The 72,089-nt window shown below is 43.2% G+C and overlaps 1 protein-coding gene across 3 annotated transcripts; it reads left to right on the forward strand.

Annotated features, from left to right (window-relative positions):
* The first annotated feature begins 939 nt into the window (after positions 1-939).
* Positions 940-58,293, forward strand: SLC44A1 (solute carrier family 44 member 1). 3 transcript variants are annotated; one of them, XM_075067436.1, is made up of 13 exons: positions 941-1,071; positions 16,757-16,850; positions 27,772-27,941; positions 30,618-30,707; positions 32,699-32,838; positions 35,391-35,577; positions 39,113-39,278; positions 42,537-42,693; positions 42,933-43,016; positions 45,141-45,278; positions 48,518-48,754; positions 52,702-52,782; positions 55,681-58,293. In XM_075067436.1, exons 3-13 carry the CDS (start codon positions 27,896-27,898, stop codon positions 55,702-55,704), a joined length of 1,350 nt encoding a protein of 449 aa, XP_074923537.1. In that variant the 5' UTR covers positions 941-1,071; positions 16,757-16,850; positions 27,772-27,895; the 3' UTR covers positions 55,705-58,293. The 3 variants fall into 3 exon arrangements, with proteins under 3 accessions (XP_074923539.1, XP_074923537.1, XP_074923536.1); XM_075067438.1 differs by lacking the exon at positions 55,681-58,293 and having other exon boundaries at positions 940-1,071; positions 52,702-53,254; XM_075067435.1 differs by lacking the exon at positions 27,772-27,941 and having other exon boundaries at positions 945-1,071.
* The last annotated feature ends 13,796 nt before the right edge of the window (positions 58,294-72,089 follow it).

The raw sequence follows: 72,089 nt of genomic DNA on the forward strand, positions 1-72,089 counted from the left end.
TCATGTGCCTGTTGCAAAATCATTTGTAACTGTCTCCAAGTGTACTGTAAGATGAAACAGGCTTTCTGAGATCAGAAGGGATTTTTCATCAGTGTGTTTAATAGAAATAGTACATGTTCTTAACGTTTTGAGCTCCTGAGTTAGGTTCTGAGATAAGAGAGATATAGGAAGGAGATGTTTGCTAGGGAGTTGATGATAAACAATGCACATTTCACAACTTTGGGTGTTTTTTAAATCATGATGGAGTTCATGGAAAGGAGATATTTTAAAATACTGCACTTTCACAGTAGACAGTTACCTAAAATAGCTCAACAATTTTTATGCTTCTAAATAAATACCAAAATGATCTATTCAATATTATGGACTAGTGGTGTGAAAAATCAATTTAAAACAAAAAACTTGAGTTATTTGAGTTACATACGTTTATTAAAGCATCCTGAGCTTTCTTTTCTTTTTGTTTCTTTTTGTGGTATATGTACAACTTTTCAGTTTTGTTTTGTTTGTTTTTTTCCCCCCACTTTGTATTTCAAGGGAAAAGACTGGAGATCTTCAAGTTATGTCTCAAACTGGAGTTAATGTTCACAGCCTCTTTATAACTGTGGAAGCTCTTATATAATGGAAGTGCTGAGGCTGTACAAACAATGCCACTTGAATGTACTGAAGTCTGATCAAATGTTTTAGAATATGCCCATTGTACGACATCAATCTGTACATTCAAGGATCCAACAGTGCATACATTCAACTTCTATTAGTTTCTTTCTGTATGTGCTTATGCCACATCAGTATTGTCCTAAAATAAGGAATCCCGAAATTATTGTTATGGTTGATAATTATATGTTGATATCTTGATAGAATTTTTCTGCTAGAAACAAATTTAAGTTTGTCTTTACAATATAAATAATTCAACCACTTGTTTGTTTTTTTCCTATTGTAGGTATGTGTTCTTTTTGGATCCATGCAACGTAGATCTGGTACATCGGAAGATCAGATCCATTGCCCTGTGTGTAGCAGCTTGCCCAAGGAAAGAGCTAAAGACTTTGGCTGATGTTCATAAATTTGCGGAAACTAATGGTATGAGGAAAGCACATCCCTTTTTTCCTCTGGAGCCAAATATATTTGTTTAGTATTCATAGATATAAGAAAGATAAAGATGCCTTAGATGTAGCAGAACTAAAAATGAATTGACAAAACATAAAGGGAAATACCAAGGGGAATAGTCTCTAGTCTTTTTATAAAACTAAAACCTAACAGCAGCCATTTGTCCTGCCCTGTTATCTACATGAATCTCCTTTTTAAAGTTCATTTTCTTAAAGAAGAAAAAAAGGCAAGACCTAACAGGAACTTGACCAAAGGAGTTTTACATTTTATGGACCTGTGCCCCTACATTCTGGAAGCTGCCTCAAGCTACTGCTCCAGGTAGCCTTCCTACACTGCTGAGTCATTCTAGCAAGTATTGGATCGGTGGGATCAGTACTGCTGTTGAACTGCACTGGAGCATGGTGTCTGCCAGTGAGTGGGTGCTAATCCTGTTTTCATTCAGTACTGCAATGCAATTCCCTATTTTTCAACATTCTTATTGTATTTTGTGTGAGGCAAGCATAAGGGAAACTATGCGGTTGAATGAAACTGACTCAATGCCTCCTCCCCAAAAATGTGCTGCTTTGTTATCCATGGTGACATCAATATCACCACCTTAAGGCATGCTGGAATAATTATAACAGAGTTAAGCAGTAGTGTAGACAAGCCCTCAAATAGGTATCCAGCTTTGGGACTTTGAAAGGTGAGAAAGCCAAATGTAAATATTTGGCAAAAATCCCTTCAAATTGTTCTGTCATTCAGCTGTCATTACTATGGTTAGTGGGTTTTTTCCTTAGACCTTGGCACTTGATCTTTTTGCACCTCATGGCAAAACACTTCTGCTCATTAGCTGATAGTGACAGTGTTGTTGTTTTGAGCACAGAGCAGAAAATTGTTTGCCTGGAGCCCTATTTTGGTGAAGGCAAGGAGGTGCTGACTTCCATTGACTCTTCAGTTTCAAGTATCTGAAAGTGGCTTTATTTTATCGTATTAATTTTGGTTACCTCTTATTTTTGTCTTATCTGATGTACAGTGGCCTTCTAGCAGAACTAAACTGAAGGATTCAGTTGGAGAATTTCTTCATCAGAGCCTCTTGAAATATTTAAACGTGGCCACTTAAGCCTAGTATCTTTCTCTTGTCCATGCATGACTAGTGTTATTTTTCAGTGTAAGTTTAACTTGTGCTGGGAAATGAAAATTCCTTTATTATCCTGTGATAACTGCAGTATATTCAGCATGACTGACTTTGTCGAACTGAACCAAAGGCTACACGCTTTGCTAAAATTTACTGCATCTTGTGCTAAAGGTGATCCAGGCTAGCCAAAACTCCTTGGCACTTGCTGTTTAAAAGACAAGAGCTTGTCTTGTGAAATGTTTTCAAATTGGCGTTAAATGGAATTGCCTTGGTTCTTGTAAACTTAAACCAGGGTATCTGAAGTCTAGCACTTAATGGAGGAAGTGTCAGCCAAAAGTACTTGAGGGCTTTGATCCCTATTTTCTAATCCATATTCACTCAGTGTGACCTTGGGCCAGTCATTTTAGGTCTGAGGTAAACGGATTAGAATGTTAATAATGCAGAATTTCAAAATAAAGTAGATGCTGAATCTCAACTGAGCTTTCATGTTGTAAATAAATTAGCTCCCCGTTCCTCCCCTGAAAAAGTATGAAACCAGAGTACAAGATCACTAATGAACACCTATGTAAGATTGTGAGAATATGGCTTAGAAAGCATGTCATCCCCTGCTGGTACTTCTGTTTAAAACTATATCAACTGTATAGGATTGAAAGCTTGATTTGGTTAAACTGGTACTTGCTGGAAGTTTACTGCCTGCATTCTAAATGTTACGATAGTGCTGGTTACAGCTCCATAGTTAAGGTTGAGTTGAGTCTGGGTTAAAGTAGATTCAACCTTTTTCTTAAGTATGAAGAATAGTGTGTCCATGCCAAAATTATGGCATCCACTGCATACAGGATATTTCTGAGAATTTGAAAGTAAATCCATTAACTAACCTGAGTTGAAATTTAATTTGGAATGGAACCTTTAAGAAATTTAGTGTTTTGTTTGGTGTCAGACCTTGTAATGTCTCAGATGATCTTCATAGTGGAATAACACATTCTTCAAACTTTCTGCATTGTTTGGTCTCCATTGAAATCATGTGCACAGGCTACATCTTAAAACTGGATTGTAATTAAGCTAAATTAATGACTGTTGTATTTAGTTAGGATTGTATAATATTCCCAGAAAAGAACTAGATTAAGGTGGAGGAAGGTTGGAAATACATATCTGTACATTAAGATAAAAAACATTACAGGGATATCGTAACTATCCCAAAACTAGCTCTCAGTTTCTTGGGTTTCTAACTTTTCAGGTTAAATTTAAAATCCAAACACACTAATGTGTGAAAATGCAGTTAAAGGACCTAAACAACCTTTACTCTGCCCTGTAGTGACTCCATGCAGTAATCGTACAGTTACCGTGGATGCACATACTGCTTGTTGGCCAGATTGTTTTAAAAAGTTATTTTAATTCAATGAGATTTTTTTCATTTTCTTCCTCCTCATGTCCCACTGCGCACAAAAAACTGCCTTTATATATGCATGTGCTATGAAATCTGGGGTCAAAATTTCTGAAAGTAGGAACCTAAAATTAGCCATATCCATCTAAACAAGTGGCTTGATTTGTCAAAAGTGCTGAGTGTGTGGCATCTAGCATAACCCTTGCTGGGAACTGCTGGCTGTTCAGCACTTAAAATTAGGCCACTAATGACTAAATGTGGACTTAAGAGCCTAGAATTAGGCTTCTATTTTTAAACATCTTGGCCTGGATCTCATTTTCAGAGGTCTGTGGCCAGGCCAATCCAACAGAGGCCCAGGTGGATGCCATGCCTGGGGCAGTTACTGAAGTAAAAGACTAAAGGAAAAAAGTCTTCTGCAGAGGCTGACACGAATTAAAATAGTAAAGGAAATCAAGCTGATTAGGTCACGTTCAGGCATCTTTTTGAGTTGAGGGTAAGGGTATTGCAGATTTAAGCACAAGCCAAGGGTTACCCCACACTGTTTGTATTACACCAGTAGGTTGAAAACTGAACTGAAATGAGAAGACACACTGAATTAGTCTTCTTATCCGAGTTGGGTTCAAAAGGCCTAATCTGCTGACTTTGTAGAGATTTCTTTGGGATGGGTTTGAAAGTAAAATGCACATAGGTATTGTGAAGAAATGGGAAGGAGCTGTAAGTAGGGGAAACTATTGCATCAGTGGTTTCTGGTCTGAACAATAATGACCCTGCTTTGAAGCACATCACTGGTACCTGCCTTAAAAACAGATTTTGTACGTGTTGGAGATAATGTGGAGTGAACTGTATATTTTCTCCATATTTTTGTGGAAATGTGCAATGGTTAAAAAATGTTGGTTTTCACTCCTGAAAACTGTTAAGGAAATCACAGCCAAGGAATTATTATTGAAGCTCCTGGTTGTGCTGTTAGGTTTCCTAGTTAAAGGCATGTTGCCAAGGAGAAACAGATTTTACACCACTTGGTTTCTGCCAGACCCCATATAGCCTAAAGCCATTATTTGAATATAAGTACAATTTTGAATGACTGCAATAGATACAACTGATGTTTTGGTTTGATTGTTTATGGTTGAGTAATACTGCATGGAGGTCTTGGGGGCACTCCTCCACAGTAGTCTAAAACTGTCTGCATCTGTCAGCACTGTCTGGTACACTTACATTGAAAACAGAAACAAGTCTTTAAAAAAAAAAAAAATCACAAAACATGTTTGCGTCCCGTGCCTGGGAGCAGGAGTATAACCAGTGAACCTTTCTCCCAGGATTGTGCTTGCATCAATGATTCTGTATTGCAAATAAAGTAAGCTAAAAAGCCGCATTCATTTTTACGCTCCATTAGAAATCTGTGGGAGTGAGGGAGGTGGGAGGAGAGAGAATTGCTGTGTATCAAAGGGAAAGGAAATCAGTAATATTTGCTTTCAAGCTTCTATCTGCTGATAAAGAATGGTGAACAGAAAAGACAAAAGGGCTCGGGCAGCGTTCTTCCTTTTTTTAAATAAAGGATTGCAGCTGACCATAAAAATACATCTTTAAGGCTTCTCTGACTCACTGTAGGATAGATAAATATTTCTTAATCTCATTCTTGAATCCAGTTAGTTGCTGTGGCAACCATGATTGGATATCTCTGCTATTCCTCCTTTGCAGTCTTGTAGATATTTATATATCTGGAGACCTTTATAAAGATGTAAATAATGTCTCATTCCTTGGAACTCTCTTGTAGGCTCTATAGAATACTCCCTTCTTTAGTCTGAATTCCAGAACTATTTAATAGAGAGCTTTAATTTCTCCCTTCCTCTGATGCTTCCTCTTTACTGGTGCCTACTATATGTTCCTGTGAGGAGTTCAAGAAACTCTAAATATCCGACTGCCTATTCTTCCTCCCTTTAAAAGTGTATTGAATGTTCCTGAAAGATGCCAAGTGGCAGTGCTGGTGAGTGAAGTCCACTGTATCTGTAAAAAGTGACAGAGTCCTGTGGCACCTTGTAGACTAACAGCATAAGCTTTCGTGGGTGAATATCCACTTCATCAGATGCAACTGACATATCTGTAGCGCACAGTAAGCAGTACAGTCTGTTGTCTTCTGTCTTGTCTGTTGCTTCAATCACTACCAGCTGGAACCACCTGTAGTGAGAAGACAATTCAGTGGCTGTGGCTATTTGATAGTTAACCTCTTCGCTTTTGCCAGTAAGGAGTATCATTTGTGATGGTGAGATCTCTGGTGTTCTCATGTGCGCACCATTCCTCAGTTCACATAGGCCCCTGAATTAATGTTAGGTGAGAACTCCTTTTGATCACCACTAACCTGGACCAGATTCAAACCAGTGACCTGGAAGTGAAAGTCTCTGTATCTTATTACTGGAGTCCTCCCTCATCTGGCCCAGCACCTCTTGATCCTATGACAGAGCATTAAAACCTGTAGTTTCTCTTTCTAGAAGTGAGTGGAAAGTCAAACTGCTTTCCTGCCTCCTCTTAAAAACACACACACAAAACCAGAAATCTCTGGCATAGGAGGTCTAAATTATGTATGTTCTTAGCGCATACATTCTTGGTAGATTTGTTCCCTGTAGCAATTTAGCATTTGACTGAATATTATTGCAAACTGTCAGGTCCAGCAGACGCAGAATGAAGAAGAGCTGGTCAGTCTCAATATGTTTCTTTTTCTAATGTCCTTAACCTTTGTGCGCTTGCAAGGGCTCAAGAAGGTTGTCTTTGTTAGAACAGCACTTGTGCTCTTCCCCCAAAGGAATAATTTGTCTTAATCACATGAGGATCTTCTCCTTGTCCTACAAACCTGTCTCCTTTATACAAAGAGTGGTTGGCAGTGGAACATATCTTAGTATGTGAAATAAGCGCTCATGCAAGTTTCTGATTTGATGGATTCTGGGGCAAATTCCAAAGCCACAGTTTACTGCAGATCTATGCTCTAGTATCTGTGGTTTCATTTTTTTTTTTTTAAGTAATGTTACTAGCACTTGTATAGCTAGAGTAGGGAACTGATCCCATTTTTCTTAATTGGCTGTTGACTCTGAAACCTAATGGCAATGCAAATGGCATCCTGGTTAACTGTTTACTGCTGATCATTTTAGTAGACACATTGGTTAGGTTTAGCTGTGCACATAAATGTGGGGCAAATGTGTGAATATGGAAGGTGGTAGATGTACATAACTGCTGGGACGATCAAGTGAATTAAACCCTGCCCAGAATTTACAAGAGCCTCCAGGCCTACCCGTCTGGGTACCAAAAGCCCAGGTTGCCACTGTCCAGCTGGTAATGCCTTCAGCTTCCCTCCACCAACCTGTACAGTGCAGACCTGTCAAGAATTATCTGTCTTGAGATTCACTTTTGCAGTTGCAAGATCTGTTGTGTTTTTGGTGAGAGACAAACTTCCCCACAAAATAGTCTGTACTCAAGGGAATGGGCACTGAGCTGCCCGTCCGGAGACAATAAAATGTTTTCCACTTTGCCTTCTGACTTACTGTTACTATTTCTGCATACTTATAACCGTTGTTAACCAAGGTCTCATATACCTATCTTACAGGCAACTGTCATTCATTTGTTTTTCAGATGAGTGACTCAGAAGGCATACAGCCTCACTTCAGAGAGAGCTAGGAATAGAATCCCACTCTCTGATATGACAATATAAATCTTTTCCTCTTTTCCACACTACCTTTCAGAAGAACTAGGCCAGTAAACTTAGGCTACCAGTGTGGTTCTGTCTCCCTCTAGAGAAGAAACCATATACGGAAGATCATGAATCTGCTATTTCCTCCATGGTCGTGGTTATGGCCCTTTACTGTTTGAATTAGAAGCTTGGGGGTTTAGATCTAGAGGTCCCAGTTTCAGTGCTTGCAGACAATGCAAACAGGGATATCCTTACATTCCACTAGTCTGTCCAGACTACCACTAAACAGTATTGTTTCCAGAGCCAGGAACAATGCAGAAATACTGATATCCCCAACATTTTGCTATCATCTCACAGGTAGTTGTATAACTCATCAACAAAGTATATTGTGGTCCTCCAAGCGGATAGCAGCATGATTTTCCCTACAGGATTTACTCCTATAACTGACAGTGGTGTTATACATTCCCAGAAAAAAATTGGAAGATGATGTTTGAATTTCATAGAAATATAAATGTGCCAAGGAGTACAACACTGAAACGCCATTCACTAAAGGAATCTTCACTTCTTAAGTATCAGAGGGGTAGCCGTGTTAGTCTGGATCTGTGAAAGCAGCAGAGAATCCTGTGGCACCTTATAGACTAACAGAGGTTTTGGAGCGTGAGCTTTCGTGGGTGAATACCCACTTCGTCAGACGTCCACTTGTAACTCCAGACTCTCTTCTGCACTTGTTTCCTTTGCCTCCCCTGACTAATTAATTCTCCCACCAGTCTCAAACTTTGACTTACCGCTCTTGTCTTCTTCCTCTGGCATCACTGGACACTTGGCAAGACAGCATCAGGACTGTTTTTCTCTGCCCAGGATCTTGCCAGCCTAATTAGTTGTAAAGAGATAATTGATGCTTTCAGGCGTGACCTCTTTACAGTAGCCTCTCTGCATTTCCTCCCAACTCCCAAACTTTCTCTCTAGTATCCGATTTAAGCTCTTTGAAAGTCCGTCTATAGCCCAGTGAGACCTGGGTCTCTCTTCTCTAAGGCCCTTTTCCCCCCTTTGCTCTACCATGCTACTCCTAGCTGCTCCTTTTGTATGCTTCCACTGTTATTTGTGTTTCTTTTTCTTCCATTTGTCCCCTATATCTGAAATGTCTTGCCTGGTCTGCCCTGCCTCCCCTTCTGCTTAAAACTCCAAATAGGCCTTCTTTCCCTCAGAAGTGTTAACAAGATGTTTGAAAAATCTTACAAGTAAAAATACCCAAACGATCTGGAAATTAACGAGATGTATCCCAAACTTCACTAGTCATGCTGCATGTGTTGCTTTCCTTCCCTGCTCCCCCTCCCCCCTTTAAAGTGTGTGCTATCTGCCTAGATTGTGAGCAGTTCCCCTCAGGAACTTTGTTTTATGCCTGTCTTGTAAAAGCACCTAGCACATTGAGCCTGTTCAGCTAATAAATAATTTTTATCGCATCTGAATCATATTTTAAATTAGTGTTTGCATTTAAATTCACAACTGTCTGTTGTTCTCTACAGTGGTTCTTTCTCAATTGACTTAGACTTTTCCCTTTTAAATGGAAGGAATTTCAAAGAAGGATGCAAAAAATTGGACTCCTCTGCTCTGAAATAAATGAATTACAACTGACTCTTCCCTCAGGACTAGCTCCAAGGAGAGCATTGTTAAACTGTGTTTCTGACACAGTTGCCATTGAAACCTTTTATCTATTTTTTCCCCAGGGTTTTATTTGTGGCTTTTCAATAGCTACTGGAGCAGCTGCGAGATTGGTTTCAGGATATGACAGTTATGGAAATATCTGTGGACAGAAGAATGTAAAGGTGGATGGAATAGTCAATAGTGGTTTAGACCTCACACAAAAGAAGTGAGTGTATGCCTTTTCCAAACTAGTGGATGATTGAACCAGAGTCTGCTCTCAGTTGGAAGTAGATTACAATAAATATTCTGACTCTTTTAGTTAATGTGTTTAATTTTTCCTTTCTAGTCCTTGCCTGCATTTCTCTTGCTTAAAACTTTCTCTAACAACCAGTAGCCTGCATTTGTGAATGTGCATTGTGGAATTTGTAATATGTATACAAAGTAATTTGCAGTATTGCTGCTTTCTTGGCATCTCATTATATAGTTTGATTGTTGTGTTCACCCGTTTGGTACAATGGGGCTTTACATACTGACCAACATTTTCAAATGTTCCAGGGTTGAATGAGGAAAGCCAAGAAACCCCTCTGAATAATTCAGAGGACTTTAGAAAGCGAAATATCCCTTTAGCTTGTATATCATCACTACTACACTGTATTGAGACTATAACTAATGAAGTTTGAAATAGGACTGCAACAAAGGATAATGAAAAACTAAAAGACCTTATTAACTTCTAGAATAGTCTTGGTTCACCTGTCTTTAGACGAACAAACCCCTCAGTACATGCAGATCATTTTGTAAGGACGCTTGACTGAAGGTTTGATTATTTGGAGATAGTATTGGAGTTTTCTTGGCATCTTCATTTGGAAGAGTAATTTAATGTGAGAAGTTAAGAAGACTATAACTTTTTCAGAAGTAATCTGAGTTAGTTACATAAAATCCAGTGACAGTTAAACAATTTATTGATTTAAATCTGTAAAAGTTGTAGGCCTAGTTTTGATGCTTGGGCATCAAGTGGCATTTGTCCCTTGGAAACCAAAACATAAATACTTACTGTTTTATTTAATGGAATAAGGACATCTTTCAGATTGTTCTGTGGGGTAAAAATCGCATGTTTTATTTAGAGAATTGAGCAGTACATAGTATTGAATTTAATATTGTTGTAAACTCTTTAAAACTGATTTGATCCTTTCTGATGTTACTTTTAAACATTCAAAGGAATGAGCAGCATGTTGGACTGAAAGATCTAAAGAGTGGGCTTAAGATCCAGGCCAGGTGATAATTCATAGTTCATAAATTTTCTAATTAGCCTCCAGTTCCTTTTTGTAACGCTGGTAATTATCCTATAAAATCACCCGATGTTTGAGTTGGCAATCTGCTACTCATTTCACAAGCAGCTTGTCCTATTTCAAAAAGTAGATGAGCGGGGTGTGTGACTGCATTGGACCACTTTCTCACTAATCAATTAATCATTGGATTTTTTATATCCGAGAACGTTGTGTCCTCAAATCTAATTTCTATCAGCTGTCACATGGAAGAGTACTTTATTGTATTATCCTTTCACATAATACAAAAAGACATCTAATGACACTGAAAGGCAGCAAATTAAAAATGATAGAAGGAAATACCTTTTTTTTTTTTTTTTTTTTTAACCTACACTGTCTCTCAGGATGTATGGAACTCATTGCCACAAGGTATCACTGAGGTCAAGAGTTCAGCAGAATTCAGAAAAAGGATTACTCTTGTATGGCTAACAAGAACATCTGATTTTGTCACATAGTTAAGAAAAATTAGATGGCATAAATCATCATTTCTTTTAGAGCATAAGACCACTACTACCTGTCTGGGGAGAAGAAACTTTCCTTATGGCCAGATTATTCTTGCACAGTTTTCTGAAGCATATGGCACTGTCCAGCACACTAGACTACATAGAGCTATAGTCTGATCTAGTATGGCAATTCCTATATATTAGCAAGTGATTTTTTTCCCCCTTGTTTTTCACTGTCTTGAAATTTGTTTCAAAAAGGGTTCCATCGGATCAGCATCTGTTTCTGTCCGACTGAGTTCTTGTAGTGTCAGAGGTACAATACATGGGATTACTTCCTACGCTCATCTAAATTTTATAGTAATGCTTTTTACAGTCTGGAGAAAATAAGCGTTTTTTTCTTAGCCTCTCTATCATGAACTAAGCCTCAAAGAAAGAGTTTCTTTCTCTAAACTTCCAGGGGATCCCTGAAGATATTTCCATTTGCCGCCTCTTGTAGAGTAATTTTATCTTTAGCCTCCAATCAGAAGCAGATGTGTTACATTATCTGTAAACTAGCATTATCTCTTCCTGCTGAATCATAGCAACATGTAGGGAATGTAATGAGGAAGTGAAATTGACACTATTTGGGGAAGCTTGAGCTAAAATGTGTGAGTGGGGGTCCTCTGAGTGATTTGCTGAATACACATCAAATTCTGAAAGAGTATCCTAGCTTTTTCACAGCCACATCTTTGCACCAAAAATTGACTCTTTTCTTTATTACAAAAAGAACACAGCATAGTTTCAATATGCTTATGCGCTGGGAGACAAACCCCATGGAGTGTAGTGAAGACCTGACAGCCAGTTCCAGACCAGTCTGTCTACTCTGAAGAGGTTGCTCTTCTTTTAGATCTTTGTCAGGATTATGGGATTAACATTATCTTGATGTGCTAGAGTAATTGGCAAACAAAATTTTGAACACATTGACAAGGTACAAGTTGTTCAGATGCGAGTCCTAACTGGTCTTTGACCTGCACAATCTTGCTGCTTGGGCAGAGTGAAGGTACTATAGTACAGATGTGGGCAAACTACAGCCCGTGGAACTGTCCTGCCTGGCCCCTGAGCTCCAGGACGGGGAGTCTAGTCCCCGGCCCCTCCCTCGCTGTTCCCTCTCCCCCGCAGCCACGCTGCCCCCATGCTCTGGCTCGCCGCTCCCACGGGCAGTGTGGGGAGTGCAGCTGGCTCTGGCTGGGTGTCACCGCTGCAAGCTCCTGCTGCTGGTAAGGTGGCAGAGAACGGGCGGGTTGGGTAAGGGAGGGGGTGGTTAGATGGGGCGGAGGTTCTGGGGGGGCGATGAGGGAATGGGGAACAGGGAGGGTTGGGAGTGGGAGTCCCGGGGGGCTTGTCGGGGGTGGGGATGTGGATGGGGTCAGGAGGGCAGTCAGGGGACAGGGNGCTTGCTAGCATATATATACCTGCCCCTGGAAATTTCCACTACCTGCGTCTGACGAAGTGGGTATTCACCCACGAAAGCTCACGCTCCAAAACCTCTGTTAGTCTATAAGGTGCCACAGGATTCTCTGCTGCTTTCATTTCTTAAATCACTTCAGTCTGTTGTGGAACATTCAGTCTGTTGCAGTATCATAGAATGCAGAGGGCCATGTCACATAATTTAGGTGCAGCTTCCTCCAGAGTTTACAAGGTCTTCAATATTTTGCATTCTCCACTGGAAAGAGGCTTTTTGGCACAATGTGTTCCCCTTGTCCTCAAGCTTTTCCAGCATCTTTATGCAATTCATGTTAATTGTGGCAGCATTTTTAAGAGTACTGGAGTTAACTGCTTAGTACCTGAATGATCAATCCTAAACAAGGCAGGATTTCAAAGGAAATAATGTTTGCTTTCCAAATCAGAGTTCAGAGCTGGGGTTCTCAGTTTTTCTGGGTGTGGGCCACAGTAAAAGGGAAAGCTTATCTCATGGGTCACTTCCCCTCCTCATCATGGTCACATCAGTGCTCTCTGGTGACTCGACCAGGTGTTTATGCAGAAAAGTAATGTTAGGAAAGGAGCTAAAAATAAATGCTACATCTTCAGAATATAATTTAGTAGCAAGGAACAAAGACAGCACTATGACCAGTAGTTCTGTGGACCACTAGCAAGAACCCAGGACCACTGCATAAGAGAGTATTTTCATAAGACTCAAAACAAGTAGAGCTCTCGAGTCCATCCTCTGCAAGATGCAGTTTGTTGGCACTTTCCTGATTACGTCTCCAAATATAGCACACCCTCATGTGTAGGAAACAATGGATTTGCTGCCTCATGCCTTTAATTATTTTTCAGTTGGATATTTGAATTCCAGTAAGAATGTCCCTAAACCAGTTAGAATTAATGATGTTTCTGATCAATGTGTTGTTCCAAGTAAGGCTGATCTAGAGAGCTTTTATCTCTTGCAGACTTGGAAGCTCAAATGGTAGCTAAATCCCCAAAATGTTCAGGAAACTTCCACCAGACCAGTGTAGCTCATATGTTACTAAACCAGGATAGCTCCGTGTGGGACTAGGGAGAGGAAGGCAGAAAGAATCCTCTCCTTTCTTTCTTCTCCAGCAAGCCACGAAGTGCACGGCCACTACTGGAACCCTCTGGGTCGTGGTTCCGCTGCCTTTCCAACTTGAAAGGACAAGTGTTGGCTCCACCTCCACTCCTCATTAGCCCAAAATGTTCAGGTGCAGGGATATGGACAGAGGCCCTGCAGAGATGAGTTTATGTGCAAGGGGTTCAGCCCACAATGGCTGTGCTCACTAAATCTGCTGTCACCCCCTTCCGCTGTGAGATCTAGGTCATTGATGGCAGGGTGCTCTGCAGCCAAAGGGAAGGGGACATGGTTTAGTCCTTTAGATATGAGAACGTGGGGTTGTGCCCTCTGTTACCTTATAGATCATTGCTAAAAATAAGCAACAGTGGAAAACAAAATTATTAGACTTCTAGGCTTGCATGGATAACTACATCATAAATCAATAAATGATTCTCCGTACTCCCTTCCCCGACTCGCATGTCCTGAGTTTAGCATCCTTTAAAAGGTTCCTGATATCCGAACTGAAATAATGTTTCTCCTTGTATTCACAAGGTGTGCTGGGCATGTTGATGGATCCTTTGCCTACTGTTAGCCCTCTTTGGCATGTTTATGACTGTTCATGCTCACATTTAATTCAGAATTTTTATATTTCAGTACAGGTGTTCAGATTAGATAGGCTCTATTGTAGTGCAAAGCTTTCATCCAGAGAGCTCCAAGTGCATTACAAATAAGTTTTGCAACACCTCTTTGAGGTAGGCGGGTGTATTATAGCCACTTTGCAGATAGGTAAGCTGAGGCATAGTGCTTCATCATTACTCCCGGGGCAATTCTGCACCTCTGCAAATGCTCAGAATTTATGTCCCCCACAGATTTCTTTGCTTCCCTGCATAACAATGACTTTCTGATAGGAAAGCAAAGGGAAGCTACAAGAGGGGTCATGCAACCCTCCCTAGCAGTATATTTCAGGTGCCCACGGCAGCCACTAAATAGGTAAATCACTGTGGGGCAAGGGGCTCCTACCCTGCGCTGGACTCAACTGTTAGTCCCGGCTGGGCTGAGGAGGACAGGACTTCCTCTTCCCTACAAGGCATCTGAGGCTGAGTCAGACCCACCCCCAGATTTCTTTCTCTGGGGAAGTTCTGCAAACTCCCTTGTCCCCTCCACCCCTGCTTCCTGCACCCATTGCTCCTCAGCTGCAGGAGGAGGGATTCCCTGGGGAGCTGCTCCCCCATCCACTCAACCACTGTGCATCCAAACCCCCATATCCAGATCCTCCCACCGAGCCTCACCCTCCCCAATGAGCCCCACTACCCCAGCATCTGGACCCCCACTGAGACCCCCATACCAGACCCCCCTGCCAAGCTCTGTCCCCCACACACACACTCAGACCCCTCTCCCTGCTGAGCTCAACCACCTTCACATGGACCCCCCTGCAGAGTCCCCTTACTGTTGCACCTAGAACCCCCCAACAAGCCCCTGTGCATCCAGATCTCCCTACCCCTGCACTTGGATCCCCCGCTGAGCCACCCACACCCAGATTGCCCCTCACAGAACCTTCTTAACCCAAAGCTGGATCCCCCACACACTAAGCCCCTCCACACTTGATCCTGCTGGGCTAAGACTGTCTGCCCACACCTGGCATGGAGGAGCAGAGCCCTGAGGTGTTTCTGGGCCAGGCCCGGTCCTTGCACTATGTCAGGATTGGGTGCAGCCTCACCGCTAAGTACATGTCCCAGGGGGAGCTGCACAGTGATCTCCCACGTCGGTGCAGCCAGTGGCCTGTGCTCCCTAATGCCAGGCTGGGGCCTCCACATTTATTTGACAAATAAAATTGGCAGAATTTTAAAATATTGTATGCAGAATTTTTTATTTTTTGGTGCAGAATGTCTTCCGGAGTAATTTGTCTAAATGGCAGGACTGGAACTAGAACTCAGGAGTCCTGATTCTTGATTGCCTATTTCAGCCACCTGACTTTCTTTAATGATCTGCTAAATACAGAGATGTAAGGCCTTGGCTACATTGGCACTTGACAGCGCTGCAACTTTCGTGCTCAGGGGTGTGAAAAAACAACCCCCTGAGCGCTGCAAGATACAGTGCTGTAAAGCTTCAGTGTAATCAGGGAGGCAGCACTGGGAGCCCGGCTCCCAGCGCTGCACGCTACACCCATAAAGGATGTGGTTTATGTGCAGTGCTGGGAGAGCTCTCTCCCAGCGCTGCCGCTCTGACTACACTCACACTTCGCAGCGCTTTGAAATTTCTAGTGTAGCCAAGCCCTTAGTCTCTTCCTGAAAAATCTGAACCATGCAGTTGAGGCTCTTGAGACTGCATGGGATACTAGATGCTGGTACTCCCAGGCTGTGCCCCTTCTCTGTACAGATAGAGGACTCCTTTCTGCAGGGTTAGTAAATGGGAGGAGATGCTTCTATGAGGTGCAGTACCATTAAGCCCAGTTGATGCTGGCTCAGCAGTTTTAAAAACTGTGCTTAAGCATGGTTTGAACTTGATTGTAGCTAGCCTGGTCTCTGGTATGGTTTAACTGGCCAGTGTGTGGAGAGGGATTCAGCTTTGTTAGAGCTGCTGTGCATCCATAGAGTTTGACGATATAAACACAAGAGCACTCCTCTGTACAGGTCTTCAGCTAACTCACTCTTTTACCTCAATAGTTCTTCCTCTCTTTGCTCTTTGTAAAGCACATGGATTGTAGTTTAAAAAGAAAACTGGATAATTTCTTTTCATCGTGGATACGTTTGGCAGAATTTGATTTTTATTTTTGTATAATTTTGATGGATAATATTTGTTTGTATATAAGCAATTTTTTCCCAATATTTAGCAATTTTAAATTTTCACAGTTGTGGGAAACTAGGGGAATGGGGGGATCAGACAATAATTATTTACTGACAGTAGGTGATTCAAAAAGTTAAAGCTTTCTTACCCATTAAAACACAAATTGTCACCATCACGTCAAAATATACAAAGTAAATATTCTTAAATCAAGCTGAGTTCTCAGGCAGCATTTTCTCACTTTGCCCATCTGTAAGTTTTGACTGCTATTGATGGAAATATTTTTTTCAGTTTGTGGATGTACAGTGAAACTAATGTTTACCAATAAAAATCTGTTCCTTTGATGCCTAATCATGGATGTTGTGCCTCTGCAATTTTGATGCATTAAGAATGATTAAGAAACAGTCGGGGGGAGGGAATTATTTCAAGGAGTCTAGTGATTTATGTCCTTCCTTTCTTTAAAGGTGGACTGTGAATTTAGCCTTTCTCTCTTGGATGGTCAAAGGTGGTAGATGGATGACCCAGCCATGGATGTAAGGGGCCCATCTAATACAACATACAATGGGCTTGGTTCAACATTCCATTACAGAACATTTTCTCTAATAGTCTCTTGTAACTCTGAAGTCAATGGAGTTTTAGTCGTGTGAAACTAATGTAATGGAGTGAAGAATCAGGACTATTCCATTTTAAGATGATTTGTTGGACTGGAACAGGAATATTAGATTTTTGATCTTGTAACATTTTTTTTCTTTCAACAGGATCAAATTTATGTAGCTATGAACTGCTGTCATCTAAGTACACTACAGATTCACAGGCCTCTGAGCTTTGTCCTAAGCTCCCGGTTCCAGAGAGGTAAGTTTAACGGTTTCTTGTCTAATAGTTCATTTGTCTGAAAAAGATTTCGTAAAAATCTCTCAAAGAATAGTTTAGGTCACTCTATAACATACCTATGTTTGCTTTTAGCATGTTAACTCTGTTGGTACAAAGGTCATCTTTAAAGAGACTCAGTCAACATAACACTAAAAAAAACACAACAAAAAAACCCCAAAACCCTACTGTTACTAGCGCTATTAAAACTGGAATATTAAAAATGCTATTTGATGTTATATATTCAGTGTTGTGCTATGTGCTGCAAAGCAGTTTGTTTGCCACCCTGAGGACTGGCTGCATTTTAGCAGTGCTGTTTGTACAGAATGTATGAAGGGCTTTGGAATGTAAGGTGGTATATGCATATAAAATATTACGTTTGTCATTTATGGTGTTTGCTTCTTGCACTTTACTCAGCCAGTTAAACTCGGTGAGTCTGTTTCATTTGCTGGTTCTCTGTTGCATCTAAGTTTCCAGGACTGGGATGCTTAAATGGCAGAAAGAAGAAAAAAGACCCAAATACCTGAAGGCACTCCTATTCATGTATTACCACATTTTGTAAATAAATCGCTCTAGTTTTAATGCTTAAAATTTCAATGAAGAGCTGCCTTGGCTGTTCTTGGTAAAGTGTATGGTAGTGATTGTAACAAAGAGGATGCTGCTGGTATTGGGAGCCTAGCTGTATGTTGGAAGATTAGAGTGCTGCCCAGAAGCACAGGGGCAGTCAGCACTTCAGCTATACAGCAAATTTGGAGTTGTTCAGCAATGCAATTATTTTAGGGCTCAGTCCTGCAAACACTTCTGTGAGTGGTCCCACTGTCTTTAATGAGAGTTCTACAGCGGTGTTTGTGGCTTTGGGCTTCCGTGTTTTAGCTGAAATTGAAGGGGCTTGACAATGCAAACAGTTGTGACCAGGCATATTTCTTACTTCATAAACAACCTCAGTCTGATGAGATCTGTTCAGGGGCAGGCTGTACATTCTCTGCAAGGACATGAGTGTTGGCAAAGGGGAAACAGAGAGAAGTCCTGGAGAGGATATGTTGTATCCATTTTAGGACCTGTAGTTTTAAATGTCTTTTGTTTACCTCGGTAACTTATCCAAGTTTTTAAATTGACGATGATAAGCAGCAGCTCAAATGTTGACAATAACATACTTTCCTGAATCTTTTTTTTTCCCTGCAGCTCTATTGCCTGTGCAACAGACCTAGGCATAGCTGCTGTGACACCTAACTAAAATAAATAAAAATTCTAGTGTTGTTTTGCATACTCAAATGGCTTGTCAGTTTTAATTTTTGCCAGAATGGTATGTACTTTTCTTCCTGAACATTCCCATGTCATTCAGTCGGATTGAATTTTGCTTAATAAGCAAGCATGCAGATAGACTGGAGTGTCATGTCACTTTATAATACAGTGCAAATTCCTGGCAAAACTGCTTTTTAAAATAGTCAGAAGGAGCTGCTACGTCAGTGGAGAGTTTCTCCATTTTATTCTACAGTTTTATAAGTTAAAATAAAAATAAAAACATTCATTAAATTTTAAAGTTTCCTAAAGTTTGGTTTAAACCCCCCAAAAAAATGAAAGGAAATACCCAATAGTTTGCCTTTAACTCACATGATTGTGTTTTAGATATTGTGCTAGTGCAGTTATTGAAGTGAACAAGCACATTTTGGAGAAGAAATGAAATGGTCTGAAGGATGGAAAAATAAAATAAACTGCAGGAAGAAGGATGTTGAGGAAAACTCCCAGATGTTCCCTTCCTGGAAGCAGATCCTCAGCTGGTGTAAATTATATCACTTTATTTAAGTCAATGGAATAGCTATGGCAACTTACGTCAGCTGAGAACTGTCCCCTGAAGTTTCCCCGTTGATCAATTCAGAGGTAAAGTGTTCCTCATACCCTGCAGAGGAACCTAAAGATCTTGGGGGACTATGACATTTTACCTTTGGCACTCTCTGTCCTTACTCGCTTTGGCTTCCTCACAGCACTGCCAAAGATAACCACGCCCTCCAGCTGTGCCTCCTGGAACCTCTTCCCTGGGCTAGAGAGCAGTTTCATTGTATGAAGGTGGTTTTGGAGCAGGGAATCTAGCCAGTTTTCCCCTTCCTTCCTGCCTCTACCTGTTCCAACTCTGCACAGCCCTGGCAGAGGAGCTTCCATTGAGATTGGAGAGAAAAGGAGAGCATACCACAGCAGCAGAATGCTACATTCTGTTGGCTCAGGCTCCCCTACATAAGTTGGCATATATCAGTTATGGGGGCTCTAAATATTTCACATCCACCCTTGTTTTGAGGCCCACCTGACAGATAACTACTCTGTTCTTAACTCTGCATTCATTTCCTTGTCCGTATCCAGTTAAACTGGGCCCTTAATATAATTTGAATGCAACTGTCATATTTGTGCTTTTTAAAATTTATTTATCATCTTCCCTACTAGACGGATTCTGCTGATCTTGATCACAATGATTAAGCAGCAGATTATTCTTAGAAGCTTATAATTTCATTACGTATGTAATGTCCCAAGGTGTAATCAAGGGGCCTTATAAATAGCAGAGGTCACTATGACTAGATTTATTATTTCGTTTTTGTTAAATGAGACACATCACATGCTCAGTGAGTCAGAACCACTGAAACAGAAGCAGGTCTCCTGCTGGATTCTCAAGAGTTTCATTTATTCAAGAAAGTTTGTAATAATCACTGACCTTATTTTTTATTAATTGTAACAGTTTGTATTTAACTGTTACACATAAAAACAGGTAACTTAATATGTACAGTATAATTGCTACAAGCAAGAGGGATATTAGCAGTTTAATACAGGAATGCTGTGAGATAAAGGTAAAAAGTATATACTTCTCCTCCAGGTCATACTGCTTCTCATGACTTTTTTCAGAATGTGTGTTTTCTCATCAAGATGTAAAAAAATGGATTTTTTTTGCACGTTTCAAGATAAAAGCTGAGCTTTGTCAGAATGATAGCTCTAATTTTCAGTATAAGCCTGTGAAACTTATAAGCTTTCTTAAAAATTGGAGTATGTGCACGAATTAAAAGCTGAATGCAAAGCCCTCTAATCTAAAGTTTTTCAAATTTCATTGCATACATTCTGTGCAGACCTGCAGGATGCTAACACATACCAAAACTAACTCCATCTTATTTAAAAAAAAAAAAAAAAAAAAGCTAAGGGAATATATAGGCTGCTCTTTAGATGGGAAGGCCATTACTGTGGGTTTAATTTGATTTTCAACAGTTCTGACTAACTGTATAACTGTTCTCCTTAACTGCTGGCTTTACCACTCACTGAAAGCAGAGTATCAGTATAAGCATCTGCAAACGCATTTATTTAGTCAAGCACAGTTGACTTAAAACCTTATTATTTAGCACTGCCTGTCAGTTTCACAAAAGCATGGGAATCTGTTAATTATCTAATTGAGGGTGATCATAAAATCCTCCCAATTCTGCACTGAATAATTAGACAATTGTTTTTTTAGTATGTTATCTCCCTCCTCGCTTCTACCTTGCCAAAATAATAATTCATAGAGGGAATATTCTTAAAGCAGATGATTCCTCTAACCCTACACACTCGAAGTGAGGGTTAGAATTTTGGCAAGACTCAGTTTAAAGAGAGGTATCTGGTACAGAAAATCTCTGGCTTCAAAATCACTTCTAAAATAGGAGACTCCCAAAGGGATAGTGTACGCAGTTGCTTCATTATACTGAAATCTTGAAAATAAGTCAGTAGAAACTGATGGAGAGAAAGGAAGGAATCTGGAGGTTAAAAGAAAACTCTTCAATTTAATGTAAAAATATATTGTATTCATTGGATTCAATTACAAGCAACAGTATATTGCTAAAAAAAGTGTCTTAAATTTAATGGAAAAGAATAATTAAAAAATAGACAACCTGGATAGTCTGACATAGTTTAGGGAACAAGAAGATGTAACTCCTCAGCAGTCAGCATTGGGAAAATAAAGTCTCACGTTTGTGCTCTCCTGTATTATCTGCTGGTGAACTGCATCCTAGTGTCTGTTTACTGGGGTGAGCAGTATAATGTAAAATGTCAGTACCCCTTGAGAGGGACTCCAATACCATTCAGAGTAAAAGGAATAATTAAACAATTAAAGACCTCTTCATTGCATTTGTTATAAAACATTTCAATATTTAGCTGAGGTAATGTAAGTAATCACTGTAATTCTTCTTTGAGTGATTGCTCATATCCATTCCAGTAGGTGTACACGCTGTGCGTGCACGTTCGTCGGAAGGACTTTACCCTACGAACCACTCCAGCGGGCGGCAGGTCGCCCTCGTAGAGTGGCGCTGCCTAGGCGGGTGATATATACCCCTGCCGGCCCGCCCGCTCCTCAGTTCCTTCTACCGCCGTGTCGGTCGTATGGAACTGTGGAGAGCGCGGCATAGCTGTCCTCCACGTCCTAGCCTCTCTTGAGTTCATTGTTTCTAGTTCTAGTTCTGAGTTTTAATTATAATTCAGTTAGTTTAGTATAGTTGTAGTTTATAGTTAGTGTTATATAGTTAGCGGGTTTCGGAGGGCGCCTAAGCCCTCTCCCACGGCCCGGCGCACGGGCTCATGCCTGGTTTGCCGGGTTTCAAACCATGGCTCGGCCTGTAAGAAGCCGATGCCCACCAGCGATCCCCATGACGCCTGCTTGAAGTGCCTGGGGAATCGCACATCTCCGAGAAGTGCCGCATTTGCAAGGCCTTCAGACCGAGGACCAAGAAGGAGCAAGAGACCAGTGCCTCAAGACACTCCTGATGGACAGCAGCGCACTTAGATCCTTCGTCCTCGGCACCCGAGTGCCGCTTCAGGGCTCCGGCACCGACCACTTCCGGCGCGCGAAGACGCCCGGCACGAGGACTTCTCCGGCACCGAGTCTCAGGGAGAGACTATCGTACCTCCTCTACCCCAGCTAAGCTGCCTCGAAAAGAGCACCCGCGCCGACCCGGCCGGGTTGGCCATGTGCCAGGGACTTCGTCGACTCCGGGCCCCAGCGGGTCCCATCGAGTCCGAATCCCTCGTCAGCTCCCCGCCAAGATCTGGGGTTGAGCTGATGTTCCCGTCCACTGCCCGAGACCTTCTCCTCGGCCAGCTGACCTCATCGCTCTAACGGAGCCTGTGCTGCCCAACCCCCTGGCACCGCCGAGTGCGGGTCTGCAGTCTAAGGGCAAGCCCATGACCGATGCGAGCAAACCGTCCCCGGATTCCTCCGGCTCGGCACCGTCACGTCCTCAGGCAACTGATCTCGATCCCGAGGGGAGGTCTCGCTCACGCGATTGCCGCTTGCAGTCCCGGCACCGCTCTCACGACGGTATGCGGTCGTACTCGCGGCGCAGATCATTGGCCGCGCCGGTCTCGATACTCCCAGCACCGTTCTGGCTCCAGCCACCAGTTACAGCACCAGGGACTCGAGGAGTTGTTCCCCGTCATAGGAGATCCAGATCCCAGTCGACCTCTTCCCGGCACCCCGCATGGTGGCAGTCCCGGTCTCGATCGCGGCACCGGTATGGATCACGGCACCGTATCTCCGGCACCGAGGAGGCTCTTCGCCGCCTGGGTGCGGGACCCGTACCACTCCCCGTTCGGCTCCCCGTGGCCCTCTCGCCAGGGGTCAGTCTCTTCGCGGGCGGGCAGTGTGTTACTTAGACGCTGAAGAGACCCGCTGCCCCTCTTCTCCGAGACAAGCAGGAGCTCTGGTCCTCAGCAGTAGCTGGGGCTTCTGTGACCCCCTGGGCGTATCACCAAGCCCCAGGGCCCCCAGCCCAAATTCCTCCGCGGTGTCGGTCTCTGAGCACAGGGCTCTGGAGGCTACTTCTTCACGCCCTCCTCCATCCCCTACAGAAGACCGGTCGTCTCATCCTCCAGATCCTGAGCACCCGCAAGAGTCAGACGCGGTGCTCCAGTCTGAGCCGGCCACAGACCCGCTCCTGCCAGGTCTCTCCTCGTCGTCCTCGCCCAGATGAGGCTGGTGGCGGGGACAACATCCACCAGTCCCCCCACTGAACCTCAGGGCGCACCAAGGACCTCCTCAGTGCCGTGGCGCAAAAATGAACATCCAGCTGAGGAGGTCTCCGAGAGATCGAGGACCCGGTCGTGAGCATCCTCTCGGCGGATGCGCCACTCGTGTCGCCCTGCCCGGTTGGTTTCATAAGGACCATCCAAGCCAATGCCACCACCATCTGGCAGTCACCGGCTTCCGTTCCCCCCGCTGCTCGGGGTGTCAAGCGAAATACATGGTCCCTTCGAAGGGCTATGAAGTAACTTATATGTCCACCCGCCCCGTGTCCCTCGCGTCGTTCAATCTCTGTGAATGAGAGGGAGCCCACGGGACAACAAGCCTCCGGCCCCCAAGTCTAAGGAGGCGAGGCGTATGGACCTGCTTGGCCGCAAGGTCTATTCCGCAGGCGCCCTGCAGCTGCGGGTCTCCAACCAGCAAGCTCTGCTCAGTCGCTACACGTTCATACAACACCTGGGTGGCGGCTGATAAATTTAAAGGAGCTGCTCCCGCAGAACGCTCGTCAGGAGTTCGCCGCTCTCGCTTGACGAGAGGGAAAAGGGAAAAAGGTCGCGCGCACTTCCCTACAGGCGGCTTTGGACGCTGCAGACTCGGCCGCCAGGACTCTGGCCTCCTGGAAGTCACTATGCGCCGCATTTCGTGGCTTCAGGTCTCTGGCCTTCCTCCGGAACTCCAATATACCATCCAGGATCTTCCGTTTGAGGGCCAGGGGCCTGTTTTTCGGACAAGACTGACCCTCGGCTGCAAAGCCTCAAAGACAATAGGGTCATTATGCGCGCCCTGGGATGCATACGCCGGTCACCCAGCGTAGACCATTCAGGCCTCAACAGCAACACAGCCTTACCCCCAGCCCAAGGCAAAGGCAAGACTTTGCCAGGCGGCGAAACAGGAATGGCAGGCGCAGACAATCGGTAACCAGGGGGCCAAAGCCAAGGTCCCTCCAAGTCTTCCTCCGGGCCGCGAAGCCTCGTTTTGAAGGTGCGCCCGAGGGCGCTGTACCATCCCTCCCACGGATCCATCTCCTCCCTTCTCCAACCGTCTTCGTTCTTCCTCCGGTGGTACCAGCTTACTTCAGACCGCTGGGTCCTCTGCCGCGCGCGTTGCGGCTTGGATACCGCCTACAGTTTGCTTCGTACCCGCCCTCCCACCCCCCCTTCCTCGTCCTCTTTCAGGACCCCTCTCACGAGCAGATCCTCCTCCAGGAGGTACGAAGCTCCTCGACAAAGGGCCATAGAGGAGGTTCCAGAGAACGAGAGGGCAGGGGGTTTACTACTCCGTTACTTTCTGATCCCAAGGCCAAGGGAGGTCTCAGACCCATCCTCGACCTACGAGAGCTCAACAAATACCTTACTGGTCAAGTTGAAGTTCCGTATGGTGTCTTGGGGACCATTATTCCATCCCTGGATCCCGGAGACTGATACGCCGCCCTCGACATGCAGGACGCTTATTTCCATATAGCCATCTTCCCGCCCATCAAAGAGGTTCCTTCGCTTCGTTGTCGCGGCCGGCATTATCAATTCACGGTCCTCCCGTTCGGCCTCTCGACGGCCCCACGAGTGTTTACCAAATGCATGGCGTAGTCGTCGCCTTCCTTCGTCGCAGTCGCGTGCATGTGTTCCCCCTACCTCGACGACTGGCTTATCCGGGGACCCTCAGAGGAGCGAGTCCTCGCGCACGTCCGCATGGTCAGCCGCCTTTTCACAGCCTAGGCCTAATGCTCAACGCCGAGAAGTCCACTCTAACCCTACTCAGAGGATAGAGTTTATCGGAGCCGTTTCTAGACTCCACCATGGCCAGGGCCGTTTCTTCCCTTGTCGCGGTTCCAGGCTTTGACAGCCATCATCCACAGGCTGCAGGCAGCACCTCTAACCTCCATACGTACTTGCCTGACACTCTTGGCCACATGGCGGCCTGCACATTCGTCACGGCGCATGCTCGCTCCGCCTACGCCCCTCCAGTCCTGGCTCATCCTCAGCTCCGTCCGGCCAGGCGCCCGTTAGATACAGTAGTCCATGATTCCTCAGGACGTCCTCCACTCCCTCCAGTGGTGGCTGGATCGGTCCGTCGTGTGTGCAGGGCTTCCGTTCCATCCGCCCCAGCCCCCTCGCTGTCCCTGACAACGGACGCCTCGGACTTGGGATGGGGAGCTCACCTAGGTGCCCTGCGGACCCAGGGCCGCTGGTCTCCTCCCGAACTCGCCCTACATATCAACGTGCGAGAATTGAGGGCGGTCCACCTGGCTTGTCAAGCGTTCCGTCAGCAGATCCAAAGGTCGCTGTGTTTCGGTTTTCACCGACAAACACAACGATGGTATACTATGTAAACCCCAAGCAGGGCGGTACGAGGTCTCCTCTTCTTTGTCAGGAGGCCATGACGTTGTTGGGACTTTTGCATAGCCACTCTGTTCACCTAGTTGCTATTCCTTTCTCCCGGGGTTCGGAATACGCTGGCGGATCGGCTCAGCCGGTCCTTTTTTTGCTCCCACGAGTGGTCCCTTCGCTGGACATCGCCCTGGCGCTCTTCTTTGAGGTGGGCATCCCCATATGGACCTCTTCGGCATCCCGCAGGAACAGAAAGTGCCCAATGTTCTGCTCTTTCCAAGGTCGCGAACCGGGCTCGGTTGCAGACGCCTTTCTGATTCCCTGGGTGACGCACCTCTTCTATGCGTTCCTCCGTTTCCGTTGATTCACAAGGTCCTTCTGAAGGTGCGCAGGGACAGGGCCCGATTGAGTTCTGATCGCTCCGGCGTGGCCCCGGCAGCATTGGTTCTCTCTCCTGCTGGACCTGTCGGTAGTTGACCCTGTTCCCCTGCCTCTTCACCTGGACCTGATCAACGCAGGACCACGGCCGGCTTCGTCACCCGGACCTTCCGTCTCTGCACCTCTCAGCCTGGCTCCTGGCGTGGCTGACTAGGTCAGAGTTGCACTGCTCTTCACCCAGTGAGGGCAGGTGCTTCTGGGAAGTAGGAAACTGTCTACGAGGACGACATACTCAGCCAAATGGAAATGCTTTACTGTGCTGGTGCGCGGAGAGGCGCTTCCACCCCACCGATGTTTCCATCCCAATCGTCCTCGATTACCTTTGGTTGCTCAAGCAGCAAGGCCTGGCGGTGTCCTCTCTCCGGGTTCACTTGGCCACTATCTCCACCTTCCACCCGGGAGCGATGGCCGCTCTGTCTCTCTCACACCCCATGAGTGGCTAGATTCCTTAAAGGTCTGGAGCGTCTCTACCCCAGGTACGTGGGAGGGCCGCCCAGCCCCCTCTTGGGATCTGAACCTGGTGTTGTCCGTGTCTTATGTCCCCCTTCCGTTTGAACCGCTGGCTAGTGTGTTCCTCCTCTACTTGTCCTGGAAGACAGCATTCCTGGTGGCCATCACTTCTGCTAGGCATATGTCAGAGCTACGTGCCCTCGTGGTAGAAGCCCCCGTATACGGTGTTCCATCGCGACAAAGTAAACTAAGCCCTCAACCCACCCGCCTTTCTCCCCAAAGTTGTCTCGGCCTTTCATGTCAACCAGGACATATTCCTACCCGTATTCTTCCCGAAACCTCATTCTGGTTCTCACCGGAAGCAGCAGTTGCACTCCTTAGACGTGCGTAGGGCGCTCAGCCTTTATGTATAGAACGGACCAAGGCCCGTTCCGCAAATCCCCCAGCTTTTTGTCGCCATAGCTGACCGGTTTAAGGGGTTGCCTGTCTCCTCGCAGAGGATCTCCTCGTGGGTGACTTCCTGCATACGGGCCTGTTACGACCTGGCCGGTCTCCCGTCGGGCAATGTGACGCGCACTCTACTAGGGCCCAAGCATCATCGACGGCGTTCCTTGCGCAAGTACCCGTCCAGGAAATCTGCAGGGCAGCGACCCTGGTCCTCTGTGCAGACCTTCGCTTCCCATTATGCCCTGGTCCAACATTCCAGGGATGATGCAGCCTTCGGCTCTGCTGTGTTACATGCTGCGACCTCTCACTCCGACTCCACCGCCTAGGTAAGGCTTGGAATCACCTACTGGAACGGATATGAGCAATCACTCAAAGAAGAAAAGACGGTTACTCACCTTTGTAACTGTTGTTCTTCGAGATGTGTTGCTCATATCCATTCCACACCCGCCCTCCTTCCCCACTGTCGGAGTAACCGGCAAGAAGGAACTGAGGAGCGGCGGGCGGGCCGGCAGGGTATATATTACCCGCTATGGCGGCGCCACTCTAGGGGGGCGACCTGCTGGCCCGCTGGAGTTGCTAGGGTAAAAAGTCTTCCGACGAACGTGCACTCGCGCGGCGCGTACACCTACTGGAATGGATATGAAAGCAACACATCTCGAAGAACAACAGTTAAACAACAGTTACAAAGGTGAGTAACCGTCTTTTTTCCTCTCCTATGACCAGAATAAGCATAAGAGAGGGACAGAATAAGGTATCTTTATCATGGCTGTTTGGCAACAGTTGTAAATGGTGACATGTTTTAGACTAATGTGTATATATATTTGCAACTATAGTACAATCATTCTTGGATTACTTTTTTGCTACAAAAGTGGGTCAGTATTTCATTTTGAAGTCAGTGAAAGGCATTGTTTGAGCTGGTGTACCACCTGACGCTTGAATGACAGATGTTTAAGCTGAAATAAGAAAATACTCTTTTGAGAGGCAGAGGGTAATATCCTATTGGAATATGCATGCTGCCTTCTTTACAGAAATACTTGTAAAATTTGCATCACTCCTCATTGTGACCATTGTCATTATAGCAGCACCTCTGCATTAAACTCACAGCTCCTTGTTATGGTGTTATGAGGGTGGAGAGTACTGCATCAATTCACCTTTCATTTGTGTGTTGATGTGGCATTTATATTAAGTAGGAGTAATTTTTTTTCTGATTTTTTTTTTCTTGTGTCACCAGTGCACCTATTCCATTCTTCCATCGCTGTGCTCCTGTGAACATTTCCTGCTATGCCAAGTTTGCAGAGGCCCTGATCACCTTTGTCAGTGACAGTAGTGTCTTACACAGGCTGATTAGTGGAGTTATGACCAGCAAAGAGATTATAATGGGACTTTGCTTGTTATCACTAGGTAATTGTTTTTCTCATTATTAGCTGTTTCATAGTACTGCGGTAGGAGACTTTTAACATCCTCTAGCCACAGCATGAACATATACCATAATAAGCCCTCAGGAAACTGTTCAAATGCGTTTTACTCAGTAGCCAAATAACTGTTTCAAAAGAAGTATACATGCACATTCAGTTTTATTTAGGATGGGGGGAGAGGGGTTGGACATTCTTCAGTGCTCTTGCCACAGCTGTTTAAGTCAACCAGAGGCAGCTCTACTTTCTAATGTTCATCTGGCCCTAAATATGAGAGTGATCTATGGCATTATACTCTCATAAACCTGGGGCTTAGGCTTCTTTTAGTGTGTATGGCTTAGCTATTTGGGCTGGGATTTTCAAAGGAGCAAAAGGAAGTTAGGTGCAGTTGAGTTTGGCTCCTTTGAAACCCCTAACCTTGGTTTGCAACAACATTTGCATTCATAAAAATGTGTTACTAAAAGTTGGGAAATTCCCAATTCTGGGCCTTAGGTTTCTTATTGGTCACTGATATCACACCAGAGTGAAGTGATTTGTTTTAAACAACCCTATAAATGAAGGTAAAATTGTGTGCATCCAAATTTATTACATTTCTGATCAGCTGACTTCATTGGATTCTTAGTGTGAAGCCCTTAACCTCTTAAAAAAACCCAACCCCTGTTGTTACAGCCATCTGTCAAAAGAGCATGTTAAAGAAAAAGAAATGATTGCTTACTACAGGGTGCCACAAAGTCTATAGCAGCATGACTCTGCTATAGCCAATCTGTCTCTGTAGTAGAGAGAGCTGGATCTTGACTGCGGAAAAAAATAAAATGCAAAATCACTTCTTGGAACCAGCTACAAAGAAACCCACAGAACTCTTTCTTCCATTGCACTCCATGGTAATAATAATGGACCTGCAATAATTTGACCTAAAAGTAACAAAATTAAGAATTTGCAAACTTGTAGCTCTGTTAGTAGGGCCCTACCACATTCCGGTCCATTTTGATCAATTTCACGGTTATAGGATTTTTTAAATCATAAATTTCATGATTTCAGCTATTTAAATATGAAATTTCACAGTGTTGTAATTGTAGGGCCCTGACCCAAAAAGTAGTTTGAGGTGGGGGAGGTCTCAAGGTTATTGTAAGGGGGAGGGGAGGCAGTACTTCTACCCCCACTTCTGCACTGCTGCTGGTGATGGTGCTGCCTTCAGAGCCGGGCAGCTGGAGAGTGGTGACTGCTGGTCAGGAGCCTAGTTCTGTAGGCAAAGCAGCCACCAGCTGCAGCGCAGAAGTAAGGATGGCAGGGTATGGTATTGCCACCCTTCTGCACTGCTGCCTGCAGAGCTGGGCCCTCAGTCAGCAGCCTCCACTCTCCGGCCACTCAACTCTGAAGCCAGCATCGCAGAAGTATGGGTGGCAATACTGCGACCCCCGTAAAATAACCTTGCAACCCCCCTGCAACTCCCTTTTGGGTCAAGGCCCCCAATTTGAGAAACCCTGGTCTCCACCATGAAATCTGTATAGTATAGGATAAAAGCACACAAAAGACCAGATTTCATGGTCCATGATGCAATTTTCATGGCTGTGAATTTGATAGGGCTCTGTCTATTAGCAACACTATTAGTGCCAGGTTTTACTGTACATATTTATTGCAAAATTTTCTATAAAATTAATGTAGCCCTTTAGGTTAAAGGGGGATAAAAATGTGATTGCTTTCAGATCACTTTTTATGCTCCTTTAATTAAAAATATCAGAATGTTAGGTTGTTTAGTTCACAAAGAAGACCCCAGTTCCTTTCACTTCAAAAATGTAGCTAGTACACACACAATACATGTTAGTGAGTGACAATTTAAGGAGGATTTTTAGCATGCTGTGCCTATATGTTGGTGGGACTAATACAATACCCATGCTGGCTCCCTGTGAGGGAGGTAGCTTCCCAAATTATAGGTGCACTCTGAAAACAGATGCAGAAATATTTATGCACCAGTTCAAACGAATGAACTTTGAAGTGGCATGTTGTATATGGTGCCATAATGCCAAGTGCACAAAAACAGGGATTTAAGAGATGAGAAATGGGAAAATAATAAAGATTGGAGGAGGAAATGTGAAAATTGCAGGTAAAAAATTATTGCAGAATCAATAAAATTCATTAGAGTGCCCAGTGTGAATAATAAAGATAAAGCACAAAGCAGTAATTTTTTTCCTTGTAACAAACATGACATCTTAAATTACATACATCACAATATCTGCACTTGTTTAGCATGTATGTTTGCATGCGAGTTCTCCTCTGCTGCTCAGAATTGTGCAGTGTTTTCCCAGCTCATGATATTAAACTCACACTTGTGTCATGTCCTCTTGTTTGTTCTGCCACTGTCTGAATACGTCTGTGTGGCTATGTTTAATATATAGTGTACTATGTAAATGCACATATGCTCCTTTTATTTAGCAGAAACAGGAATTGTGGAGGCTACCTGGCTTTCCTTGTGTATTTGTGTAATAAGTTTGAAAGCCATGGGGGGGGGGGGGAAATTCCTTTTATAAAAGATTCTACTAATATGCAGTTATCTTTGGTGTAATGAGTTCAATTGAACTTCTCCCCCTTTCTCACGAAAAACACCACCTTCATAGCATGTTCCTGTCTGAAATAATTGCTCTGCTTATTATATTTCTCTCTTCTGCAGTGCTGTCCATGATTTTGATGGTGATAATCAGGTACATTTCAAGAGTACTGGTTTGGATCTTAACAATTCTTGTTGTTTTGGGATCACTTGGTAAGTCTTGTTCATTTCCTTTTTTTTGAGAGCCGAGTTCTGATCTCTCTCCCCCAGTCGCAAGGTTCATCAGCATCCTACTCAGAGCCATGTCGTCTTTTCTGCTTTACATTGACCTGTCTCCGGGTTCCGTGGGGAAACTGCTATTTTTCTGGCTAAGGAGGACTAGATTAGATTGAGTCATTGCTGCTCCTTACCCAGCCAGACAATTGCTGCACCTCCTGCTTGGTGAATGAATACACATACCGCCATGACAACCTGGAGAATGACACCAGGAATCTATCCAGAATCCTTACACTGCAGTGTAGATCCCTGTGGGCAGAGCAGCCCAATTAACATTTAGGAGAGATCCTTAGGGGTTCCTGAGCTCTGCTCAATACAGTTAAGCAGAGGGGAATATGGGTGGTTTTCCATCACTTTTCCTCCTCCTTGCATACCTCCTCCAATCCTGGGGACTACGGGGGGAGCTGGGGGCTAGTTAGGCCCCCCAGAGCAAGTAACAGTAGCCTGAAGCTGTGGGATGAATTAGACACACTGGCTTTAAGATTCCAGAGATTCCTCTACATAATGTGAATTCCCAGCTGTCCCATTCAGTCTGCTTTCTGGCAGCTTTGATCTACCCCATTAACTTTAAATTTTGTGGAACTGAAGTTTTATATTGTTGATCTTCAATAATGCAGCCAAAATATTGGGTGTTGGGGGGAGGTTAAATTCGGTGATAGCCCTGATTTAAGGTCCTATGACCTGCCAGAGTTAGAAAAATTTCAGTGGGCCAAGATCACTTATCTTTTCTGAACTGTCCCACTGACATCTTATTACATGCTGAAAAACTGCACCAAGAGTGAAGTCCTTAAAAGTTGTTTTTTGTATGACACGCTGCTTTGTTTACATCGGTTCATTGTTTTTGAAAGCCCCAGGTGGTCGGTGGCAAATCTGGAATGTCCTGAGACCTGTCTTTTGAAATGAGTAGAATCAAGTCAGCTAAGATTTTGGCACTTTAGATAGGCACACTGCAGCTGAGTCTCAGGCCTTGAGGGAAGGAGAGGAGAACTGGAGAGAGAAAAGAAATATCAAAAGAAACAGGTTAATTCATTGGAGGTATGGAATCCCAGATCAAAGGGACGGTTCTGTCTTGGAAAAATGGCTAGAGCTGGAGAGTGAAATCCTGGCCCTATTAAAAACAGTGGGAGTTTTGCCACTCCCATTGACTTTGGTAGGGCTGGGATTTCCCCCAGGGAGTTTAATGGGAGACACTTCCCTCTCTTCTCCTTAGACTTTTATTTTTATTTTTCATTTTCCCATCTCAAGTGAGGTGAGCTGGCTCTTCCCTATCACTCCTGAACTTTCCGTGCCTGCATCAGCTCTTCTGGAGGCAGGAACACCTATCTGTGATTTATTTGAGGTGCTGTTTCTAGTATCATGGATTTTCTCCCCTTCCCCCCTCCCCCCCCCTCTCTCTGTCTCTCAGTTGTTTTCTTTCCTCTTTCCTGGTGGCACTTCTCTCTGAAGTGTTTACCCTTTCACTTATTCACTTTTCTTTGCTTTTCTTGTTTCTCTACATCCTCTCTGGGGCTTCCTCACTCAGTTCTTCCATTTTAATTTCCGGTACACCTCCCACCACATCATCATCTGTTCCCTACACCCTTCCAGTCCTCACTGCTCCCATATGACAGGCATTAATCTGTCCTTAGTATGGTTCTCCTGACTAGCGGCTTCACCCTGTTCTCTCTAAAACACATGAAATGAGGGGTGCTGATCCAAGGGGCTGCATGATTTTCAGATGGACCTAGCAGGGGAGGAGCAGTGCAGGGAGAGCACCTGCTTGAGCCAGAGCACTCCCCCTTCAAAGTCCTTCCTTTCAGAGTAGCATCAGTCCACTTGGATATTTTCTATCGGTTTAGACAGTACTGTGTTTGACTGATTCCATTCTTTGTGTGTCTGTTCTGTAGAGGGAAATATAGTATTTGTCCTGTCTTTAATTCAAAACGTAGGAGGCACAGGAGTACTGTGGTGGCTGTATGCTAAGCAAACAAAGTTTGTCAATGAAACTCTTACTGCTGATCAGCTTCAAGTAGCCAAAGACAATCTTCAGGCCCTCTTGGTCTATGCCATTTCAGCTACTGTCTTCACGGTAAGTGCTTTATCACTGACAAAATTGTATTCCCTTTTTCTGTCATTCTTGCCATGTTCTTTGGCTTGTCAATGCAGGTTTTGTAATATGTGCATGAAAGATTGAAAGTGCTTCAGAAACAATATCCCACTCTGTTTGTTGTTGCGTTTTCTACTATTAGGCACTGTTCTGGTGGGGACACACTCTCCCTTTAAGGTGCCAAAAGTACTCCTGTTCTTTTAGAGACTAACAAATTTATTTGAGCGTAAGCTTTTGTGGGCTACAACCCACTTCTTCGGATGCATAGAATGGAACATATAGTGAGGAGATATATATCTACACATACAGAGAGCATGAAAAGGTGGGAGCTGTCTTACCAATTAAGTAAGAGAAAAAAAACTTTTAAAGGGATAATCAAGATAGCCCAGTACAGACAGTTTGATAAGAAGTGTGAGAATATTACATGGGGAGATAGATTCAATGTTTGTAATGGGTCAGCCATTCCCAGTCTCTGTTCAAGCCTAAGTTGATTGTATCTAGTTTGCATATCAATTTGAGTTCAGCAGTTTCTTGTTGGAGTCTGTTTTTGAAGCTTTTCAGTTGCAAAATGCCACCCTCAGGTCTGTTATTGAATGACCAGACAGGTTACAGTGTTCTCCTGCTGATTTCTGAATGTTATGATTCCTGATGTCAAATTTTTGTCCATTTATTCTTTTGCGTAGAGACTGTCCAGTCTGGCCAGTGTACATGGCAGAGGGGCATTGCTGGCACGAGATGGCGTATATCACATTGGTAGATGTGCAGGTGAATGAGCCCCTGATGGCATGGCTGATGTGATTAGGTCCTATGATGATGTCACTTGAATAGATATGTGGACAGAGTTGGCATCGGGCTTTGTTGCAAGGATAGGTTTCTGGGTCATAGTTTTTGTTCAGTGGTGTGTGGTTGCTGATGAGTATTTGCTTCAGGTTAGGGGGTTGTCTGTAAGCAAGGACAGGTCTGTCTCCCAAGATCTGTGAGTGAGGGATCATCTTTCAGGATAGGTTGTAGATCTTTGATGATGCACTGGAGAGGTTTTAGCTGGGGGCTGAAGGTGACGGCTAGTGCTGTTCTATTGTTTTCTTGGTTGGGCCTGTCTTGTAGGAGCTGACTTCTGGGTACTCATCTGGCTCTGTCAATCTGTTTTTTCACTTCAGCAGGTGGGTATTGTAGTTTTAAGAATGATTGACAGAGATCTTGTAGGTGCTTGTCTCTGAGGGATTGGAGCAAATGCGGTTGTATCTTAGAACTTGGCTGTAGACAATGGATTGTGTAGCGTGTCCTGGATGGAAGCTGGAGGCATGTAGGAAAGTATAGCAGTCAGTAGATTTCTGGTATAGAATAGTATTTATGTGACCATTGCTTATTAGCACAGTAGTGTCCAAGAAATGGATTGCTTGTGTGGACTGATCTAGGCTGAGGTTGATGACGGGATGGAAATTATTGAAATCATGGTGGAATTCCTCAGAGGCTTCTTTTCCATGGGTCCAGCTGATGAAGATGTCATCAATGTAGCGCAAGTAGAGTAGGGGCGTTAGAGGATGAGAGCTAAGGAAGCGTTGTTCTAAGTCAGCCATAAAAATGTTGGCATACTGTGGGTCCATGCGGGTACCCATAGCAGTGCTGCTGACTTGAAGGTATATATTGCCCCCAAATGTGAACTAATTGTGGGTTAGGACAAAGTCACAAAGTTCAGCCACCAGTTTTGCTGTGACATTATCGGGGATACTGTTCCTGATAGCTTGTAGTCCATCTTTGTGTGGAATGTTGGTGTAGAGTGCTTCTACATCCATAGTGGTCAGGATGATGTTTTCTGCAAGATCACCGATGGATTGTAGTTTCCTCAGGAAGTCAGTGGTGTCTCAAAGATAGCTGGGAGTGCTGGTAGCGTAGGGCCTGAGGAGAGAGTCCACACTCTTCCCTGATGTCAGAAGAATAGATTGTAGGACCTGAACCCACAGCTGGCCTGGGCCTTGCTCAGAAGTCTTCCATGCACAGAGCAACTTCAGGATTGGACCCTTATTCTGTATGTTCACTTGCACTTGGATCCTGTCTGTCAGATAAATCAAACATGCAACGCTGAGATGATACCTCATAATTTCATTTTAGTTAGTAATACTTGATACAGGTATGCACTATAATTAAACCTTTTTATAAATTTATCTGACAAGTTCTCCAGGTTCTGTTTCAAAATATGAGCCAAATTCTGCCCTCAGCTACACCTGTGCAATCCAATTGCTTTTACTTGGTTGCACAATGCAGTTGAGTGATAGAATTTGGTCTATAGTCTTGTCAGTCTGAGTGTCAGTTCAAAAAAGTATTTAAAAGGTAGCAGGAGTCACTAAAAGTAGTTTGCATTGATAAATCAATCTTGAAATATTTGATGTAGGATTAAGTCATGTAAACTTGCAGGGCTTCCACAAACTGTTGGAAGTGTGATTAGTTTGCTCTACTTGAAGATCCTGTGTTGTTTACTGCACCTAATGGTCTGCTTTTCATCACCTAAAATGTCAGTTGGAAACTTCTCTCCTCAGGTTATCTTGTTCTTGATAATGTTAATTATGCGCAAGCGAGTAGCTCTCACCATTGCCTTGTTCCACGTGGCTGGCAAAGTTTTCATTCACCTGCCACTGCTAGTCTTCCAGCCCTTTTGGACTTTCTTTGCCCTCATCCTGTTTTGGAGCTACTGGATCATGGTCCTGCTTTTCCTTGGCACTACAGGTATGTGGGCACATGGCTTCTTTTAAGTAAACACTAGTACTTTCTTATACAGACTTTAGATGTAGTTAAAATTTGAAAATAACTGCTGTTCTCTGGTATAGCCCTTTGACTTTGAATCCTTCGAATGAGCACAACTAGTACTTTAGTACTGTGTTCTTGTGCACATCTGTATTGATCATCAGGTGTGAGGTTACCCATTGTTTGGTTCCCTGGAAGTGGCTTTCTACCATTATTTTGCCCCTGTTTGATGTGAGGAAGAGCAGCCGCAGGGCTGCTGTAACATATACAAACACTAAGTCTCCAAGGGACTGTCGTGCTAGCTGTGACCTGTTTGAACACTGTGTTCTGGCTAAGGCATATTCCATATACAGCGGGGGGCCCTAGGAAAGGAAGATGGAGAGTTTATGATGCCATCTTTATGCCATTCACAGATTTCCCCATGCCAGAGGAATACTTAGCTATCCTGTTAGGGTAGCTTTCAGACTGGATAGTGTCTCATTTTTGGCTGTCTCATTGATTTGCAGAGTTACAGAAATTAAATGCAAAAAAATCATGTCAATACATCAGTAAAGATGTACATTTTTAAAAAAAAATAAAGAAATGTACAATTTCAAAGGAACCCATCAATCTGGTTTTATCTTCAAAAATTAAACTCAGCACATCTTTTGAAATAATGTCCTTCAATTTAAACCATTATTTAAAATATTCAGAAGTGTTATTTCTGTTCCTTTCTGTGTTTAGAGGGTATTTTGGCTGGACCTGAGAGAAACACCACCAGCCATGCCCAGGTCTGTCCCTGGTCCTTCTTCCCCTTCTCTGTGCGCACAACCAGCCACCTGCTGCTTGCAATCTATTCATTTTCAGCTCTGCTGCAGCTGTTACTAGTAAACAGTCCCCAGTAGGGCCTGATGCAACATCAGCAACCTGATAAAGTGCTGTCAAATACACAAACTAAACAAACAGAATAATAGAGGAAAAGTATTCTGCCGTCTTTGCGTTATAGTGATCTTAGGGGTTACTTATAACAGTCGCATGCAGATAAATGTACTTTGCAAGTTAATGGTGTCCTCCTGCAGAAATATTAATATAGCCACTTGCCATAATATTCAACATATATGCTATCTCTTTAACAAAAATAAAAGGATTAGAAAATACTAGACATGCAATGTGAATATGCTAATATTATTGTAGGGGCCATAACTCTGGATTTCTTGACTTTTTAAATATCTCCTATTACAGTAACATTACATTAACAGTTTTTTGCATTTATTTTTCTTCCTTTTCATTGTAGAGCAAAGGGTTAAAAAACCCAGTGATGCTCCTCTAAGGACTTAAGGCAGCACAAGCTATTTAGCCACTACTTAAATTGATAAATGCACATTTCTAAAAGGACGCGTGCATGCATAGAGCATCGCTCAAAACGCAAATGCACAGTAGCCAATTTTCTGTTGTTTGTGACAGTCTTAGGACTGGTCTGCATTAGATAGTTAGATCCACCCAGTTACCTTGCTCGGGGGTGTGAAAAATCCACATGCCTGTGTGACATAATTAAACCAACCTAAGTCCCTGTGTAGACAGTGCTTTCATCGACCTAGCTACTTCCTCTCAAGGAGGTGAATTTACTACGGAAATCGCTGTAGGAAGTATCTACACTGAAGTGCTATAGCTGTGCTGCTGTAGCATTTTATGTGTAGACATTGCCTTAGCAGGGGACATGCTCCACAATAATGTGGACTTTACACACCCAGTTTCAAGATAAAGGCCTAGAGGTTCACCTGAGCCCCATAGGTGTTGCTGGGGCTCAGTAGAGGTACAACGATTTGCCTGACTAGAGGAGTTTCTAGGATTGGGGCCTAAAAGTTTCACTGATTTTAGTTAGTTCTGTACAAAACAGTGGCAATAACTTTTCAAAATGGGAAATGTGTATTTCTCAGAAAGTTCTGAGCTTCCTGGGGAAGGAGGTGTAATGGAACTTGACATCTGAAATGGTGTGTTCCCTGTTTCACAAATGCTCTAATACAATATAGTAATTTTAACACTTTTTAGGTCGTATAACTATTTCAGCCTAACTATGGAAAAATATTTGTGATTTTTAGGCCCTGTCTTTAACAAGGGACAGAACTAATGAAATTTTGTTCTTGGTTTTGTTTGTTTTACTGCTATAAGTTTAATTTGGATTATGACGTGATGTTTGTTATCTGGGGAACAATGAATCACAATATTTTTCTTGTGCCTGAAAATGGTTGAGGTCCCAATTCTGCATTTTGAGCTGTTCGGGTTGCACAGCATGCACCTTCATGGACCCAATTGCATCAGCAGGGCCAAAGTTTGGACTTTAATAATAAAAAGCTTTGCTCAGTTTTAATTGTTGGTAACCTCAGCCCTGGTCCTGCATGTGCCTAATTTTATTTACTGTGAGTTGTCCCATTGATGTCAATGGGACAAAGTGTTTTGTATTAAAGTTAAGCAAATATTGACGTCTTTGCAGAAACAAGGCTGTACAGACTATATATCAGTATTTCCCAAACTACTGAAAACCAAAATGTATAACATTTCTAAAAATGAGTCAAAAGAAACTTGTTTTTCCAAATAGTAATTCACTAGAACAAAATTATTTTGGTAGTGGTGTTTGACTTCCAAGATTCATACATATCTGAAACCATTCACATAAGAGATCTAGTGCAAACCTAAGTGAAAACACTAATAGCTTTCAAATTGGATCTGTTTTATGCACCTGTTTATGTCCATTCTCTGTGTTTTTCTGAACCTCTTCTGCTGTTTGCATCATTTTGATGGGTGAGATGGACCTCCACAGTGAGTGCTAATGCTTTTTGAAATAGAGCATCCATCGCCTGAGGAAATCCTGACACAATGTCAGTGAGCTTATGTGAAAGTGCTACTTAGATCAGACAAGTCTATTGGGTTTTAAAATATGTATAAAATTATCTGGGAAAAATCTTCTCTTCTCAAACGCTGCTAATATTCTAGCAAATAGATTCTGTTATTCAAATATAGACAAAACACACATATAAACACTTACTCCATCAAGAAATAGGTGACCATTAATGTTGTTTGATCCTAACTAAAAAAAAAATACAAATTATGATCTTTAAATACATTTCCTCAATTTTTGCAAACTATGGATCTGAAGGGAGGGTGGCAGAAAATTGAGAATGACTTTTAGGTTTCCTTCCATTACATTTTGGCAAAAGAAATCATTCTGCTTCATCTTTTTTTCCAAATTGCCACATAGCTAACTATTTTTTATTTTTTTTTAATTTGGATGTTGAGTGTGCTCTGGAGGATTTTAAAATCCTTTCCCTGCATAATTATTAACAGTAATTAATATTTTTGCTGGTTGAACCAGCAATATTATCTCCATTATCAACTGTTCAGCTACACTGATGTTAACACTTCATTATGAGACAGAGCTGTCGCTCTTGAAATGATTGAGAGTTATTAGCTGAATTACAAACGATTCTTTCTTTCTAAGTTGATATTGGCTATCTGCCTTCTTTCTCTGATTTGTTCCTAGGTAGCCCTGTCCTAAACGAACAAGGGTTTGTGGAATTCCGGGTTTTGGGCCCTCTACGATACATGTGGTGGTACCATGTGGTAGGGCTGATCTGGATCAGTGAATTTATTTTAGCATGTCAACAGATGACTGTAGCTGGGGCTGTTGTGACATACTATTTTACAAGGTGAGAAGTTTTCAGACAGCTTTTTCTGAAGTGACCTAGTGACTGAATCATCAAAAATAACTAGGGCCAGAGCTTGTGGTGAAATGAGCAGGTGTGTTCTGCCTGGAAGGTGAAAAACAAAAGCAAACTTCTAAAATAAAGTGTGCTTAGCTAGTTATGTGCAATTTGAAGATGTTAGGGGAAAATAAGACTGTGATGCTTAAGTCCCATATACACTATGAAGACCTAGATGATTCATTTTTTTAAAAAAAAGTAAAAAGCGCTTTGACATTTCTCTTTTCAGTAATAAAGCCAATAAGCTCCATTTAAATTAAACGATGATTGGCACTAATTTGCTGGGATTACTTAACTGAAAAATACAGTTCTATAATTCTTTTCACCCACTCGTTCATCTGTTTCCTAAGATTACAGAAAGTCCCTTTAGAGCCATCATTTTCATATGAATTCAGATTATATACTGATGTTCAAGTGAAGCAAAATATATGTATTAAATCTCCATGTACCATCACTGTGCATGAGTCCTAATTTGCAAATCATGCTATACTCGTATCAGCTAATGCACGTGTATCTCACGTACAAGAGAGGGATGCATCACATGTTCTTAGGATAGTAACTCCTAATTGGTAGTACTGCAGTGTTAAAAAATAATGAGTATTAAAGATTAATAAATCTGAGCGCTTTTAATTATTTTTTTTTAAAGTCTCTAGGTGCACGGAGATCATGTTTTTAAGCTTTTTTTCTACCGCAATAAGGACTAGAAACTTTTATTTATTTTTAAATGGAAGCTGAGGTTCTCAATCACAGAGCTAGGAGATGAGGCTTTAAGAAAAACTCTATCACAAATCTTGCAATAATTTTGTAAGAATGAGCAATACTGAAGTAATATCGAGTGTTTGCTAACATACAACTGCTGGCAACATTTTTGATTAAGGAAAGAAATGATGCTGTTTTTTTTAAAAGTATGTCTTTCTAAAGTGAAATTTCTCAAAGTGTAACTGTGATATTTTATAGTTCACTATATATTTGTTTAAAGAAAGAAATCTCTGCACTCAATAGTCTGAAAATTTAAGTTACGCTTCCCATTCCAAATGGTCTCAAAGTAGTTTACAAATAATAAAAATACAGCACCTCTGGAAAAATGCAGCTACTTCTGCAGCAGAGGGCTTCAGCCGTGATGCACAGCAAGGGTGGTTGGAGTAAGGGAGGAAAATGTCAACCCATGACAAAGCCCTTATGCCTTATGAAAATTGCCATAGGGTCATCAGTGTCCATGCAGAGCAGAGGAGGACCTTGGTTTAAATGTTCTCTCATATGAAAGATACCTTACAGTAATTTATTTTCATTGATATTCCTGCTGTGCTGTTTTTACAAATGTACAGGTTTCAAAAATTGTACATAACTAAGAAATACACCGTAGGTAGGAATGGTCTTGCCACAGCATGTTAGTGGGCTAGATGATTTAAGAGATCTTTTGCATCTCCAACATCTGTGAGTTTAACAACTGTATTTTACCTGAAGGTAAATGAGTTTGCTCTTACCTGCTCCCTATCCATCATCCCTTAATGGGAATTTTGAGTTATTAAATATCCATTTCCCTCTATTACTTTGCTTTCTTCCATATTAAAGTGTGGTTATAGCCTGAAAAGTGACTGTGAAAATGGTATACTTGGGTTCCATATTGTTAATGATTTCTAGATCAATGTACATAATTTGCGTATAGAAAGACTTTTGTTTAACTGCCAGCCCCGCATTCTCACCTAGGGCTCTGAAAGCCAAGACGGGCTCTTTGCATTTCATGCAATGCTACCAGTCATAAGTAGGCTTGCCAGAATTCGGGGTTTATTATTATTTTGATGGCTAATATCAATGTTCATTTCAAGCATTTCAGTCAATCTTTATTTATTTAAATTTTCATAGTTGAGAGGAATGAAGGGGAAAGGTCAGAATTATTTAACGACAGTAGACAATGAGAATCAGAAAGTTAAAGCTTTTATAAACGTTAAAACACAAGTTGTCAACATCCTCTTGTCAAAATATACAAAGCAAACATGCTTAAATCAAACTCAAGCAGCATTTTTCTTACTCTGCCATTGTGTGTGTGTGTTTGTGGTGAAATTGACATTTATCAATACCTACTGGTAAAAATGTAATGTTTCCAAGCCTAGTCATAAGGTTCTGCTGGCCAGATTAGGCCCTCAGTTACACTTGTACAAGCCAATTGCCTTCTTCCATTTGCACAGGTATAATTGGTTGGAATTAGATACGCTGTTTTTGCAAGAAGAAATAGAATCCAGCTCACTGAACACTGACTTCAGAATGCTAATAGGAGCCAAAAGTTGTAAAAACATTTTTTCCTCACTGAAGTCAGCATGAATCAGTACATGCACAGAGCAGGTCTGTGGAATTAGAAGGTGCCAAGTTTTTATATTTTTCAAGTGAAACCACCCTTTAGAATAGGTTTCCCTAAATTCAGGGGAGGCATTTTATTATTGGATACAATTATTTATTACTGGCAGTTCAATAACATTAATCCTGTGATACTTTTATCACTGAGTTTATTTTTTTAATACTTATCAAGCACTCTTTCACTAAATGCTGAATGGAGCTGCTGTAGAGAGGGAAATAGTAATGGTTTGCTTTAGAGGAAACAAATACGAATGATAAGAATACATTTCTGAAAAGCTGTATCAGAAGACTGAATGTGCATTCAGCTCTTATAAATAAATCCCTATTTCCCCTTACAAATACATCGTTATAAATACTTTGTTACAGCACTGTATTTTGTTTTAATACTTGATTCCCTGGCGCTGTGGATATGTATATTCAGAAATACAAATGGTCTGAAAACAGCTTTTCTGTAATAAATGTATATATGCTTTTTCCAATATATAAAATAGGGAAAATCCTAAAACAAATGTGGGGAGAGGAGGGAAAGACTTAAAAATGTTTGAATTAGACATTTATAAAAGTGTAGAGCTTAAAAAATTAATTGGTAGGTATAACTGTAGTGCAGACAAGTGTCCCTTCACAGCTCAGCCAATGACTCATCCTTTTCCTGCTATTACATTAAAGCTAATACTGCTATGGACCCTGCTTCTTAATGAATCAGCAATGTCCACTGAAGACTAGGATGAGACCACCAAATTGCTTTTCACCTGTGAAGTCAGTCAGTCAGAGTTTGTCTGCAGCTGGTTTTTCTCACCTGAAGTCCATATTGATAATACTGCTTTATTTTATCTCTCTGATGATTTTCCACAGGGAGAAAAGGAATCTGCCATTTACTCCTATTCTGGCATCAGTAAATCGTCTTGTCTGTTACCACCTAGGAACAGTGGCAAAAGGTTCTTTCATTATCACATTAGTGAAGATTCCACGAATGATCCTTATGTATATTCATTCCCAACTCAAAGGAAAAGTAAGGGAAACCTTCTTCTTACTAAAATACTGGGTTCCAAATGCTTGAAATTTGATCCTAAGTTTTGACCAAAAAAGTAAGTGTGTGTATTCATGAAACTTAAGGACTGATTTCAGAATATTCAGCCCTTAAAGTATAGCCCGTGCATTTGAATGTAATGGTCATTCATGTTCTTTGTCCTCTGGGTTTTTGTTTTTTTTTAAATGTACTTGGTTTTTTTCCCCCTGTTGCCATGCTAGGAAAATGCCTGTGCTCGATGTATGCTGAAAGCTTGCATCTGCTGCCTTTGGTGTCTAGAAAAGTGCCTGACTTACTTAAATCAGGTAAGATTTTATATATTTTGACTTTTATATAAAGGCTGACAATTTATGTGATTGAGGAAGGCTAGTCTGAAACCAGAAGATGGAGTAATTTTTCCCTTAAGTTGACACATGTTAAATTGCACTTTGGAACATGATTGAACCTGTGTACTTCAGTCATGTCCCCATTACTGAAATTAAAGTACATTGTGATCTCACTGAGGCTCATTACATTAGTCCTCATTTACAGTGCCTGTGTGAAAAATTGTCCCAATTCCTTGTTCTGGAAAAGACATTTTGTCCTTTAAAAATGACTAATCATGTCTAAGCAATATAGCATTAGAGTTTAATGGTTGAATACAACCTTCCCAGTACCCACTTTCCCCAGGTACATTTAAGTTTGAAAGTGTGTATATGGTAACAGAGTGTGGAGCTTTTCTCCTTTTTAATATTTAAGCATCACATATTTGAGAAAATGTATTTAGAATCATAGACTTTAAGGTCAGATGGGACCATTATGATCGTCTAGTCCGACCTCCTGCACGATGCAGGTCACAGAATCTCACCCACTCACTCCTGTAATAAACCCCTAACCTATGTCTGAGCTATTGAAGTCCTCAAATTGTGGTTTAAAGACTTCAGGGTACAGAGAATCCTCCAGCAAGTGACCCGTAGGATTCTCTGTACCTTGAAGTCTTTATTTCTTTTAAGTCACTCTCTCTTCCTTTAAGGCTGTGTCTATACAGCAGATGGGAAGTGCATTCCCATCTCGGGTAGACTAGTTCTGCTTGAGCTAACATGCTAAAAATAGCAGAGTAGTTATGGCTGGTCGGGCTAGTGCCAAAGTCTAACCATGTCTGAGATCCTAAGTATGTACTCGGGTGGCTAACCCAAGGTGCCACCTCAGCTGCCACGCTGCTATTTTTTAGTGTGCTAGCTTGAACAGAGCTGTCCCGGGTACATGGACCTGAGCTGGGAATTATACCTCCCAGCTTCAGTGTAGCATTATCTAGAGAAGGAGAATGACTGTGAAGTGTGATGGGTTGTTTTGTCATATCTGTTTCCTTATGGGAGAGCTGTGCTGTAGTCTGTTAATATAGATCTCTCTTTTACTATTGTTCAATTTGTTTCTCAAATTTGAGACATTTTGTATAATGGAGCTCCTCCATCTTTGATTTCACAAACCTACATGATTGTGAACCCAGATACCTTTGTGAGCGAGCGAGCTCACCCCTTGGGTCAGATTTAAAGTTGTACAGAATTTGTACTCCTTGTAGAACCACAAGATAGGTTTTTGGAAGCTGTCTTATTGGAAGCTTGGTTTTCAGAGTGATGAAACTACCAGACAAAACTTTACAGTATACCATAAAGTTCTAGCCTGGGCATAGTCCTGGCCTGCCTTGTTTTTGAATTGTCTTGATGAAGATCATTAGTAAAGTGTGTAATTATTGGAAATTGTCTTTGTTACCCATGACTTACCTATTCAGTAATGCTGGACAGAACTAGAAATGCTTTCTTTTTCAACATCTAGAAAGCAACTTCTCTGAAACACATGACCCTCAAACTATTGTATGTCCTGAGAGAAAGAGATTTTTGTCCAGCTGCTTACCATGGTAGTAGTGTCTGCTCACCTCCTACTCTTGCAGAGAGATTGCACATTCTTTTTCTATTAGCATTTTGGTGTGAAACTGATATATATGTGGCAAGAATAAGCAAGGCAGGTGGGAAATGGTTATTCCCTCTGATATTGTTCTCTGTCTATTGATTCAACCACTGCCCTGGGGAGAATTGGTTTAGCAGCTTCAAGGTGAGCAGTGACAGTCTCAGGATCCAGCACAAACGCTTTTTTGTGTATGAAATCAGCAGTGGGCACTGATGGGATTTTTCATTACATAGTTCCTTTCCTCCCTAATTCTGGGATGGAGCTGATTGTCTTGAAAGTGAGTGTCATGTTACTGAGTTCTCATTATTTCTTGATTGGATTTGTACCTTTAAAGATCTCTTACTAAATCAAGTGTCTCGTGACATTGTGCTTTCTGTTGTGGAAGGGGATGGGAGGAGAAAGTCTTGTTGCCGAAACAGATGATGAATGTTGAAGGAAAGGGGACAGAGTGTCTATGACTAATGCTACATTTTGCTTTTCCCCAGAATGCATATACAGCCACAGCTATCAACAGCACCAACTTCTGCACCTCAGCAAAGGATGCCTTTGTCATTCTAGTGGAGAATGCTCTGCGAGTGGCTGCCATAAACACAGTGGGAGACTTCATGCTGTTCCTGGGAAAGGTATGCCGAAGGGGTGTACTGTTACAGACCTGGAACAAGTCTGCTTGCTCTCAAAAACCTTCATTGTCCTTGCACTCCAGCTACAGAGTGCCTCTGAGCGCTTGTTTTCTCAATGCCTACTGTTGTCACCTATCCCATCCTGCTGTTTCCAATCAGGAACATGGTTTAGAGCAGGGGTCTCAAACTCAAATGACCACAAGGACCACATGAGGACTAGTGCATTGACCCAAGGGCCGCATGACTGACACACATCCCCTCACTGCCTCTGGCCCCGCCCTCACTCCATTCCTTCCATTAGGCCCCGCCTCTTCCCACCCCTTCCCTGCCCCATTCCAACCCCTTCCCCGAAGTCCCCACCCCAACGCTGCCCCAGGGGGTGCAGAAAAGGTGCAGGGTGCAGCGGGGGCTCAGGGCAGGGAGTTGAGGTGCAGGAGGTGTACAGGGTGTGGCACGGGGGCTCAGGGCAGGGAGTTGCTGTGTGGAGTGCAAGAAGGTGGGTGCAGCATGGGGTTAGGGTGCAGGGTCCAGCAGGTGGCTCAGGGCAGGGAGTGCAGGAGGGGTGCGGGATGCAGGAGGGGGCTCAGGGCAGGGAGTTGAGGTGCAGGGTGCGGCAGGGGGATCAGGGAAGGGAGTTGGTGTGTGGGGTGCAAGAAGGTGAGGGGTGCGGCAGGTGGCTCAGGGCAGGGAGTGCAGGAGGGGTGCGGGATGTGGCAGGAGGATCAGGGCAGGGAGTTGGGTGCGAGATGCGGCAGGGGGCTCAGGGCAGGGAGTTGAGGTGCAGGAGGTGTGCAGGGTGCGGCAGGGGGATCAGGGAAGGGAGTTGGTGTGTGGGGTGCAAGAAGGTGAGGGGTGCAGCAGGTGGCTCAGGGTAGGGAGTGCAGGAGGGGTGCGGGATGTGGCAGGAGGCTCAGGGCAGGGAGTTGGGGTGCTGGAGGTGGGCAGGATGTGGCAGGGGGCTCAGGGCAGGGAGTTGGGGTGCAGGAGGGGTTTAGGGTGCGACAGGAAGCTCAGGGCAGGGAGTGGGTGCAGAAGGGGTTCAGGATGTGAGCTCCAGCCTGGCGTCGCTTACCTAGAGTGGCTCCGGGGTGGCAGCGGAGTGCACCAGGGCCAGGGCAGGCTCCCTGCCTGCTCTGGCCCCCGGCCCTGCGCCGCTCCATTCCAGGAAGCAGCTGGAACCATGTCCCTGCAGCCCCTAGGGGAGGGGGTGGGGGAGGGGCTCAGGGTTCTGTGCCGTCTGCTGCTCTTGCTGCTCCTCCAGGTACCCACGAAGCTCCCATTGGCCGCGGTTCCCTTTTCCCAACCAATGGGAGCTGTGGGGGGGCGGTACCAGGAAGGAGACAATGCAGGAGCCCTCTGCCTCCTTCCCCCTCCCACCCCGGACCAAAGGGACGTGCTGCCAGCTGCTTCAGAGAGCAGCGCAGGGCTCGCAGCGCCACAGGGGGCAGTCCTGTGGGTAGGGGGGGGCATGGGGAGCTTGGCGAGCCACACGCAAGAGCACCGCGGGCCGCGTGTATGATACCCCTTGTTTAGAGGGAATTGAGCAGGATATGGGAGTGTAAAATAACTTCTGGTGGTAGTGAGTGAGACAGGTCAGAAAGTGCACGTTGCCGGGGTTCAGCTGAAAATTCCAATTTCTCATCATCAAAAACATTCTGGCTTTCGATTCCTTTGGCAACTGAAAGCTGAAAAAAGTCTGGCCAGGAGTTTTTGGTTTTCCAATGAAAAATCTAAAATGTAAGGAAAGCAGACACTTCTCGTAACAACTTGTTTAATCAAACCCTCAGTTTTCCTTCAGAAGGAAGTTCATACATTTTTGATCAGTCCTCGTAGTAGGTGTGGAATGGGAGGCAGCAGGACTTTTGTGTTGGCAGCTGGGAGTTGCCTAAGTGGGAGTAAAGAGGAAAGAGTTGAAACTGAGTATATTCCAAGGTAGAGAGATTACTAAGCACTGTTGTTGCAGCTCAATTTTCTGTTTCTTTAGGGAAGACCAGAACCCAGTAAATTACTGTTACACCTGGGCTGGCTTTTTGTGTTCTTATTTACTAACCTACTAAATACTAGTCCAACTGCATCAGCTGTAGCCCCACAAGTACCCATCAGCATTGGGGCCCTTCATGGAATGAGCCGTTTATCCTCTGTACAATCCTCTCCATGTAATACATCAGATTACAGTGAGCTGAACTCTTAAGTGTGGTTTTCTAATCCAGTAAATACTCTAATCAATACAGAGTGATGGGAATGAGCACATAATGAAGACATGGGTGCCTTGGGGGTATTGAAGTGAACACTGCAGTTCTCTGGAGTAGTCTAACATACCAAGAAATGTCTCCATGAAAAAATGGCTTTCACATCATTGGATGAACAGAAGGGTGGCAGTAATGCTTAAATAAGCAGTGCAAACTACCAAACAACAGTGTTAGCTTTATTCTGCTGCCTGGCCAACCCAGCTTTCAGCCAATTCAATATCTGAATAATACAGTGGAAACTGACCTATTTTGCAGTGTTTAATTTTTAAATGCAGAGGTATGGTATATTCTTCATAAAAACTACATTGACACCTAGTATGACATTTCTTAGGGCCACTCATGCTAATTTTTGGGAAACTACCTGAAAGATATGTAGAAATGCCTTACACTGTTAAAATCAGAGTTAGAAATAATGCTTAGTTTACAGTGGGGACCTAGTACACAAGGTAATTCTTAGCAGCCTTCCTGTTGCAAATAGGAGGGACTGGAACAAGCTGAAGGGATATTTGTGTGTGTGTGTGTGTGTCTGCAAGCAAAATTTTTGTAAAGCATGTTAATTGGTGTATCTAGCTAGTTATATTAATTTTTATATTCTGTACAAAGTACAGACCTAGAACTGATCCCTGACCAGAGGAGTTTATAATTTGAATAAACTGACAGCACAACAGAGTAAGGTTCTGTCTTACTATGTATTCTTTCCCCCCCCCCCCACCACCACCACCCCAGAACAATGGGTGAGTGGCAGTTTTTTATTTACTCATGTGAATTAGTTTTGGGGCTTTGAAGAGATGCAAGCACAGCATTGAAAACAGCTCTGGCTAGATCCAGCAGCACATGGGGTTTTAGTAGCATTTAGTATCTTGTAGTGGAATCGGTGACATTGTAGCATCCAGTTCTCCTATGCCTGTGAGATTAAAGTGTGTTTGCACATACATGAAAAATAATCCAACGGTTTCTGCAATCATTCTTGTCTTTCTGTTTTCTTTGCTTCAGGTCCTGATCGTTTGCAGCACAGGCTTGGCGGGGGTTATGTTGCTGAACTACCAGCGGGATTACACAGTGTGGGTGCTGCCTCTCATCATCGTCTGCCTCTTTGCTTTCCTGGTAGCTCACTGCTTCCTGTCAATTTATGAAATGGTTGTGGATGTCCTCTTCTTATGTTTTGCCATTGATACAAAATACAACGACGGAAGCCCTGGTAGAGAATTCTACATGGATAAAATTCTCATGGTAAGTTAGTTTCCTCCCCTCTCCCTTGAATCAAAGGAACTCTACTATCTACAGAGAATTTAGTGCAAGCTTCTGATGCCATTCAGCACAAAAATCCCAGCATCAGCCTTTTTTTGTGTCGAATGAAGTAGGTATTCACCCATGAAAGCTCATGCTCCAGTACATCTGTTAGTCTGTGAGGTGCCACAGAATTATTTGTGGCCTTTTTTAGAGACCTTTCTCTTGGGTCCAGAAGAAAGTATGACTAACATCAGTAGTGCCCAAGTTGGGGTTTCTTACCCAGACCAACAGACCAACCTTTGCTCAGACAGTGTCTGTCCTGGTCCTCAGATAGCAGCGCCTACAGTCCCTTCCTAAAGTACGGGTCTGAGCCCAAGTTGCTATTAGTATCTCATTTGACAGGGACAAAGTAGGCCATGTTACAGTTACACTATGTCTGCCCTAGAGACTTGCACTGGCACATCTCTACCAATGCAGCTGCACCACTGTCAGAGCAGTTACACCACAGATCTATGCCAACAGGAGAGAGCTTTCCTGTCAACAGAATTAAACCACCTCCAGGGAGTGGTGATGGCTATGTCAACGGGAGAAGCTGTGCACACTACCACTTAGGCCAGTGAAATGTATGTCACTGAGGTATGTGGGTTTTTTCACATCCCAGAGTGACATACATTTTGCTGGCATAAGTGGTAGTGTAGACGTGGTCTTAGTTTCTTAATTTAGATGTTCCCCCTCACCCCCCACATACAACTGCTGTACTAGAAATGGGGAAGTAAAAATCCTCTTAAAACCAACATTAGACTGAATTCCGCGCTAAGGCCTGGTCTACACTACAAGTTTATCTCAAATTTAGCAGCGTTAAATGAAATTAACCCGGCACCCAACCACACAACGAAGCCCTTTATTTTGATATAAAGGGCTTTTAATATCGATATCTGTACTTCACCCTGAGGAGGAGAGTAGCACTCAAATTGGTATTGCCATTTTGAATTAGGGTTAGTGTGACCGCAATGCAACGGTATTGGCCTCTGGGAGCTATCCCACAGTACACCATTGTGTCCGCTCTGGACAGTAATCTGAACTCAGATGCACTGGCCCGATAGACAGGAAAAGCCCCGCGAACTTTTGAATTTCATTTTCTCTTTGCCCAGCATGGACAGCTGATTAGCACAAGTGACCATGCAGTCCCAGAATCGAAAAAGAGCTCCAGCATGGATCGTACAAGAGTTACTGAATCTGATCTCTGTATGGGGAGATGAATCTGTTCTATCAGAACTCTCTTCCAAAAGACAAAATTCCAAAACATTTGAAAAAATCTCCAAGGCCATGATGGACAGAGGCCACAACAGGGACTCAGCGCAGTGCTGCATGAAACTAAGGTGCTGAGACAAGGAGCTGAGACAAGCGTACCAAAAGCCAAAGAATTGAATGGATGGTCACGGAGGGAGGGACGACTGACAACTGTAGCTATCCCACAGTTCCTGCACTCTCCGAAAACCATTTGAATTCTTGGCTGAGCTCCCAAAGCCTGAAGGGTCAAAAACATTGTCGTGGGTGGTTCAGGGTATATGTCGTCGTTGTACCCCCCTCTCCTCCCCGCCCCACCCCCCGGTGAAAGCAAAGGGGAAAAAATCCTTTCTTGCCTTTTTTCAATGTCACCATATGTCTACTGGGTGCTGCTGGCAGACGCGGTGCTGCAGCGCTACACAGCAGCATCCCCTTCCCTTGCCTTGCTTTGCAGACGGTACAGTATGATGATGTCCGTCACTATCATCCCGTGAGTGCTCCTGGCTGGCCTCGGTGAGGTCGGCTGGGGGCGCCTGGACAAAAATGGGATGACTCCAGGTTGTTCTCTTCTTTAAGCTTTGTCTAATGGAGATTCAGTCCTGCCTGGAATATCATAGCAGCTGAAGGCTGCCCTCCCCTCCCCCCTTTGATCTCTGCTTGCAGAGGCAATAAACTCAGTGTTGTTATTCATGCATTCTTTATTACTTCATCACACAAATGGGGGGATAACTGCCACGGTAGCCCAGGAGGGGTAGGGGAGGAGGGAAGCAACAGGTGGGGTTGTTGCAGGGGCACCCCCTAGAATGACATGCAACTGCTCATATCTGCGGGTTGTCTGGGGCTCTGACCTGGGGCGGCCATTTGCCTCTCTGGTTCTTTAGTTGGCTTGCCTGATATTCCAGGCAGGACTGACTCTCCATTAGACAAAACTTAAAGAAGAGAATGATCTGGGGAGTCATTCCCACTTTTTTGTCCATGTCCCAACTGACCTCGCCGAGGCCAGCCGGGAGCACCCATGACAGCAGCAGACGGTACAGTATGACTGGTAACCATCATTACGATCTTGCAAAGCAGCAGACGGTACAGTAGAGCTGGTAGCTGTCTCTGCTAACTTGAAAAGGCAAGGGCATGCTGCTGTGTAGTGCTTCAGTACCACGTCTCCCAGCAGCATCCAGTAGACATACAGTGACAGTGAAAAAAGGCTGAACGGGCTCCATGGTTCCTGTACTATGGCGTCTGCCCAGGCAATCCAGGGAAAAGAGCACAAAATGATTGTCTGCCATTGCTTTCACGGAGGGAGGATTGACTGATGACATTTACCCATAACCATCCACGAAACTGTTTTTTGTCCCATCAGGCATTGGGATCTCAACCCAGAATTCCAGTGGGTGAGGGAGACTGTGGGGACTATGGGATAGCTGTGGGATAGCTACCCACAATGCAACGCTCTGGAAATCGACGCTAGCCTCAGTACATGGACGCACACCGCCGAATTAATATGCTTAGTGTGGCCGTGTGCACTCGACTTTATACAATCTGTTTCCAAAAATGGTTTTCTGTAAAATCGAAATAATCCCATAGTGTAGACATACCCTATAGAGAGAATTTCCTTGCTCCTGTTTCTCTACCTGCTCTACATAGCAGCCAGGAAGTCCATTCCTCACTTCACGTGAAATGTATTCTCATGCATAAACCAGAGACAGACTCAAATCCAATTATTTTTAACATTCTGATTTCTGAATACTTGTTGGGAAGCGTGTCAGGATTTTAACCCTGAGCCCTGTTGTGTAGTGTCTTAGGTTGTACAGTACGTAATGCTAATGATCCCGCTGATATCAAATGTAGAATAACGATTGAAAATACCTTACACTCACATAGCACAGGTAATTCAGTAAGATCATGATGTATAATCTAGCACAAGAAATCTAGAAAGATCACACTGTGTGTGTGTGCGCAGAGAATCAATGTTCAGATTGGCCACAAAATTGTGAACAACAAAGGAATGCGGTAGATATCAAAGTGCTAGTGGCATGGAACTTCCTATGTGATGCCTTCACCTTTTACAATAGAAAGAAATATACTACAGAACTGTAGCATATCTGCTGCTATCTTTAATAGCAGGGTCTAATGCCTCTCTGCTTCCATTTGATGTTATAACAAATGGGAAAGGCCATGTCCATGGCGGGGGGGAATCTCACACGACGAGATCCTGGTTGTGGAAAAGTTTTGAGAAGTTGTGTTCTGAGGGATTAGGGAAAACTAGAAGGCATTGCTAGAAGTAAAAACAAAATCCCAGTATTTTTTTTTTTTTTTTATTGCAACTGCTTGATAGAGTTGTAATGCTACATACCGTTTTCAGTGGGCAGAATATAGTGGCTGGGGTCTGTATTTATTTTGTGCCAGTCATCAGAATGTGGATGCCAGGGCGGGGTGGGGGGATGGTTAATACTGTCTATAGGATCTTTTGAGTGCCAAAGGGGTAAGAGATGGAGGGAGACAGTATCTCTTCTTTTTGTGTTCGCTTCTTGGGACAGAACAGTTTACGTTTTTTGACATTGTCAGAGAATTTTATATGTGAGCCACAGGCTTACATGTTCCCTGGCTGTACTTCAGCATACAACCAGCAGAGGAAAGACTAAGCCACTTGACTTATTTTGCAGGAGTTTGTGGAGAACAGTAGAAAATCAATGAAAGAAGCTGGCCGGGGAGGTGGAGCTGAAGGCAGAGAGCTAAAACCAATGGTAGGTGCAGATGAGGAGGTGGCCATCCTCCAAGAATTTCACTTTTACTTCCTCTCCCTCTCTGTCTTTACTTACTGCACTTCTTCAGGGGAAGTTTTTGTTCTTTGTATCACTCAAGATGTTCTGCTTTTTCTGTTTGTGAGCTTGCCTGTCACCTGGATGGCAGAGTTTTTGTCACAGCTGAGACCATCTCCTGTAAAAGTAAGCTGAAAGGAACTGTATCTTGTGAAATAGAAATATAGTGGAAGAATCAGTTGAATTAGGATCATGATTGCAGCAGTGCCCACAACATGCTAGATGATACACACAGAAGACAGTCATCTTATTTTGTAAGATCTGTGGGGCACGGAGTGTAATTAATTACTAGCATAACCCAACTTATTCCTCTTTCCATTGGTGAACTAAATTCTTAATTTTGCATTCAGCATAAAAATCTGAGGGACACTTATGAGCTGTATCCTAAAACAATGGAGGCCATGCACATCAGGGTCACATCAAAGTATGTTAAACCGTGGCAAGGGATTGGATACAGTGATTCCTTTCAGCCTGCTTAGAATAACATTTCTCCCAGTTGTTTGTTTTTTATTGCTAACTATTTATGTTGCTGTCTCTTGCGCTCTCTATTTCCATCTCACATTGTCAGATACAGGGACAATGCATCACTTATGCTTCTGAAATCTTCACCACCACCTGTTTTCACTTACGCTGTGCCTATTTGAAAGGCATGGCATGTTTAAGTATCCTGTAATAAGGAACATCTGTAACTAATACAGATAGTGGAGTTATCCATCTTGCAAGGTGAGCTTGGGACTCGGAGATCTGGGAGCCAGGCTTTCTGTGTATAAAGGATGGGCAGGTATGATTGAACTAGTTAGAGATGAGCCTGTTAATACTGACGCTAAAACAGTGTTTCCTATTACATCGGTACCTGCCATAGGGTATAGTGGGGTTTATGCTGATTCCTCCAACAGTAAGTAGTAACTCTTTTAAATGATAAAAAGTAATGAAATACATTTCCTTATAGTAGAAAATTCCTTTTTAATATGGCATATATAAAGCCATGCTGTGCCAGCACTTTGATCTAGAAAGATTGAATTCCTGCTCGCTGATTAACCCTGTAGCTGTGAGAGGTATTATGCAATCAGTTCTAGCATATCAACCTAGATTATAAAGGGTCTTTCATTATTATTGAGAGGGATAGCTCAGTGGTTTGAGCATTTGCCTGCTAAACCCAGGGTTGTGAGTTCAATCCTTGAGGTGGCCATGTAGGGATCTGGGGCACACAAAAAAAAGCCTGTCAGGGACAGTACTTGATCCTGTTAGTGAAGGCGGGGGACTGGACTGGATGACCTTTCAAGGTCCCTTCCAGTTCTATGAGCTAGGTATATCTCCATATATTGTATTATTATGGGTGCCAAGATCTCATTACTGTTGTCTCTAGAATTGTGCAGAGTAATTCCCATGCACAACTTCCTCAGCATATAGACACTTAGTCCAGTGACAGTGGTTTGGCTCACTTATTGTGACCTGTGTGGTTTCGTTCAAACCTCTCCTTGCACAGTCTTCTGGAAGGCCAGCATTTTAGCCACGACTGGCCTTTCTCCACCTTAAAGTATTTGTTAAAGCATACGTGCTATTGTATATCTAAATATAGAACAAGAATGTTTTCATGTATATGATCTACCGTTTTCTTCAAGGAGTAATTCCAACTAAGTGACCATTAGAAGCTACTGCTGGGATTTTCAAATCTATCTAAGGGTTTTCACAGCTCCCATTAAAATTAGTGGGAATTAGGTGTTCAAATCCTCTAAGCAGCCTTGAAAGTCCTAGCCTAAAGCTTTTTACTCAACTCCCAATTCAGAGTACTGGTTTACATCAAGTAGTGTCCTTATAACGTCCACCTTATAGCTAGTGCACACTGTGAAAGATGCTAAAAGCTGTTGGTCCAGCACTTTCAGGCTTAAGCTTGGTTCCTCAGCCATATTTGGGTACGTATGAAAAGACAGGCTGAGCATCCACACTGCCACAGCCTTCAGAGGGAGCTATGCATGCTCAGCGCCCTTGGAATTCAGGCCTCTTGTTTAGGAACCTAAAGTTAGACCACTCAGGTTATGAAATTTATCTTCTAGTCCCTTACAGAGGGTTGCTAGAGAGATGGTGTCAGCATGGGACAGGAAGGCAGGAACTCCTACATTGTATTTCCAGTTCTGATACTAACTTGTTTGCCTTGCACAAATCATCGGGCCATATTTTCTGAAGTGGCTTCCAATTTTTGGGTGCCTAATTTCAACTGCATGGAGTCCAGAAAAGCAGGAATTGAATACTAATATGAATAACAAGAACATCCAGAGCTCTAATAGTTAATGCTGACCTTTTGGAAAGGATCTAAAACCTCATGCTTCAGGGTTGAAGCTCATCTCTAACTATTAGAGAGTAGGATAAAACCTTCATGTGGGGGGCAGATTATCACACATCTGCCTACTGTGAAGTTTGATAATGGCCTTCAGAGAAAGGTGCAACAGAGAGGATAGTGGACAAGACGGACCATAGTGCTGCTCTGATCCAGCATTTCCTCTCTTCCTAAAGTTGAGTACCCAAAAATTAAAGGCCAGTTTGGGCCTTCAGTGCTTTGCCTCAGTTCCCTCATTTATAAAGTAGATTTATAAATCTCTCTCAAGAGTGTGGAGGATTAGTTCAGAAATGTAAATGGCTACCTAGAATTACACTTCTTAAAAATCTGAGTGGAAATATTTAGGAGTTGTCATTTCTAAAGAGATTGTGTAGGTTCAAGAACAAGGCTTTTCAAACTTCACTATTTGTAGTAATCCTTTTGGATCAGTTTCTTCAGTTGTCCATTGACATGTGTCTAAGACTGTACTGTATGACTTTGTTTTCTAGGCCTCTGGAGCAAGTTCATCTTGAAACTAGCCAGCCATTATGGAACCCATTGACATTCCAAAACACTATATATAAATAAGCAGCCAAAATCAGAAAAGGAACAGGGATTTAATACTTTTTTTAATGATTATTTTTGTGAAACATGTACTCTTTTCATACGGGTGGCTTTTACAAGCAACTTTATCATTGTTCCTTTTTTTAATCATTGTGGTCATGGAAATGTTAAGATTCTTATCTGATTAAGATGCAATCTAGAGGAGGATTCAGTTATTTTTAAAAGAAATTAAATCAAGACTATTGGTTAGAGTATCAGATTTATCAGATGTCCCTCAAAATTGAAATGCAACCAAGAATTACGTTTAAATCAGCTCATTTAGGATTTTATATTTCAACTCAGATGCATCAAGTGACTTCTGGGGAAATGTTTGAGTAAAAAACAATTAAAATTTTAGGTGTTTTTAAAAGGGTTTCAATGAGAGTCATAATTATAACTCATTTGTAGTCAGTCATTTTACCCACCAACCCTAATGGGGCCTAGTGTTTTGTTTATAAATTTCAGATATCAAAATAACCAACTCCTCAGGTATTTAGATGTTGTGGGAACCCCTGCATTTCTATGAAAGAGAAACTAGACAATGGGAAAGGATGAGTTTTATATGCAACTGTTTTCCATTTTACTTTATTTTTCCCTTTGAGTTCAGTAGCCTCCTTTGCACTTCATAAGGCTCCTTTGAAGGGTATGGATTCTCCAAACGAGCAGTTGAACAAACTGATCATTAAAACTCAGCCTTAGCCATACTCCTCATGATTCATTCATGACTAGATATAAGGATGCTGGACATGGGGAGAGAAACAAACTGTACAAAGAGTATTGTAAGTTGTTTTTATTTACCTCCAGAGAGATTTGGGAAGTGTAAATGTAAATGGCCAGGCCTTGGCTGTTTTCTCAATCATATTAGTGTGTACTGTAACCGGTGGGTAAAACAGGAGAGGGTAGAGAAACATTTCTTTGGAAACGACACTGCCATGGTATCGAAAGTTATCCACTAACCATAAGATAACTTGTTCATTTTAATTCTTGAGTGTTTTAAAATTTTCATTCCTGAAGCTTACCAGATATGAATGCTAATACTCCACTGTTCAGCTTATTGTAATGGTAAATGCTTAGTGTATTTGCTAAGAACTCATGATCTGTTCATGCTATATACTCCTTTTTGTTACAATTTTTTAAGAAAACTATTTTTGTTAATGTAAAGTAAATATTTCAGAGCAGAATTTTTAAACTTATTGCACTAAATACGAGCTCTGTAAGAATAAATAATGCCTCAATGGTTTGTTCACTCCATACAAGAAAATCTTTTGAAAGAGAGCAGCCCTTCCAGCTAAGCTTTGCAAATGGATTAAAGAGGGATGTGTGGAGAAGCATACAATTAATGCCACCAGGGTTTTATCAGCAACTGTTTGCTTATGTGCTTCCTTTCAAAGGATCAGACCTTTACACTGCTGCCGAAGGTAAAAGGCACATCCTGTATTTTTTTTAATTAATGAGTGCTCTTAACAGTTCCAGTGGTCGCGAACTACTTCTGTTTTGTTTCTATAACTCATTTGATACTTCAATTTTTTCAGACTTCTTGCAATAAAAATCAGGATTAATAGAAGGATTTACCCTTATCATAACACAAACCAAACAGTATGAATATAAATAAACTGTAGCTGTTTGAGGGGGAAAACTGGCTTAGGCCCTGATCCTGCAAACACTTATGCAACTGTGTAGCTTTATTCAAGGAAGTAGTTCCGTGACTTCAATAGGACTGCTCATAGCTCAGTGGTTTGAGCAGTGGCCTGCTAAACCCAGGCTTGTGAGTTCAATCCTTGAAGGGGTCATTTAGGGAACTGGGGTAAAAATCTGTCTGGGGATTGGTCCTGCTTTGAGCAGGGGGTTGGTTGGACCAGATGATCTCCTGAGGTCCCTTCCAACCCTGATATTCTATGTAAGTCAAGTTATGCACCTGTGTAAGCATTAACTGGATCAGGGCTTTAGTCTGGGATTTTAATTGGAGCACTGGTTAGGTCTCTCAGTGTAAATTACATGCATCTGTCAGGATGTCTCAGAGACATTAGGGCAGCCTTCATTTATGCACGGAAGGAGTCTCCTGCATCAACGGCCAGAAGTGCACTGGCCCAGTTGCAGTTCTGGAGTTTGGAGACTTCGAATATGTGCCGAGATCAGTGGGGTTTGGCCGTGAATTAAATACTGGCTCAGCAGGATCCTAGAAGCTGGATTTCAAAGCTAGGAAAAGGATTGTCATGTACCTAGCTACTCCACAGAAACTGCAGCTTACACCCTGTTTCTGAAGACATCATTTGACCTGCTCTGACGGAAGCCTTGGATTCTGCTCACTTTGATGACCTAACATCATATTCTGCCATGACAAGTTCCACAACTTTGGGTTCTCTGCTCCCTGGAAGCCATGGGGGGAGGGGGTGCTTTTCAGTTAACTTGCAACTGGAACTGTAATCAGAAACAAAGTTTGTATTTTTGTATAACTTGCCTGTGCACCATTTTTATAACAGGGCCTGTTTTACAAATAAATTGGTTTTATTATCACAGTGCGTAGAAGTTATGGACAACACTTTTGTATGGGTAGCTGTAATTTTCAAGTTATCTATCATTATAAAGTTCTTAATCAATTCAAGTGTACCATTCCTTAGTGTATGTGCAGCATGCATAGCTTTTCACTTACAAAGTAGGGTCATGTCTTACTGAACTATCACAAATGCCCTGGCTGTTCAAAAGCATTCCTTTCCCATGCAGGCTTTCTAATGGCACTTCAGTGTTTTGGATGCTCTTTGAAACTTACTTTTGCAGCAGACTACAAGCTGCCTCTTCCTTCCTAGTCCCTCCTTTGTGTGTGGAGAGAGAGGTGGAAAACAAGTCTCTAGAGAAAGTTGCTTGCAGAGCAAGTTTTAGATGCTCGTTGCCTATCCTGATAATGAGAGTAGTGGGAATGTGATTTCTCCTGCAGTAATATCTACACCTGGCAGCTGAGACGCTTGGCACTGCCGGTGATAAAGGATTTAGACACTTCCTCCTATCTGCTTATCAGAGCTAGTGTCACTGCTACCATTCCCTCCTGCACTGGGTGACGCTTACTGGTGAGGGGGTGGCTGAGAAGGATAAAGCTGGGGAAGCCGTCTCCTTAGGATGCCCCTGACTCTGGAAAAACTCTGCATAAGCAAGAAGGATTAGAGAGTCAGCCAGGTCAGCTTAGATTTAAAATCCTAGGCTGGGCAAGTGACAGCACATTTGGATTGTAGCATGTTATGCAACATATTCCTAGCTTTGGTCACTTGGGCTTGAAAGACCAGAATACCTGTTTGCTACACTTCAGGTAGAGCCCGAGCAGTGTCCAGCCCTTCTTGCCTTTTCCTGTTCTTTAAGGACAATATGCTGGCCACAGGAAGAACACACTTACCTGCGGAAAACCTCTCATTTCTATGTTTCTCTTTCATCATAGGGGACCAAGCAGCTGCATGCCAGCTCCCCTTTGCCCCATTGACCTCAGCATGTGCCAAGGGCATCCTCACCTCCCCAAGGCAGTGATTCAGGAGATCACCTGGACTAAATGGGGTGATTTAAGGTGCTTCCCCACCACTTATCTCCTGCCCGAGACCATCCCCTCTTCCTCACAGCAGTTGCAGTCATTGCACTCTCCATGTTTGGGAGGACATACCGCCACCTGGGAGATCTCAGCGCTGCTCCACAGCTAGCCTCTAAGCACCTGATGTGAACAAGTCAAGATGCATCCCCAGCTCCTGTTCTTAGTTTGATTCCTGGGGTTGCATTCAGCCCCAAGTGTGCCTGTTGGCAGGGCTGTCTTATGTACAGCTTTCATTGGGCTCTGTAGCTCAAGAGAGTCTTGTTGTTAGGTGTCTCTCTTCTTGGTCACATACTAAGTGGGGCTCACTCAACCTGGAAAATCCAGTTGCAGGCTCAATGCTAATCTAGGGCTTCTCCAATAGTTTCTGTACAACTCCCTCTGCTGGTGATAGCTGCCTTTTGAAAGGGCTTTCCGCACAATCAGCAACTCCCTTGCAACAAGATGCCCCCTTTTTCTGAGGTGTACACTGGCTGGTGGCTCTCTCGATGTAGAATGGTAGAGACGAAAGTCCCAGCTGAGTCAAATATTCGACCAACTGATCTGCCAGGATTTGAGTTTCTTTTTAATGTGCCCTCATGACATGCACTTTAATGGCTTGCTCTGAGCAGTTAAAATGTATTCTATGAATGTATGTTGTGGATTCAGAGTAAGATGCATATAGCAGACTTCTGTATAGTATATAATCATGAAACAGTGATCATTCTAGTCTTCATGCATATTTACATATTGCGTTGAGTAACAGTCATTTAAGAATTACTGTGGACCAGATCTAAGAGTGGGTATCTAACTTTTAAGTTTTGAAAATCTTGACCTGTGCTTATATGGTCACTATTTTCCTAAATCTAAGCATCAGTTCATAAAGTGTTTGTTAGTAGCAGGTCCTGAGCTACATTATGGCTGAACAAAGCCTGTCGTTTTTCAGTGTAATAGGCCCAAACCCAGCTCTAAAACTAACAGATTTGTCTGAAACATGGTGCACACTCTGATAACAGAGACATTCAATTCAGTCACTTTTAAATGTATATTTTTAAACACAATGTCTTTGACACTTGCTGTTCATTATTGCCTATGGACAGAGACTAGTAAGTTTCTCTGTTTCATATGCTGTCCAGCCACTGCGTTCTCAAGCTGCTTTCCTTCATGGATAGATTAGAGAGGGCTGGCATCTCAACTGTTTTGTTTGTAGCCTGGGATGTGTTATGGAAAACATTGAGAACTGTTGGTGTACCACAGTGTTGCAAAGTTCAGCTTCAGTGTAGCAAGAGAATGCAACTAAGCCAAAATGATTTTCAGTGACATTCTAAAATCACAAAAATACTTTTCTAGTCACATTAAGCTATTTGACTCCATTTATTTTTTAAATAGATTTAGCCACCTAACATTCTCTTTAAAGAATGAAATAGCATTTGAACAATTAAAACCCTTTGGGCAACTTTTCTCCCCAAAGGGGAAAACATGCAAATTATAATGTTCCGAATATACCTGTTCTCTATAGGAAATTTCAGAGGAATTAGAACAGATAGTTGTCTGGAATTTCCGTAATGAATCAGCCAAAATCCTATAAAAATAGTTGGTGGAACTTCTATTAAAAAAAAAAAAAAATCACCAAGTACTATGGGATCAAAACCTGTTTGTCTTATTGCTGAAATTAGTTCCAATTGATGTTCAAATAAATGAAGCAGGATTTGATCCTTTGGTAGATTCTGTAGAAATGTTGAACATACCTTAACAAAGAACTAAGAGTGCTGCAAGGTTTTACAGCAGAACCACCACCAGTCTTGAAAACTGAACTGCAATGCTTTAAATAAATTCAAAGAATGCTTTGACCTCTGAGATATTTGATGGAAGACATGGGTAGATTAAACTACAAGCAGCAGACAATTTAAAACGACCTTAAGGTTTTCTCTGCAGCAGTTAAAGGCGTCACTGACCCCTAGAACAGCAATGCCTGCATTTATTCTAGGCAGTACAGGTATTAACTTGCACAAGATGAGACAATGCTTCTCTGGACAAGTAAGAATGTGTTTTGCTGGGATTTTCAGAATTGTTTAGGAACCTAATTCCCATTGAAAGTCAGAGGGAGTTTCATACCTCACTCCATTAGCCTCCTTTGCTCTTAATGCAAAAATATTTCACTTACTATAATGAGATTGGGTAGATCTTTACCAGGAGAGTGAGAGCCCAGGTGTAAGTTAGGGGACCTATGCAGCAGAAAAAGGCCAGAGAGGCAGTCAGCAAGATCTCTTCACTGTTGAGTAGTAATCCTAACAAAGCAATGCAACTTAACATGAACAGAATAAAAAGAAGCCTCCAACCCTCCTTCCCTAGAACATCTGTGCAAAAAGAGGGGAAAAGCTGAGCTGCAGTTATTGCTTGGTTTGCTAGGAGCCAGGTAATCGTCCTATGCCTGTCACCCCAGGATTATTCATGTTTGTCAACAGCTCCTAGTTTACAGGCTTAGCCTGTTCCCAGTGAGGTCAATGGGAGTTTCACCCTTAAATGTAGTGTGAGCAGAAGCAGTCTCTGACTCCACCTCCTTAGACAGGGGAAGAGACCTGTATACCCCCAGCCCCACATGCTCTCTCCTGGGTGAGTGGTACATCGTAAAGCAAATCTTAGTGTTGCTTGGTTTACAAGAAGTCTTATTTCCTTCCTGCCATTTTGAAGGAAGTTCTCTTTGTAATAGACTCATTAAATCAAGGCTCTGGCTGAGTTACTGAAGTCCTCAAATATCAATTTAAAGTCTTCACATTATAGAGAATCTACCGTTTACTGTAGTTCAAACAAAAGTGCCCCATGCTGCAGGGAGAGGAGTCTCTGCCAGTCTGACCTGGGGAACAATTCCTTCCCAACCCCAACCGTGGCAATGAGTTAGACTTCAAATGCCCTATCTATTTACAAGCTGGAAGCCCTAGAAAAGATGAGCTGAGGGAATGGATGGTAAAACGTAGATACACCCCAGCACAGTTATGTCACAAGGTGTTCCCATCCTGCACCACAAAGATTGGGAAGCACTGGCTGGCTGACATGCTCAGGGTCTAAGATGGGTCTCTAGTGCACCCAACCACAGTAAAGTAGGGGATACGTCTTGCTTCAACAGGGCTGATTTTTAACAGGTAAGGAAACAGACGACTGGCACATGTTTAGTTTTAGGGGCGAGGCGGCGTCTGGGAGACAGGAAGGGGAGGGTAGGTGCTCTGTGAAGTAGTACTGCGCTTACGTTTTCTAACACTCATTCTTACAGAGGCAGCCCCGCAGCTGGTGTAAATGTCACTCGACAGACAAAGGCATTTCACTGATTTACAGCAGCTGAGGCTCTGGCCTACAGCACTGTCAGGTCCCACACTCAACATGTAGGCTGCAGGCGTTGCCCCCTGGCTTCACTGTGATTAAAACAAGCATGTTTGTGAACCAGGAGCAGAGAGTGATGGTAGAAAGCAGGTAGCTGGAAGGGGACATGTCTCCAGAACAGCAGTGGATTAGAATGACACATGGCCCAGATCCACAACTTAGCTACCTCCTTCCTCTCCATAATAGCCTCCAGTTTCCTTCCTCAACGACTGAGTACTGCTATGCACTGGGGTTTCAGCATCTAGCCCCTGGCTGTGTCCACCTTCCCTTACATCGCAGTGGGCTCCGAGGGGCAGCCTGGACCCAGGATTGTCTAGGAATCCTACATTGGCACCAGATGGCAGCCATCAGATGAGTGCTCTGCTGCTTGCTGTCCACTAACTCATTGCTGCTTACTCTCAATATTGCAAGGGCCCTGCCTTAATCCTCCCCTGCTACCTAACCAAACTGGTTGGCCCTTGAAACAGAACAGTAAACAGAATTTTACTTACTTCTGCAGTCCAGATAGGCATTGACAAAGGTTGGCTGAAGCCCTTCACAGCTGAGTTTCATATGCATAAAGAGATCAGAATATAGCCTACAGACCCTTCTTAGTGGCTTAGAAAACATATGTACCATTGCAGAGTTCGGCAAGTGTTGGTTTTCCTCTTTTATGGTCTTTTAGCAAGCAGGCAAGGTGCAGCTGTCTACCAGCAGATTGGCATTATTTTTGTACTGTTTGGACTGTCTCTCAGATAGTTACTATGTTCGATACCGAAAAAGTGGAGAATCAAAATGTGTTTGGAAATACTGGTTTTACAGACCAACCATGTCTAAAGTACTTGCAGATGGCGTTGTTACAGTCTTTACCACTACTTCATCCTGGTGCAGGTTTTTCATCCAAATCACACATACTTCTAATAAGGGGATCAAACCCAAGGAATGTATTAGCAATTAATGTTGAATCTTGCTGGTCCATTTACTAAGGAGTCCGCTTCTTTCCAATGGAATGCCACCTTTTGGAATAAAACTACTTAACGTGACACTGTTTGTTGTTGTCTGAGAACCTGAAACGTGTTGTAATGAAAATTGTAAATGGTGGAGGGGAAGGGAAATTAACAGTTCTGATCTAATATTAGATTTTCTGTGTAAACTGACTGTGGCAGAATACTGATGCAAACTGTATTTTAGTCTAACAAATGTATAGAATTTTTTTATATATCAGAATAAAGTTTTATAGGAAAGACTTTTTCATGTCTATTCTATTGGCTGGTGAGATGCGTTCCCTTTCAGGATGGGTGAGTAGTCGAGCGGGACTGGGCTTGATGGGCAGACTTTGGCTCTGGATTAAACTTCCCCTGAGGGTCTATGTAATAAAGACTTAGAACTACAGTGTGGCCTGTCCCCACTTGGATATTAAGATGTGTTAGCCATCATGTTTCTTATACGTTCACCATTTTTTCCTTACGTAGGCAGGAAAAAAATATGTTCAGGTGTCTGTCCGGTCCTTCACTGTCTGAAATAACACATTTGCAAGCAAATATGCGTGAGCATGTTACTCTAATGCCCCCAGGCTTAAAAAGGCATCTCTAATATTAGCCCATGCTCCTCACTGTAATACCTCATCACTACTGACATTAGCACCTGGAGCTCTCAAAGGATCAGCATTCCATCGTGGTAGGTGCCGTACACAGACATGGTCCCCACTCTGAAGCTTTTACAATCCAAGACCCCAATTCTGCAGTGCTTTATAGATGTGCTTAACTTGGTGTCTCATGGTACATTTTTAAGCCCTTTGAGGATCAAAGCCCAAGAGGACAAGTAGCATAGCAAGGATGGGAGTGCAGAGAGGCAGCATAATCCTATGGATAGGAAACTGGATGGGGAGTCAGGTGACCTGTGTTCTCTGCTACAGCCTGCAGTGTGACCTTGAGTGAGTTTGTGCCTCCCTTTTCCCATCTGTAAAATAGGGGTAATGTTACTTACCACTCTCCCGTTCTGGGGGCAGTAAATGGGACACTGACTTAAAGATGTTCTATAAAAGGTAACTTATGAGATCTTATCTGAGTACCTCAATGCAGCCTAGTTCAGCTCCCTTCCTTTTCCCCCACGTTATAGCTGTAAATTTCCTCTTTTGTTGCCGCCAGTTTCTCAATGGACTATAACAAGCCATGCAGAGTTGTGTCTTCTCCCCATGTTATCAGTGCTTCAGGGACTTTAATTTAACTGGGAGCTATTGCCAGCTCAAACCTTGAAGTTAAAGCCATTGTGAAGAATTACTAAATACAATTAGGAGGCATAAAGGACTGATCAGCCAATCAGAACATTGGACTCCTGCATACAGATAGGGCCTCATGTGGTGGAACTAATTACCCCTAAATTAGTCCATTTTAACTGGAAAATTCCATTTTAAAGAGACACTTAGGGACAAACCATCCTCAGTTATAATGCTGTGTGCGTGCATGCGCTGGCGAGCACCAACAGTATGCTCGGTGCTTTACAGACAGGTAAGGCAACCCTGCCTGCATCCCACTCCACACAACACAATCTAGTTTTGCTTTGTGTCTCTATGTGCTGTAATTTCTCTGATGTGCCCAAGATCACGTCTGTTTGGCTCAGAGTATCTCATTCACAGTTTGTCAGCAATGAAGCTGCTCGGAACCAGAATGGTACTGCACACTTACTGAGCTCGTTCGGAACTCGACTGGCTCCTGTTGAACTTTGCAGGTGGAAAGACTTCAGGATAAGGCCCTAAGATAGTCAGAGGTTGGATCCCCATCTGCCTCAACTCCCCCTGTGGCATCACTGCTCTGAGGCCCCTGGCACTGCCTTGAGGGAAGCAGCATTGACTCCTGCTTGTCTCTGAACCAAAAAAGCCTTGCCGCTCTGGGTGAGGGAGGAAAAGGGAAGGCATAGAGGATGGGCCTGGGAAGATCTGGACAGGGATAATGGGGAGAGGGTTTGGAAGGGGAGAACAAGCATGGAGACCTGAAATGGAGGAGACAATTGGGGCTTGACCTGGGTAGGCTCAGAGGGAAGCCTGTGATGAGTGTGCAGAGAGAATGGGAACCAGAGGGATAGAACTAAAAAGATGAAACCCACATAGGGAAATAGATGGCAGGGATGGAGATTGTGTGGAAGGGTGGACAGGGACCAGAAGAAGGGAAGGAAGGGTGTGAGGTACACGGAAGAGGGAAGTGGGTTGGGGAAAGAATGAGAAGAGGGTAAGGGAAAAGCAAGAGAGAGAACCAGGAAAATATTAACAGGAGGGAAAACAAGAGTATGGAATGGAGAGACATGAAACAGGAGAAGGTAGGAGAAGAGAGCACAAGAAATGAAAAAGCAGCAACACACACAACTGCCTCATTCTGGAACCCACAGAGTTCCACAGTCAAGATACTCTACATGCAATAATCAGTGTTTAACCCTGGGTCACGTTGTCTGAAAAACAACCCATGTGGGACCATCTCTGGCACGGACAAGTTGAAACCTGGGGCAAAAAGCTTATCCTGATTGACTTTACCAATAAGTGCATATCAAGACCAGATCTGTCCCTTTAATCTTAAAATCTACAAATATCTGACTCACTAGAATAGCCCATTAAATGTCTGTGCAGCGCTCAGGGTTGTATTTGGTATCCTGATGAGGCATCAGAGGAAAGACAAAAGTATAATTACAAAATAGAAGCCATAGAAATGTAGGGCTGGAAGAAACCTCAGGAGGTCATCTAGTCCAGCCCATACACTAGAGAAGATTAAATATACTTAGACCATCCTTGACAGGTGTTTATCTTGTTCTTAAAAATGTCCATAGTTTTACTTTCTAAAAAAAGGCAGGAATTTATGAATTACCCTAAGAATGAAAATACCCAAGGAAATAAAATGAAAATCCCCGTGAAATAAAGACAATGAACAATTTTCTCTACTAAAGTCAGACTTAAACAGAACTTGTTCACTGTAGACAAACCCTGGTGGAATTCAGTGTAACAGCCTCAGCTGCAGACCAGGATCATGATTCTGTTGAGACACCTTTTCTTTTTTCTAGAGTTAGCTGAGCCATGCAATGAGGGCCTGATCCATTGACTACTAATGTCAATTGGAGGCTTTTTTTCTCACTTTGAGTTTATACAAAGCCTTCAATCTACCCCTCTTTCTAACTCAGCTGTCTCTCATTGCTGTAATACCTGAGCGCCTCACAATTTTTAATGTATTTATCTACACAATTCCTTGTGTGCTGGGGAACTGAGGCACCAAGGCCCAGAGCCTCAACTGGTTGCAACGGGAGTTAGCTGCCTAAATACCTGTGCAGATCTGGGCCTAAGTTACTTTCTCATGGCCATACAGGAAGTCTGTGGCAGAGAAGAGAACAGCTGATTCCAGGCTAGTGCCCTGTCTGCTGGCCATCCTTGCTGTTTCCCATGTTCTAACTGGGAGACCTCTAGATTAAAGCCAGAGCATGACTTGGGACCCACATTTGAGCCTGAGATTTGGAAAGAAGTAACCAGACCCATCCCATTCACTTCCATCGCTGACATCAATATCCAAAATACAGTTTGTTGCCCAGAGTTTTTATTCCTCTAGGACTTTGCATTTAAGGTGGGAACTCTGCTGTCTAAACCCTGTCAGAAACGTAATTTAAAGAGAAGGACCTTTTGTCATTATTTCTGGGATTGTGGCTTACTCAAGGCTGTGAGTTCATTTCCAAAGCATTCTAGTGTGAAATACCTGTTTAGCCATTTATTTGTCTCCTACCTGATTACTGTCAACTCAGGTGGCTGGATAAATCAACTCAGAGGAGGCTGCCGTATGCTTTATTTAGGGCACGTAAAGCTGTACTGGGCTCAAAAATCTGTCCCAACATTGGATTTTCTTAAATTTTATTGCATTCAAGGTAAATAAGGGACAATTAGATGACAAGTGAAGCGTATCAAATAGATCAGCTGACAGCAATAAAAAGAAAGTAGCACTTCACGACGAGGCGCTCGTCCATCATGGGGGTTCTCTGCACTACCATTATACAAACAATAACAAGCAGGTCTTTGAACTTTAAAAAGAAGCAAACCCAGCCTAGAAATGCAGGTCTGAATTATCCAGATTCACACTGCAGCTAATTTGAAAGTGAACCCTGACTGAAAATGGGAGTGATAGTTACACTGCACAGAACTGTTTCATTTTTTGTTCACATCTACACTATTGCCAGCTCCAAGGGTCCAAGATGATGGCTCAAGCTCCCCAGGATCATGAGTTTGGCTCAAAAAAGTAATTTATGTTCCTTTTTATTTGCTTCTAGTTTTTGACTCTTTAGTGGTCACGTTTTCAAGCTTTTCTCAGCAGCCATGAGGGCTAGAAATTTGCTTAAAAGCAAAAGAAAGAAGCAAAGCTGAGATTCTCATATAATCACTTGACTGCAGGAGTAGGGGAACACCAAATATCAGGAGAGTTGGCATACCTGAAGACATCTGGGCAAAAAAGTTCTTTGTTCAGGATTCAGTAAACCCATGCTTTGAATCAAAGGCTGAGAAAGCATTGAACCCATGTTTGTCATCCAAGAAGTCCTCCAACAAAAAGGAAGAAAGACAAGATTTGACATTCCTGATCATTCTAAAAAGACGCAGAAAGGACCATTTGTCTGTCCCCTCCCCCAACACACCTGTCTTTATAAATGATATAGCAGAAAGGAAGCGCTTGTGTACCTGTTCCCACACCCACACTTTGCAGGTCATCTTTAAAGGGAATAAGCAAAACAGCCAGCCTCAAAGAGTCCAAAGTTATGGGGTGTTTACACAAGCTCCAGGGTTCACAATTTTCTAACCAGCTCGAACTCATAAGCCTTTGCAGATGGGACTGTCGGGGACATGGAAATGGCAATAAGCAGCAAGACATGAAACAACAAAATAAGAAGGTGGCTAGAATAGTTGTGGGCAATACAGAGATTAAGGTGACGAGAGTGGTGCTGATGGGACACTTGGGTGTCTTACCTTGCAAGAGGCCCTGCAACACCCAGAGCCAACACTGGAAAAGAATGGAACTGATGCCAGATCCATGTGCAAATTGGGCACACAATTACTGCACTAGTGCTGCTAATACCAAAGTTACATGGGCAATTGCACAAGCAAGTTAAGCGCTCGACTGTACATGTCTAGTTTTGAAAAGCTAGCAGAGTCTCAGGGGTATCAGTGACAAATATCTTGCAGTGAAATAATCTGTGGTTCATTTAGAAAAACACTCCTCCCTTTTTCTGAGCAATAAGGTTAATTGTCCCTACAAAATACCAGCTCCAATCTCCATCCTGCCAGCTGTGTACTGCCAGTGTGTTTCAGCCTGAGGGCAAATCCCATGACAAGGGATGTAGAGGATTGTGTTTCTAGAGCTTTGCTGCCTCATCTAGTATCATTTCCTTGCTTCTGTAATCACAACATGCAATGATCAACCTGGCAGGAATTAAAAATATTCCAACTAAATAGCCAATTAGCCAGCCACTGCATTGCAACATGGGCATGAAATAAATAGCCTTTGGTTAGCAAGGGCAATTGAGAAATAAAATCGGTGCTACAATAAAGTACCATTTTTAAAAGGTTTCTGAACTACGGAGCCTGGCTCCAGCATAGCATCACTATGCACCAAATCTATGTGTCCTAAAATATGGACCATGTGTCCATCTAAACAACAGTTAAAATAAAGTAATTCATTTTCCTTGTGGCCCAGATTATCAGCGTGAAGGAATAAAGAAGCAATGTCGCTAAACTTCATTGGCAAGGCATTTACTCAGGGCTGGTCTACACTACGGGGTAAAATCGATTTTAGATACGCAATTTCAGCTACGTGAATAACGTAGCTGAAGTCGAATATCTAAAATCGATTTACTCACCCGTCCTCACCGCGTGGGATCGATGTCCGCAGCTTGTCATGTCGATTCCGGAACTCCATTGGGGTTGGTGGAGTTCCGGAATCGATATAAGCACGCTCAGGGATCGATATATCCCGTCTAGATTAGATGCAATATATTGATCCCCGAGCAATCGATTTTAACGCACCGATACGGCGCGTAGTCTAGACGTGGCCTCAGTTTGGCACCAATCCACAAGGCACTCAAATATGCTCACAGTCCCCTTGGCTTCACTGGAGTTTAACATTATGCATGTGTTTACCGTCTCTGCTGGAGCATGAGTTTTGCGCACAGAAATTCAGAGGTAATGGATACACACTAATTTTTGCATCCATAGAATCATAGAATATCAGGGTTGGAAGGGACCTCAGGAGCTTATCTAGTCCAATGCCCTGCTCAAATCCACAGCAGATGCCCTCTTATTTATTTATACAAGAGTTTCCATAGCCCTGTTAATATAGCAGCTGGGTGCCACACATCATTAAAATCACTATCGATATGCCTGATGGGCAGCTGTCTCCTTCTCTTTCAGACAAAACTCCCACTGAAGTGACTGATAGGAGGGAGAGTTTTGTCTGACTAAAGTCTGCAGCATCAGGTGCCACAATACATCCCAAACCACCAGTGTAAATTATTGTTTTCACAGGGGCTCAGGTAAAAAAAAAATCAATGTAACTTTACACACACGCTTGGGGGAAGACTAAGAGTAGGGTTTGCTCAATTTTAGCTTAGCTGATCCTACCCAAATGAGGGTAAACAACAGCAACAAGATGTTTGTGGAGTACTACGCAGACTCTCTGTGCTGGGAAGTATAAACCCCACTGGCAGTGACAGGGTTAAAGGGAGCTGGAGAGCCCAAGTAGCCCATTCTTTGGCACCTGGAGGGGAGACAGGTAATGAAGGGAGGATCAGACTGGTTGGTTCCTAAAGGAAGGAGTGCAAGGTGATACAAGGGAGACAGAGAGTTGTAGGCTTTCCCCTCTGAACGGCTCTGAAGGGAGACCGCAGTAAGAGGAAAGACTCTCCTGTGGCAGGTCCAGGAGAAGGCCAGGCCCTAAGGCCTGGGGGGAGATTGGGAAAAGGATCCAATCTGAGGATGGGACTTCAGGGAGAAACCCCATGGCTACCTGGCTCTAGAAAGAGCCAGATGTCTAGGGTGAAAGCCACAAGGACTATAATGGCAGAGAGAAAGGAGGGTCAGGCAAAACTGGGAGGCAAGATCAAACCAGTATCTTAGATGCCTATATACAAATGTGAGAAGTATGGGTAATAAGCAGGAAGAACTGGAAGTGCTAATAAATAAATACAACTATGACATTGTTGGCATCACTGAAACTTGGTGGGATAATACACATGATTGGAATGTTGGTGAGGAGTCTACTACAGGCCACCTAACCAGGTGGAAGAGGTGGATGAGGCTTTTTTTAAACAACTAACAAAATCATCCAAAGCCCAAGATTTGGTGGTGATGGGGGACTTCAACTATCCAGATATATGTTGGGAAAATAACACCGCGGGGCACAGACTATCCAATAAGTTCCTGGACTGCATTGCAGACAACTTTTATTTCAGAAGGTTGAAAAAAGCTACTAGGGGGGAAGCTGTTCTAGACTTGATTTTAACAAATAGGGAGGAACTCGTTGAGAATTTGAAAGTAGAAGGAAGCTTGGGTGAAAGTGATCATGAAATCATAGAGTTTGCAATTCTAAAAGGAAGGGTAGAAGGGAGTACAGCAAAATAGAGACAATGGATTTCAGGAAGGCGGATTTTGGTAAGCTCAGAGAGCTGATAGGTAAGGTCCCATGGAATCAAGACTGAGGGGAAAAACAACTGAGGAGAGTTGGCAGTTTTCAAAGGGACACTATTAAGGGCCAAAAGCAAGCTATTCCGATGGGTAGGAAAGATAGAAAATGTGGCAAAAGACCACCTTGGCTTAACCACGAGATCTTGCATGACCTACAAAATAAAAAGGAGTCATATAAAAAATGGAAACTAGGAGTCAGATTACAAAGGATGAATATAGGCAAATAACACAGGAATGCAGGGGCAAGATTAGAAAGGCAAAGGCACAAAATGAGCTCAAACTAGCTATGGGAATAAAGGGAAACAAGAAGACTTTTTATCAATACATTAGAAGCAAGAGGAAGACCAAGGACAGGGTAGGCCCACTGCTCAGTGAGGAGGGAGAAACAGTAACAGGAAACTTGGAAATGGCAGAGATGCTTAATGACTTCTTTGTTTCGGTCTTCACTGAGAAGTCTGAAGGAATGTCTAACATAGTGAATGCTTATGGGAAGGGGGTAGGTTTAGAAGATAAAAAAAAAAAAGAGCAAGTTAAAAATCACTTAGAAAAGTTAGCAAACGTCACCAGGGCCTGATGAATGCATCCTTAGAATACTCAAGGTAGTTAACTAGAGGAGGTATCGAGCTCTAGCTTTATTCTTTGGAAAAGTCATGGGAGACGGGAGAGGATTCCAGAAGACTGGAAAGGGCACAATATTGTGTGCCCATCTATAAAAAGGGAAATAAAAA

This window comes from Chelonoidis abingdonii, chromosome 6, assembly GCF_003597395.2.
Source record: "Chelonoidis abingdonii isolate Lonesome George chromosome 6, CheloAbing_2.0, whole genome shotgun sequence".
Classification (NCBI taxonomy): Eukaryota; Metazoa; Chordata; order Testudines; family Testudinidae; genus Chelonoidis; species Chelonoidis abingdonii.

Excerpts from the sequence above, each read along its gene's own strand:
- SLC44A1 (XM_075067438.1), top strand. The coding sequence starts at position 27,896 with ATGACCAGCAAAGAGATTATAATGGGACTTTGCTTGTTATCACTAG. Across the intron at positions 42,694-42,932 it reads ATTCCCAACTCAAAGGAAAA|GAAAATGCCTGTGCTCGATG; the intron begins GTAAGGGAAACC and ends TTGCCATGCTAG. Across the intron at positions 45,279-48,517 it reads TCATGCTGTTCCTGGGAAAG|GTCCTGATCGTTTGCAGCAC; the intron begins GTATGCCGAAGG and ends TCTTTGCTTCAG.